Source organism: Myotis myotis, unplaced genomic scaffold (genome assembly GCF_014108235.1).
Source record: "Myotis myotis isolate mMyoMyo1 unplaced genomic scaffold, mMyoMyo1.p scaffold_m19_p_11, whole genome shotgun sequence".
In the NCBI taxonomy this organism is placed as follows: domain Eukaryota; kingdom Metazoa; phylum Chordata; class Mammalia; order Chiroptera; family Vespertilionidae; genus Myotis; species Myotis myotis.
In genome coordinates this window covers 70824870-70896958 of record NW_023416315.1, presented here as the reverse complement: position 1 = coordinate 70896958, position 72089 = coordinate 70824870, and the positions used below count along the sequence as shown (strand labels likewise).

The window sequence follows — 72089 nt, the reverse complement described above, 5'->3', positions numbered from 1 at the left end:
TACTATCTTGCATCATGAGTTATGCTTCCCATTTCTCACCTAGTCTGCAAGCTTTATACTTTTGAAAACTAAGTCCACGCTACACTATTGTATTGCTGTCAGGATAAATCCAAACTTTCCAGAAAGAAAAATCCCCTGTCCTCTCCTAAAACAAAAATAGTGACAACAAAAACTTTGTTTACGCCCTAACCGGTTTGGCTCAATGGAGGGTGTCAGCCTGTGGACTCAAGGGTCCCAGGTTTGATTCTGGTTAAGGGCATGTACCTTGGTTGTGGGCACATACCCAGTAGGGTGTGTGCAGGAGGCAACTGATCGATATTTCTCTCTCATCGATGTTTCAAACTTCTATACCTCTCCCTTCCTCTCTGTAAAAAATCAATAAAATATATATACATAAAAAAAACCAAACTTTGTTTAGGTCAGTTACTTTTTGTGATAACACTTTTTAATTAAAAATTACAGTAAAAATAAAAATGTCTACATGCTTATTTTTGTTTTCTTATAAATAAAATTATAAAAGTCAATGAGCTTTTGTAAATACTTGGTTAGCATTCACTCTGGTTCAGTTCCATTGTGCTTCTTAATAAAAAAAAAATCAGTTATTTTAAAACATATAATAAATGGTAGACAGATACAGTAATATATAGTTTTTAATCACACATTTCCCTATTTGTTATGGTAAAACAACCTGAATATTTCTGTGTCAGGTCTAAATGTCTGTGGTCCAAGTGATTATATAATAATGGAGAATTCTAACCCAAATAATTTCTTGATTAAAATTATTTGCTAAGAAAAATGGTGGCAGGTTAAGTGGAAGCTACACTGCCACTCTCCCAGCACCAAACTGGAATTACAATTAAAATATAGAAAAAAAACCCATCCTGAATAATGAACTGAAGATTAGCTGAAGAGAACCCTGGTAACCAAGCATGGAAAGTGGAGACTGCATAGAGAATGGTAGGAAGCGTGAAGGCACAAGAGGGCTGCCAGGCTCCCACTGACAGCAGCTGAAGTTCCAGAGGGATATCTCAGCTGAAGTTGCAAAGGGTTTCCATTGAAAACTCTGGGGTCTCAACCCCAAGATGGAGTCCTCAGTCCAGAGCACCAGAACTGAGAAAGGTGCCCATATAACATCTGGTTGTGAAAAGCAGTGGGGTTGCTGTCTGCCAGGGAGACATGGCTAGATATGCAAGCACCCTCTTATAGGGTCAAAACACAAAATTTCATGTGCAGCCACTCACTTTGGGCTCTGGCAGAGGGAGGGCAGAGTGCACTGGAGCTGTGTAAGGAGAATCCAGGTTTGGGGGCTATGGGATTATAGCTCAAAAGGCAGCCATCTGGTTTCCTGTGCTGTCATTCCTCCATACTGCAAAGTGTATCTTTTTAGGCAGATCTTTACCATGCAGGCATCTTTTGATTGGTGGGGGGGCTGGGGAGGGGGGCAGGGGGTGGGGGTTGAGGGTAAAGGGAGCAATTGTTCCACCTTGTTGGAAACCTCTCTCCCCATCCTGCAGAGCCTGAGGGCTCATTAAGAGAATGACAGTAACAATCAGCCTGCGGGCAGAGGAAGATCTCTGCATGCTTTGAGTCTTTGCCTGATCTTTTTCTAGGCTGGGAAAAGCAGACCTTAGTGCACATCTTGATCCTGTCCAAAGGCACAAAGCCCAGCAGAGGGAGCCACAAGCTGTGGATTGCTGATAGCTTCAAACACAGCGCTCAGGGCCAGTCACAAACAGTGACTGATAATGCCCTTCACCAGAGACACTCAAAAAAAAAATATTGAGAGTTGTAGCAGATCTACCTAATACATAGAAACAAACCCAAACAGGCAGTAAAATGGTGAGGAAAAAAAACACAAACCCCAATGAAAGAACAAGAGAATTCTCCAAAAGAATGAAATGAAATGAAGATAAAAAGTATCAGATACAGAGTTCAGAAAAATGACTATAAGAATGCTCAACAGCATGAGAAAATATATTAGAAACTATGAAAAACGACCAGTCAGAAATGAAGACTGACATAGCAGTAATAAAGAACTCATTGGAAGGAATAAATAACAGATTAGGGGAAGCCACGATTGAATCAGTGAATTAGAAGACAGGGCAGAAAAATTACTCAGAGAACCAAAAATAAAAAATAATTAAAAAACAGGAGGACAGCTTAAGGGAGCTGTGGGGCAACATGAAACATAACAATATTTGGATCATAGAAGTGACAGAAGGGTGAAGAAAGTGAGCAAGGGGTAGATAACCTCTTTGAAGAAATAATGACAGAAAAATGTCCTAACCTGGTGAAGAAAAAAGTCACACAAATTCAGGAGGTACAGACAGTCCAAAGCAAGAATAACCAAAAGAGAATCACAACCAGACACATCATAATTAAAATGCCAAAAATTAAAGACAGAGAGAGAATCTTCAAGGCGGCAAGATAAAAGCACTGTTACCTACAAAGAAGCTCCCATAAGGCTATCAGCTTATTTCTCATCAGAAACTCTGCAGGCAAGAAGGAAAAGACATGGAGTATTTAAGGTAATGAAAAAGAAGACTATCCAGCAAAGCTATCTTTTCAAAATAGATCATGAAATAAAGAGTTTCTTAAACATAAAAAAGACTAAAGGAGATTATTACCACCAAACCAGCATTGTAAGGAATGTTAAAAATAACTGTTGTAATAATAAGAAGAATTAGAAAGAAGGAGAAATGCATAAAGAATTAAAATTAGCCCTTGCTGGGTTGGCTCAGTGGATAGAGCCTGTGGACTGAAGGGTCCCAGGTTTGATTCCGGTCAAGGGCACACGCCTGGGTTGCAGGCTTGATCCCCAGTGGGGTATGTGTAGGAGGCAGCTGATCAATGATTCTCTCTCATCATGCAAATTTCTATCTCTCTCTCCCCTCTCCCTTCCTCTCTGAAATTAATTAAAAAAGAATAAAAAGAATTAAAATTAATACTAGTAAGTACCTATCAATAATAACCTTAAATGTAAATAAATTAAATGCTCCAATCAAAAGACATAGGGTGAATGAAAAAAACATGACCCAAATTTAGGCTTTCTACAGGAGACCCACCTCAGAACAAGAGACTCACACAGGATTATGAATTCTCAGAAAGGGAAAGTAAAAAATAATTTCATTTGCCATTGCAAAAAAAAAAAAAAAAATTAACATACTTAGGAATAAACTTAACCAAGGAGGTAAAATACCTGTAGTTGGAAAACCACAAGATGTTGAAAACAGATATAGAAGATATAACTAATTAGAAGAAAAAATATATATATATATACTGTATTCATGAATTAGTACAATTAACATAATTAAAATGGCCATACTTCCAAAGGCAACCTATAGATTCAATGTAGTCCCTATTAAAATACTAATGGCATATTTTACAGATCTAGAACTAATACTCCAAAAATTTATATGGAACCAAAAAAGACCCCAAATAGCCACAGCAATCTTGAGAAAGAACAAAGTTGGAAGGATCACAATACCAGATATCAAGTTATACTACAAAGCCTCTGTACACAAAATAGCCTGGTGCTAACACAAGAATAGGCATATAGGTCAATGGAACAGAAAAAAGTACCCAGAAATTAACCCCGAGCGAGTATGCTCAGTTAATATTTGACAAAGGATGCAAGAACATATAATGGAATAAAGACAGTCTCTTAAATAAGGAAAACTGAATAGGTATATGTGGAAAAAAAATAGAAGAAGAAAGAAACTAGACCAACTTACAACATACACAAAAATAAACTAAAAAATGGATGACTTAAATGTAAGTCATGAAAACATAAAAATCTTAGAAGAAACTATAGGCAGCAAATGGGACTACATCAAAATAACAAGCTCTGCACAGCAAAAGAAATCATCAACAAAATGAAAATGGAGCCCACTGTATGGGAGAATGTATTTGCCAATGACACATCTGATAAGGGTTAATATCCAAAATGGAGAGCCATAGTATAAAGAGTATAGTCTCAGATCACTTAACATAGCAACGTCAAGTAGCACACTCCATCATAAGTGTTAAGGGGGAGTCTGCACAAAACGTAGTACACATCCTCCCCAGAAGTTGAAATGCTATCAACAAATTTTAAATCAGTTCACTCTTCCTCGGTATGGGTCAAGAACGAACAAATACTGGGTCTGAGATTACAACTTCCCTAGGTATCCTAAATCTATCCTCAGGGGTAACAAGACAAGGATTTTTATTCCCCAGAGCCTTCAGGGGGTAGAAAAGAATTTCAAAACTCACCACCTCATCCTGCATGCATCTCCCTTCCCACTGTTGATCAGAAAGAATAAAAAATATTCTTATACCTTGATTGGCATTATAATAATTGTAATCTTTCCATAAATTCAAGTTTATACATCTAATTATTATATACAAAGCTAATCAGTTTTTTGTTGTTATCAGTGATGTTTAGAGTTTTTTGAGAAATGTTGAGATTCCGACAGGCTATGAAATTGTTAAGGGACAGTTTAAAGTGCAAAACAAGTTTGCTTCTTTCTCTTTAAATTAACACACAAATGTCTAAGACTAGGACTCTGTCACTCTGGATATTCTGATGGCTCTAAAAGTCTATAGTCATCAAATGATCCATATAAATGCCTTTTATCTTCATTTTACACTATTTTATTGAATTTTCTCAACTTATTCACTCACAAGGGAAAAGTGTTAAATGAAAAATATAAAAAGGATTGAGAAAAATGAGGGAGAACTCACTTTTTTTTAAATATTTGCTGTAACAGATTTTTTCATGGTAATTTTACTGCATAATTGAATATTATCTTCCAAAAATGGTTTCCATGTAGATTTACTCAGCCCACAAAGGAATACTCTGAAGCTGATCCCCTCTCTCTTTGCTAATAATTAATTTTGCTGAAACTTGTCTAAATATCCAACAGCCATCTAGGTTCCATTTAGGTACCAGGTGTAAATTCTTCCAGTGGAAATTAATCCTTGGGAAGCTGGCAAATGCTGGCACATTTGGCAAGGACTCTCGGCCAAGAGTTATCATTTTTCCCAATACGTATTTTAGTGTTCCTTTGTGAATAAAAAGATTTACGTATTTTTATGATTTAATATTTATTAGTGTCCTCCAGCTAACTCCAAGATACTAAAAAACTTCATGCCAAATTATGACTTCCCTGTTCCCCTCTAAGGATTATAATGAATGAAAAGTAACTCAGCTTTGTTCCCCTACCTCATCTTCTATCCTCTCTGCTTGTACCTAGAGTCTTCATAGCCATCAAAATCTGGCCTCAAGAAATGATCAGCTGTCAGTCATTTTTATTCCATCTTGAATATGTCACTTGCTGTGTTTCATCTTCCAAGAATACTGTCATTTGAAGTCTTATTTTCATTTATGAATTAAAATAGTATTCTCTAATAAAAATTATACAAACAATAGTAAGGTTAAGTTAATTTGAAAATAAGGCCATAATGGTTTTTTTTTTCTGGTTTAACGATTATTTAAAAGGAAACATTAAGGAAAGTATAGCTAAAATAATTAGAAGACTATCCTCATTTCTAGCTTGAAACAAATTCAAATCAATTTCATGTGAACGGTCAGATTCAAATAGACTTCATTTTATGTGAACAGTCAGATTTAAAGAGATTTCATTTAATGTAAATTCAATGTTTTATTAATTTCAGAGAGATGAAGGGAGAGGGAGAGAGATAGAAACATCAGGGATGATAGAGAATCATTGATCGGCTGCCTCCTGGATGCTCCTTACTGGGGATCAAGCCCACAACCCAGACATGTACGTTGGTCAGGAATCTAACTGGCAACCTCCTGGTGCATGGGACAACCCTCAACCAACTGATCCACACCAACCAGGCTAATGTACACACTTACCTCTTGCCAAAGTAATTATCTTTTTTCTAAAATGTATTAACTTTTTATGCTATTTATTAAATTATATTGATCTCTATTTATTTAATGTGGATGCATCCTGATTGTCCAAGAATAATGTATCTGCTGAGAAATAAGAAAGTTGTTTTCAAATTTTCAGTACTAATGAGGTAGGGTAGTGAGAAGCTAGGAAAATTCCTGGGCAAGTGGAATGGAGAAACTGAGACAAGAAAATTAAATAAGGCCAAATAATTTGAACTTTTACAGCCAGCTGATGAATCACAAAACTTTATCTCCCCAACCAAGGACAATTGAGAACAAATGTTTAAACCTCTCCTCCCTAAAACTAGATAATATATAACTTAAATCACCCGGGTCTAACAAAAATAGAGAACAAAGATCCAATTCATGCCATTTGTGCCAGCTAACCCCAAGGACAGATGAAGTTGGGAACAAATAACAAAGAAACCATTAAAGCCAGGCAGACCTAAGATAATAATAAAACAGTAAAACAGACCAGAGAATAATCCAAACTCCCCCACACAATCATTTTGATGCATCAACATATTAAAAATGCACCTGGAAAGCTGATGAATATTCTACTGAAACCCTCCCCTAAGATTCTTAACCTGCGGAAAAAACAACAACAACAACAACAAAAAACCCTCAACAAAGACACAGTGGGCGCACTTTGGAGCACGCCCATGCCCATTCGTGGGCATGGACTTTTCATTTCTTTTTTTTTTTTTTTTTTTAAAAATATATTTTATTGATTTTTTACAGAGAGGAAAGGAGAGCGACAGAGAGTCAGAAACATCGATGAGAGAGAAACATCGATCAGCCGCCCCCTGCACATCCCCCACTGGGGATGTGCCCACAACCAGGTACATGCCCTTGACCGGAATCGAACCCGGGACCTTTCAGTCTGCAGGCCGACGCTCTATCCACTGAGCCAAACCGGTTTTGGCGACTTTTCATTTCTAAGGGTCCCCATGAGACTTGCAACCAGGGGAGCAGTGGGCAGTGGCAGTTCAACCTCGGCTCACCCCCTGATTCTATCTCCAAGGCCCCCCTTTGCTCTGACTTCCCAGTGAGCTAAACCATCCCTTCCTTGGCTCACTGCTGTCACTGTGACCCTCACTGACAGCAGCCCCCCCTTGGCTCACCTCTTTCTTAAAACATTTCTAGAGCCAAAGCAGAGCACCTCCTATTGTTTTTTCTGCCCTCATTTATTCCTTTGTTTTGCTTTCCTTTCCCCAGCTTTATTAAACATTCTTTCAAACCCATCTGGGCTTGAGTTGTGAAATCTTTCCTACACCAAGTCAAGAACCTACACACTACAGGCCAGCCTGAGGTAGACCCACTCTGGGCTAGTCCCTGACTAGTAACCCTAACATGGTACTAGCTTCAGAGAAGAATTTTAATACTTAATGACTTGAGTATCTTCTGACATGCTCCAACAGTTAAACAACTTCCCACATCCCTTCTATGAGATCCTAAAAATGTCATTATATGCTAAAAATATAAAGATATTTAAAAAAAAACAAGGTGTACTTTGAGGGCTGTATAATTTCAGCAAATTATTGTGAAATTACCCTTTAGTTAAGTCTGCAAAAAAATACATTTTTGGAAAAAGCAAGTGGTCAGAAATTTCTAAATACTACTGGCATAAAAACCAAAAGAGTAAAAATACCTATGACACTTAGAAATATGTTAAGTGAATGAAAAAGAAGTAGTCAATATTATAGAAAAGTAAAGTAGCGCAGTAATACTGTGTTAGTAAGCAAGTCTATGCTGAATATTATCTGGAAAGGAAGGGTTTAACAAAATTGTGCTAGGTCACCTGTAACAATTATCAGATTATTCTTACAGGTCTAAAACTTTACAAATCACAATTGAATTTGCACAACTGTATATATTGATCTGTGAATATAAACAGATATATATATATATATATATATATATATATATATTTATATTTATACATATACATATAGAATGCCCATATATGAACTGTGATTATTTATATGTATAGGCATACTTATATAGATATACTAGAGGCCTGGTGCACGGAATTCGAGCACTCAGGGGTGTGGGTGGGGGCTTAGCCTGGCCTGCACCCTCTCTCAGTTCGGGAGCCCTCGGGGGATGTCTGACTGCCAACTTAGGCCTGCTCCCCTTAGTGCAGACATCCTTAGTGCTGCCGCGGAGGCGGGAGAGGCTCCTGCCACTGCCGTTGCGCTCGCCAGCTGTGAGTCCAGCTTCTGGCTGAGCGGCAATCCCCCTATGGGAGTGCACTGACCACTCTTGCATTGAGAGCCTGCCTCCTCGTGATCAGTGTGCGTCATAGCAACTGGTAGTTCTACTGTTCGGTCTATTTGCATATTAGCCTTTTATTATATAGGATTGACATGCATTATATATATATATACTAGAGGCCCAGTGCACAGATTCATGCACTGGTGGGGTCCCCCAGCCTGGCCTGAGGACATCCCCCAAAGGGTCCTGGATTGCAAGAGGGCTCAGGCCATGATGAGGGACCCCACCAGTGCACGATCGGGGCCGGGGAGGGACTGCGGGAGGGCTCCAGGGTGTGTCCAGCCCATCTCGCCCAGCCCAATTGGCCAGACCCCAGCAGCAAGCTAACCTACCAGTTGGAGCGTCTACCCGCTGTTGGTCAGTGCACATAATAGTGACTGGTCGACCGGTCCAATGAATGGTCGAACACTTAGCATATTAGGCTTTTATTACATAGCATAGGATGGTCTTTGAATATACATGCATGTGTGTGCATGTATATATGTGTATCCAGCCAGGTAATTTGCAATGTAGATAAGGGAAACTACTAGATAGTGTGTGGGGAGGAGAAAGAAGATAGGAAAGCCTGAGTACTGCTTTACTTTTTCATTTTGGATGAATTTATGACCTCTCAGATGGTGTTACCAATTGATCATGTCAGGCTTGGTTTTGTGCTCTGTTGAGGAGGTCTGCTTAGGATTTGTCCTTAATTCTACTATATAGCACACACTCTAGGGCAGAGGTTGCCAAACTACAGTTCGCAGGCCAAATTCAGTCTACGGTTTGCTTTTGTTTCTTAGACTTTTTAAACACCAATCTGTTAATGCTTTGTCTGTAGTTTTTTTTGCATTAAGATGGCAAAGTTGAATAGTTGCTACAGAGAACATATGGCCAAGAAGTCCTAAGGTATCTACTAACTAGCCCTTTGTCAAAAGCTTTGTCAACCTGTGTTAGGGCAGGCTTTACTCTTAAAGCATAGACTTCTATTTTCACGTGTGAATGCTGAATAGCACAGAGGCACTCTATTCTGAGTGGTTTGGAAGTCCAGAATTTCCAGCAGTGTTCAGTCCCCAGTATATTTAACACTCATTTCTTTAGAAACTGTTATATTTTGAGCCTGATAGTACCTCACTCGGTTTATACACAGTCCAACTTTCAGCCCAAAATTGAAGAGGAACATCATATAAACATTAGTCACCTCTCTCTGAGCAACTCTCCTTTCCAGGATTAACACCACAAATGCCAGTAGCCTCAGCACCCTCAAATATCTTTCTGCCTGCTCAGCTAATCAAGACAGCGATTCTCCACTTGCCCTCACATCCCTGCTCTGTAGTCAGAAAAGACAATAGGATGAAAGCTCAGGTCCATGGGTTTTCCTTCTCTAAAGAGTCTAAGATCTATACTGCCTATTTCACAATGCCTGAAAAATGTCATATTTTATGTTTTGTCCATTTTTATGGTTGTTTAGAATGAGAGAGTAAGCCCAACACATTACCTCATTGTGTCAGAGGAGTAGACTGAAATAAATTCAGTACTGATTTATAAAGTGCAAAGGTGATACAATTTTTTTATAGTAAATTACTGAGATTTAGGGTATGTTTTAGAAAAACTGTAAGGCTAGCTACATGTTTAAACCATGTTTAAAGTTGCTAGACAATCTGTCATTAAAGAGTTGGTGAAATGTTAAGTATGGTCTATAACATAATGGAATTTACAAGCAAAAGTAGTTGAACAAATAATACAAATATATAAAAATTAAATATCACTTTGGTTTAATTATATACAAATATGCTCAGGCACTATTTTAAACGAAATATACAAAATAGAATAGTAGTTCAGTAATATATCTTCTAAAGTTTATGTCTTGATTATTACATGTAGAGTGCATGCATGCATGATTCATAAATTAATTCAAATGATTAAATTTGACATCTCTAATAAGATATGTTTATGTTAATAACCACTTTAAATATGATGAATGTCAACCCCAACTACTAATAATTGCATATAAAAAAGAAGCATTGTTAATTTACTGAAGAATTGATAACATGGAAAATTACAGCTAATGGAAACAGTTGTACAAATTAATTTTAGATTAAAATGATAGGATAGTTTGTGTTTTTATTAGGAAGGCCACATTTTTAACAACTGAATAAGCTCACTCTTCATTTTGAGATTGCTATACTTAGGCAATATTATCCATAATCTCAATTAAACACATTATATCTATAATTATCTTACTAAATTAGCCTTGATGCTGGGCCTTATTATCTTCAACATGTCAAAGTAATAGCTGTTAATAATGTCTTTTTTAAAGACTAATTCAAGAGTCCTTTAAGTCCCAGAATTATTAGGTAATCGGTTTCAAACTATACAAGCATTATCTGAATGTTTGAAGAACTTGCACTTTTATTTCTGAACATGAACTTCACAAAATTTACAAACCCTTTTGTAGATAATTAGTGAATATTACCTAACCAGTTTTGGTAAGAGTTGATTATTTTGTTTTTATTTTTATGCTGGCATATTTGCTTGGTTTAGGAATGGTAAAATTAAAATTTAGATCAGAAGTCAATTATTAATTATGTTTATAACAACCTATACAGGTAGCATAACAAAAACTACCTGTTTACCATAATACAGTCTATATTTTAGTGTTTACTTTTTAGAGTTTTACTTTAATATTTACTTTCTCCTCTCTGATAGCTTCTAACATAGTAGAAAGTCATACAAAAACAAACAAGTAAACAAACAAACAAGCAAGCAAACAAAATACAAAAAAACACACACAACCTCTCAACATTTTGTGGAAAACAACCCCATAGCAGGCCACTCGGCAAAAAAGTAGAAGTGTGTGATATTCAACCAATCAAGTGCTTAGCAAATTAAAGTGACAATTTTTTCAAATAGAAAAATTATAATTACCTACTCAAAATAAGATGAAGGAATACAATGCTTATAAAATCATTTTTCTATACACCTGTGCCTAGCAATTATAGCTGATTTGCACAATTTTATCCCTCTGTTCAGAAAAGGTATACTTTATATTGCATCCCACCTGCATTCAACCCAGAATAAATATAGTAATTTTGTAGCTGCATTTAAAAGACAATTAAAGCATGTAATTATAACTTTAAAACATAATTTACAGTAAGTGTTGAAGTTGGACATGCATTTTAACAATGTATCAAATAGAAATAGAAGACAACAAATTTAACCTGTAGAAGGAAGTTATCTGTGGGAGTGGGGAAAAAAGGTTTTAATAAATTAATGCACTGTCATGGAGGAAATTGATGGTTGATAATATTACAATTTAGAATGAGAGTTTCCAGAGGCCAACTCCATGGCCTTTCTGTTTAGTAAAGTTAATAATAAAATTCCAAATTAATTTTGGAATTAACAAAGAAAAAAGCAAAGATAATTCTAGACACTGTCAAAAGAGACTTGGAGGTTTCTCCTGTTTTCACCAATAAGGAAAGCTATGTCAAGAAAGGTCAAAAGGCTGTACCAAGTTCATACCATTAATTATTTGCATGGTTTACAGAGTAAAGACTAAACCCCAGCTCATGATTCTCAACTGAAAATGCTCCCAAATTAAAAATATCAATCTTAAAAAATACATTTTTAATTGTGGTATAATTGACATATAACATATTAGTTTCAGGTATAATAATACAACATTTGTATATACAGGATGTCCCCAAAAATGTATACACACTTTAACAGCTGATAGCTCAATTGATGTTTCTTTCTTTTCAGTCACAATAAGCTTTGAACAAAGAAAATTCATCCTAAATGCTACTGGAAGTTTAAGAATGCAGTTGAATGGTGTTTCAGGTTTCTTAGGATCTATTCCTAGAAGTGGGACCACTTAGTCAAATGGAATTTTTAATTATTTAAGGAAACTCCACACTGTTTTCCAGAGTGGCTGCACCAGTCTGCATTCCCACCAGCAGTGTACTAGGGTTCCCTTTTGTCCACATCCTCATCAGCACCTGTCATGTGTTGATTTGTTGATGGTAGCCATTCTGACAGGTGTGAGATGATACCTCATTATCATTTTATTTTGCAAATCAATGATGTTTAGTGACTGAGCACTTTTTCATATGTCTCTTGGCCACCTATATGTAGACTTTGGAGAAGTGTCTATTTAGGTCCTTTGCCCATTTTTAAAAATGAGATTGTGTGTCTTTCTTTGGTAATGTTGTATGAGTTATTTATACACAAAGAAAGAAAATTATAGGCTAATATCCCTGATGAACATAGATGCCAAAATCCTCAACAAAATATTAGCAAATCAGATCCAGCAGTATATTAAAAAAATTCACGATAACCAAGTGGAATTTATCACAAGGATGCAAGGCTGATAAAATATTCAAAAATCAATGAATATGATACATCACATAAACAAAATAAAAGATAAAAATTATATAATCATATCAATAGATGCAGAAAATGCATTCAACAAAATCCAGCAACGATTTTAGAGAAAAACTCTCAGCAAAGTGGAAATAGTGGGATCATACCTCAGCACAATAAAGCCATATAGGACAAACCTACAGCCAACATCTAACTCAATGGGCAAAAATTAAAAGTGTTTCACTTAGGAACAAGAACAAGAAGGAGATGACCACTTTCACCACTCTTATTCAACATAGCCATGGCAATAGACAGAAAAATAAATAAAAGGCACTCAAATTGAAAAGAAGGACTTAAAACTGTCATTATTCGCTGATTATATGGTATTGTACATAGAAAACCCTAAAGACTCCAACAAAAAGCTAATAAATTTAATAAATGAATTTGGAAAAATAGCAGGATAAAAAAATTAACACCCAGAAATCTATAGCATTTTACATACCAATAATGGACTCTAAGAAAGATAAACTAAAAAACAATCCCACTTACCGTTGCAACAACAAAAAATAAGATACCTTGGAATAAACTTAACAAAGGAAGTAAAAAAAAACAAAAAAACTGCACTCAGAAAACTACAGAACACTGAAAAAATTAGAAGACATAAACAAATGGAATAAATGTTTTCATGAATTGAAAGAATTAACATCATTAAAATGTCCATACAGCCCAAAGAAATCTATTGATTCAATGCAATCCCCATTAAAATACCAATAACATATTTCACAGATCTAGAACAAATACACCAAGAAGGTATATGAAACCCAGAAGACACCACAAAGACACAGCAATCTTGAGAAAGAAGAAGAAAGCAGGAGGGATCATAAGCCTGATTCCAAATTATACTACAAAGCTATTTTATTTATTTATTTATTTATTAAATATATTTTATTGAGTTTTTACAGAGAGGAAAGGAGAGAGATAGAGAGTTAGAAACATGACGAGAGAGAAACATCAACCAGCCGCCTCCTGCACACTTCCCACTGGGGATGTGCCCGCAACCAAGGTACATGCCCTTGACCGGAATCGAACCTGGGACCTTTCAGTCCGCAGGCCGACGCTCTATCCACTGAGCCAAACCGGTTTCGGCAACAAAGCTATTTTAATCAAAACAGCCTGGCACTGGCATAAGAATAGGCATATAGGTCAATGGAACAGAACAGAGAACCCAGAAACTGACCCAAGCCATTATGCTCAATTAATATTTAACAAAGAGGCAAGAGCATACAATGGAGTAAAGACAGTCTCTTCAATAAATGGTGTTGGGAAAACTGGATAGATACATGCAAAAAAATGAAACTAGACCACCAACTTACACCATACACAAAAATAATCTCAAAGTGGATAAAAGGCTTAAATGTAAGTTGTGAACCAATAAAAACACAAGAAGAAACTATAGGCAGCAAAATTTCAGACATCTCATAGCAATGTGTTTGTTGAAAAATCTCCCAGGGCAAGGGAAATAAAGAAGACAATAAACAAAGGGGACTGCATCAAAACAAAAAGCTTCTGTACCGTGAAAGGAACCAACCACAAAATGAATTTGGATCCCACTGTCTGGGAGGACATGTTTGCCAATGATACATCTGATAAGTTTTTTCCCCCCAAAAAAACATAAAAATCTCATACAATTTAACAAAAGGAAGACACACAATCCAGTAAAAAAATTGGGCAAAGGACCTAAATAGACATTTCTTTGTAGTGGACATACAGAGGGCCAAGAGACATGAAAAAATGCTCAAAGTTACTAAACATCAGAGAGATGTAAATTAAAATGACAATAAGGTATCACCTCACACCTGTCAGAATGGCTACTATCAACAAATTAACAATGACAAATGCTAGAGAAGACGTGGAGAAAAGGGAAACTAGTACACTGCTGGTTTGAATGCAGACTGTGCGGACTGGAAAAACAGCCCAAGTGCCCATCAGTAGATGAGTGGTTAAAAAAGCTGTGTACAGCCCTACCTGGTTTGGCTCAATAGATAAAAAGCCTTGGCCTTCGGACTGAAGGGTCCAAGGTTGATTCTGGTCAAGGGCACATGCCCTGGTTGCTGGCTCAATCCCCAGTAGGGGGCGTGCAGAAGGCAGCCAATCAATGATCCTTTCTCATCATTGATGTTTCTATTTCTCTCTCCCTCTCCCTTCCTTTCTGAAATCAATAAAAAAATATATATATTTTAAAAAAGCTGTGTACATTTATATAATGGAATACGAGGCTCCTGTAAAAAGAAGGATCTCTTACCCTTTGAGACAGCATGGAAGGACCTGGAGAGTATTACACTGAGTGAAATAAGCCAGTCAGAGAAAGAAGCTCCACTTATATGTGGAATCTAATGAACTAAACAAACCGAAGAACAAAATAGATCCAGGGACATTGAAACATGCCATAGGCTGACGAATCGCAGAGGGAAGGGGGTGCGTGGGAAGTGATGAACCAAAGAACTTATATGCATATATGTATAACCCATGGACATAGACAATAGTGGGGGGAAGGCCTGTGGGCTGGGGGCAGGGTGGAGGTGGACAGGATTAATGGGGGAAAAGGGGGACTTCTGTAGTATTTTAACAATAAAGATACATTTTCAAACAGAAAGGAAAAATAATAAAACACAGGCCAGATATTGAAATAAATAAATAAATATGTAAATAAATAAATATTTTTCTTGTGATTATGACTTTTAAGGTCCAGTCTCTTAAATGCATTTTAATTTAAGTAGCAATTATAAATATAGAGAAAGTGCTATATTCATGGCGATGGATTTTTCTGGCAGAATTATTTGGTGGTGATGTTCTTGCTATCCAGCCTCAATTTACTCTTGTTTGGCCCAAATCAACAGACCTAAGTACTTTCACTGAAGGTTTCTTTCCCACACCCCCACAGCAAGTCTTAAAGAGCTAAGTCTCTTGCTCAGAATAATCTAAAAATTAGATAAAAGTAATGCTCAAGGTAAGACCTCTCATAAAATTAATCCATAGTTGTGAGTTACTGAGTCTTGGCTGTTAAATTGCCTGATGCCCCAAATATTTTATTTATGTTTTGATAATATATAGACTGAGTGGCCAGATTATTATGACCACCTGATGTTTGTAGGCAAATTAGCTATAATTTCACGCTGAAGTTGCTAGAGGGCCAGAGCATTATAAATAGGGAAGCAGGTTGTTTAACACAGCAGTAGAAGTGATTTTTTTTTCTGAAGATATGGGTAAACAATGCAATTTAACAGCCTTTGAACATGGGATATATTTGAACGTGAGTGGCCAGGTTATTATGACCACCCCATCAGTATTTCGTTGTGCCACCGTTTGCCTTCAGTACTGTGGCGATTCTTCTTGGCATTGACTCCACGAGATGTTGAAAGGTGATGTGAGGAATCTGACACCATGCCTGATGAATAGCACTGTCCAGTTCTGTGAGATTTGATGGTTGTGGAACCAGCTGCCTGATGGCTCTTTTAACTTCATTTCACAAATGCTCCATTGGATTGAGATCTGGTGATTGTGGGGGCCACCTAAGCAAGGTAAAGTCTCCCTCATGTTCTTGACAGCACTCCTGCACAATATGAGCACCATGGCATGGCGCATTGTCTTGTTGGAAGAAGCCATCTCCATTGGGATACGCCATCAACATGATAGGATGAACTGATCAGCAATGATACTTAGGTATGTTGTGCTATTCAGACATTGTTCCACATGAATTAAAGGGCCCAAATCATGCCAGGAAAACATGTCCCAAACCATAACACTTCCCCTCCCAACTTGAAGGGTTGTATTCATGCATGTGGGGTGCATGCTTTCATGCTGTTTCTACCAAACTCTCACTCTGCCATCTGCATGATGCAACTGGAAATGTGATTCATCGGACCACATGACTTTTTTTCCAATGCTCGACTGTCCAATCCTTGTGTTCCTGTGTGAATTGGAGACGTTTTATCTTGGTAACTGCAGACAGCAAAGGTGTTTGAACAGGCCTTCGGCTTCCATATCCCATACGATGCAGTGTACGACTAATTTGCCTACAAACATCAGGTGGTCATAATAATCTGGCCACTCACGTTCAAATATATCCCACATTCAAAGGCTGTTAAATTGCATTGTTTACCCATATCTTCAGAAAAAAATCACTTCTACTGTCGTGGTAAACAACCTGCTTCCCTATTTATAATGCTCTGGCCCTCTAGCAACTTCAGCGCGAAATTATAGCTACTTTGCCTACAAACGTCAGGTGGTCATAATAATCTGGTCACTCAGTGTGTGTGTGTGTGTGTGTGTATAAATTTTTAAAGATTCCTTATAGCATTGATATTTTAAGAAATATAATAGCATTTTTATGTTCTTGCATTATTTTTAGAGCTGCAAAAGGAATGACCTTTCTGAAGAAGAGTAAAATTCCCCTCAACATTTAAAATCCCCACTGATGCCAACTTATCTATTTCTCTTAGACAGAAGCAACTGCATCCATCAGTATTACGCCATCAGCCTTCACGCTTCTCTGGGTTCCTTTCATCCTGTATCATGACTACTTATTTTCATGTCTCTTCCCTTTCAGTTTTTTAAAATTCTTGAGGCCAGAGGCTTTATTTTATTCAGTTATATATACCCCTAGTATCACCATGGTGTCATGCACATAAGAGGTATACCTTGTCAGTTTAATTAATGAATTGCCATTAAAAAGCTTGTGCATCAAACACAAAGAAAACAAATGTAAATCAACCTGTCATCATGCAATTCTAGGATAACGTTATCCTTTCCTATAAAACTTAATTTATAAGTTATGAATCATGATATAAATTGTCCATCCTTTGGAGAACATTATTTCATGGTTCATTTATTCATTAAGCCTTGCATTTCTATAAAAATGAAATTAAACACAACCACTAAAGTAGCCAAAAAAATATGGCCACGGTGTTTAGATCTATTAATATAGTCTGCATACACTAAATAGAGAATATTCAACATACAATATTCTTAATATTCCATTTTAAAACAGGAAGAAAAAGTGAAGGTTACCCAGGTTATGGATGATTAATGATAATATTGTGGCACTTCTGAACAATGTTTTTGGGAGAGTCAGTGGTGTTTGAATGCTAATTTAGCAAAATCATAAACATTTTTATGCAATTTGATTTCTCCAATTTCTATCTGAAAATATATCATAAGAAAATAATTAGTATAACTAACTTAAGATACTTATTTGCAGGAGTCTTTATTATAGTGATAATATTTAAAACTATCTATGGGCCTTGCAATTGAAATGCTTTTAAAATGATGATACACTTATAAAATGAAAGCCAGAACGTTATTTTTAAAATTTGTGCATAAGAATAATTAATGCCATAATGTTCAAAATTTAATGTTTATAAAAAATAAGAGTATAAACAACAAGTTAAATATGATCATATATAAATATAAAATTGACGGAAAAGAAAATGCTAACAATGGGTAATTTATATTAGAGAAATTATGTGATTTTTATTTTCTTATCTTTATAATCTAAAATTATATAATATTGCATATATTTGTGTTTTTAAAAATGTTATCTTGCTTAATTTGTAAGACTACAGTAATAACCCTTCACTTAATTCAGTTTCAGACCTACTATGAATTATGCCATTGCTAGTCATCAAAGTAATAGAAACAATCAACCTGTTCTATCAAGTTTAAGTCATCTTGCTAAAATGGTATAAGATAATCACTCTTAACCAGCTACTGCTTTCTGGAAATCCCCAATGTTATAATCAATCATTGTAAAGGTTAAACAACTTGCTTATTTTCACTTGATATGCCATACCAAAACATTATGCTTCTGAACTTTATACCAGTTCCAGGTCTGAGATAACTCTTTGAGAACAGTTTGTTTTTAATCAGTAAGTATTTATACCAAGTAATGCTCTCTGAATTTTCATTTGATCCTTTCCATGGTTACAAGCACAACTATACTCTTTCAATCTGTAATTGAAGTAAGATTATGCTCCTCAATTCCAGATCCAATTTACCATAGTCATCTATGATCTTGAGGCAATTGCAGCACGGCAGGAAAAGTTATCAAGAGAGGACATGAGAAGAACACACACACACACACACACACACACACACACACACACACACACCTGCAATGGAATCTTATTCAGCCACAAGAAAAGACAATGTTGTCATTTGTAATAACACTGATGCTCCAGGAGGATGTTAGGTTAAGTGAAATAAGCCAGACACACTAAGACAAATACCACCTTACTCTCATTTATTTGCGATATCTAAAAAGGTTGAGCTCATAGAAGCAGACAGTAGAATGGTGGTTGCCAGGGCAGAGAGGTGAAGAAAATGGAGAATGGTTGGTCAAAGGTTACAAACTTTCAGTTATAACATGAATAAGTTCGGAGGATCTAATGTACAACATGTATTAATGTTAATATTGTATTGTATACTTAAATGTTGTTAAGAAAATATATCTTAAGTGTTCTCAATGAAACAAAAAGGCAACTATGTGAGGTCATGGGTGTGTTAATTAACTCAATTGTGGGAAGTATTATGCGACAATATACACATATTAAATCATCATGCTGTACATGCTATAAAATTGCGTTACACAATCTAAATAAACACACATTTGATCTGTCAATAATATGTCATTAAGCTGGGGAGGGGAAGAGTGCATGAAATTTTTAATAAAACTTGAAGGGATTATTTTTTAAAGCAGTTTGGTGCAGAATTTAATTCAGAAAGATAAAACGTTTGTAGTTCTGCCATAGAAGTATACATAAAGGGAAATACATTAAGCAGAAATTGCCTTTGGGGTAGAAGAACATTTTGGAATTCACGCAGTAAAATGAAAACTGGGTGAAGAAAAAAAGATCAAGTTCTTACGCTAAGAACAGTAGGAGGGAATTCATCTAGCTAACTTGCAAATTCTTCTTAAATGTTTACAGATGAGTTAGAATCACTCAATGAGTTCTTGATATGTTTTTCAAAACCTGTGTGATAGGAAGACTGGAATTCTATAAATGCTTACGAAATACCACGAGAGGATGTTTCACTAGGGAAATCTGACTTTGTGACCTCACTACCTCAATCAAGACACAGCTGCCTAATAGAATGGAAATCTAATACAATTCTTTCTTAATATCCTATAGCAGAGAGGAGGTGTGTATCTTTTTGTTGGTAATGTGTTAAGAGTCCAGCACCTTAGAATTGGTATGCTGTCCAACAGCCTCACTCTGAATCAAACACCATGAATAAATGCACCTTTTACTGAAAGTCATGGTAAAAAGAGCAATGGAAAAAGGAAGAGCCAATATGCAAGGAAGTCCATTGTAGTGACTGTTAGTGTCTGTGGAAATGGGGATGGAAGTTGAAATTTTGTCAAGCTGATGCCATACAGAGCACAAATGATCTGCTGGGTATGTGTGGGCATTGCCCAGTGCAGAATCTGAGCAGGTAATGCTGGCTGGAAATTACAGCAACCAAAAAAGCTGTATCATCTCAGACTTTGGGGTTGACTTGGTCTGTTTGCCTGATCACAATCCTAAAAATGGGAGATGAAATGAGCCGTGGGAGACTGGTCCTTTGCCTAGATACTATTTGGATACGAAAATTCTTGAACATGTTAGCATGACATTAGATTTGTGTGGACTACAACCCCCAATTTGTATACATGAGTAAACAACATTACCCGAAAACTTGCAGTTTCCTAGAAAACAGTATAAATGCTTTAAATTAAAATTCAGCGTTGAGGAAAAAGAAAAGCAGTCTATAATGAAAAATCCATTTCAGAAATATTTACTTTAAGTAACTTGGTGGCATTATCCTACAGAACTTTAAAACTATTTGATTATCAAGTAAAAATAAATGTTATTCAGTAGGATGATATTTCTAGGACATAAAGAAATCTCTGAAAGTGATCAGAATTTTATTATTTTTCATGGAAAACCCAAAATTTAAATTCACATGTCTGCTCAATTTTAACATATCACATTACTAGCTTAGTTGTTGGATCCTGATATTTGCTTCAATGCTCCAAATGGCAAAAGTTCCGATATCTGGGATGCCAAATACTTAAACTGCACAAGTATTTTTGAAAGGGGGGGGAATGTTAAAGTATTTTAATGTTTTTCCATACATAATAACTTCCAGATAGCAATATTCACAATCTGTTCAATGCACATGATCAAAATAAATGGGAAGCTCTACCAGAAGAAGCAGCCCTTAGAATAAAACGTAGTCAAATAACAAGAGATGTCCATTCAATGTTCTATATCTGGAGGAATTGTGAGGAAAACTTACATTAGTGAAACCTATCAGTGGTTCTCAAATATTAGTATATGTCAAAATCATCTAAAGATTGTCAGGAAACAGAGGTTACTGGGCCAATGGTCAGAATTTCCCATTCAGCGGGACTAGGGTAAAGCTTAAAGACTTGCTTTCCAGAAGGTTCCCGGGTAATGCTGATGTTGCCGGTCCTGGTACCACACTTTGAGAACTACTGCATTAATAGGATGTAGCTGGAAAGAAAAATAATGCAAAGATCTTCACATTCTAGGCTTCTCTGATAATTTCACACCTGCTTAAGAGAGATATTTTTTCAGAAAACTAATTATACTGATCTAAGTTAGCAGAACCAATCTTTCAGAGAAAGCAATTTTGGTAGAGAAAATACTGGGTTGGCTATATTAATTTTTATTAATTTTGTGGATAAAGTGTCCAGAATTCTAACACAGTATGAATTTTATTTTCTCATATATGTATATAGACTTACTATATGCTATTTCTCCTAATGATGGGCACCTTTTAAATTTTATTTCATAAGAAAACATAACTAATGTGCTAGTATTATTCATGTTCTTGCTTCTTTTTTAAAAATTTTATTTTTATTAATTTCAGAGAAAAGAAGGGAGAGGGAGAGAGAGATAAAAACATTGATGAGAGAGAAGCATCGAATCGGCTGCCTCTTGCATGCCCCCTACTGGGGATCAAGAACAAAACCCACATGTGCCCTGACCAGGAATCGAACCAGCAACCTCTTGGTGCATGGGACAACGCTCAACCAACTGAGCCACACTGGCAGGGCCACTTCTTTTTAAATTGTGAAAATAAAAAGTAATATGTGTACTGTCCTATTAATTGCCTGTATTAAATGATATATCATTTATAGCATTCTGAAATATTTTTCAGATTCCCATGTGCCAAAATATTTTATATCTCTACATATCTATTCATTGACCAATATATATGTAATTCTTCCAGATTTTATACATTTTCCATAATAAAGTGGGCAGGCCTTTTATAACTCGATTGCCTCTCAGCTGCAAATCCATTTTTTCACTGCCCTTTTCTGCTCTGCAAATATTTCTCCTTAGGCAGCTGGAACAACATTTAAGCTTTGTCAGTAGATGGCGCCAGAAGGACACTGGAGGCGAAAAGCACTTTTGATTCTGGAATGCTTGTGTTGTCTTTCTTCTCCTACCAGGCAGGTACCAGCTGCATTGGAGGCAGCTGGTGGAGTCACCTCAGCAGATTCCAGCAGCACCACCCCCATGAGCAGCTTCCCAGTAAGCCTGGCAGGTGCTGACCAGCTTTGATCTGTGGCAGCTCAGTAAATTTTTCTACCATCAGGGCCAGACCTGCACCCTCAGCAATGCGGCCTGGTTAGCAACTGGGGGAGGGCATCTTCCAAACTTTGTCCTTCCTTGGGGGCTACGCCTTCAGCCCTAAAGACAGTGACTATGGCCTATATTTCTGTATTCTTTACTGTATTCTTTGAAGTTAATTCCTTCTTTCTACTTAATAATTCTCAATATTATATATTTATTCCAATTAATGTATAGTTCCTGTCCTCTGATTGAACCCTGATTAATGCAGTTGGTTTCCAGATTTTTTGATTAACAATATATTATGTATATTGTACGATATTTTCCCATGTCATTATATATTAGGCATAATTTTGATGTTAAATTATAATTCCATATAGAAATCAATAAATATATTAATTTGTCACGGTCTCTATTTTCAAATATGCTCAATAAATTTATCAAATGATTTTTAAACTACCTATGGGATTTATAAAATTTCAGAATCTATAAGTAAAACCTACTGCCTTTTTCTCCTATGTAGTTTTGAAAACTGTGTGATTTAGCCAAATATGTCAACTTCTCAACTCTGTTGTCTACTTTTATTTTAAAGGTCTATTATAAAATGATTTAGAAAGGTGAGATTTTGAAAAGTGGGATTATACACACTGAAATTCTGATACCTATTGTGAATTGTATCTTCTGAAAAAGTGATCATTTTTCAATTTTCAGTTGCCTACATACCTTATTGCATAAATTGGACTCAGTAGGATGCAAAGACAACTCCTTTTTTTTTTTTAATCTTCCCTACCAATGAATATTTAGTCTTCTCTCTGTATTCCTCCTTTCCTGTCCCTGGATTTAATGACAAAATATTTCTGTAAACTTTCAGTATTTTAAGTCATACAAATATTCATATATCAGTAATTAATGGGGTTAGATTAATGCCAGAACATCCAACTCTTTTCTATTTTAAACCTTTCCTCTCCACACTTGCGTGGGAAATTATAACAAAAGTGTTGGCTGGCCTTTTTTCTCTTCTCATTTTACTGACTTCCTCACTCATTGACTACAATTGTTGACTCCTCCAGTGTCTGGTGAGGGATGTGAGGTTGAGGAGGGAATTGGAGGCAGGAATTCAGTCTTGTGTTCATATCCAGTGAACCCACTTTGTGGGTCACTTTTGGAGATTCCTTCCAGGTGAAAATGTCTAAATTAATTTGCTTTGCAGCTGATAAGGCCTCTTGGCCCTGTACTTTAGCCACATTGGGTTCTTTTCTTGGCTTCCTCATCCACCATCTCATTAGGAAACCTTTGTGTATTCTCTCGGGTGAGCTCATGTGAAGATGAGCCACTATTGTCTCTGTCTCTCTGTGTGGATGAGAGCCAAGAGTCCTGCTTCTCACCCAATGAATGACAAGGCAACTGCAGGCACTTCCTTTTGCTATACCTGCAGGCAGAGGTCCAGAGCTTCTGGCCTTTTAACCACTCATATTTATGTCAAACATAAACTGTTGTTCCTCAGACTCCAGGGTAAACATGTCTGACCTGATGAGGAGAGAAGTGGAGCCATCATTTCCTTGCCCCTTGGAGGACCAGAATGTAGCACATTAACCAGAACCCTCTCCTGGCCCCTTCATCCTTTTACATAAGCTGAAAGTGACAATTAGCCAGGCCTAGTAGAATCCAGTTTGGGTCACCTCCTTCATTTGTTCTTAACGAATAGGATAAACACTCATCTCACTGTAAAATGTGAAATTCCTCTCAACCTATCACTATGCTTTCCATTTTGGAGCCTCTGCCAACACTGAGAAAATAGGAAGAATTATATTTAATAACCTGTTAAATCTATGTAATCAAAATGATCTCATATTCCTGTGATTAAGCTAATGGAACTAAAAATTCTGCATAAGAACAATAGATAAAATAGTCATTCAAACCTCCTTCCTCAATGTAATCCTGCAACCCAATACATAAACTTATTCTCAGACAACTTTGTAGGATGGAGTTGAATTATTAAAGAATATGTATAACTCTCTCAGGAATGGGCTGTGATTTCTTAGTGGCAAGATTATATCACTATGTTCCCCAAGAGTAAGAATATGTCATTTGATAATCACTGCCAGATGGGTGAAATGTATGGATCCTTAACTATGAGTCACTCACAAAACACTTTCTTTGAGTTTTAGGGACGATATTCCTGATAACTAATGCTACCTGAATTCAACATTTTCCTACTTGTTTATGATTAACCCAATGTAAGATAAGGGTATTATTAAGGGCTTTTATTTATGTCCCTTTTTGGTAAAAATTGTAATATAGCAAGCAACATCGTACTACCAATCTACTGCCTGAATAGTTAGGAGGCTGCCTTTATTGGAATATTCCTGAGACCCAAATTTAGCAGTCTCTTAGTGATTTAGAAACACAGCATAGTTTATTTTATGAAATAAAATATGAGTTCTATTGAATTTTAAATGACATGTATCAATGTCTTGTATAGCTATTCAATAGTGCACACCTGTGAGGAACAGTTGACATGTAAGTTCATCAACAGCAAGTCAGCTCATTAAATATTTAATAGAGGTGCGCATGAAGAGCTACACACCATGCGAGATTATTTCTGCTTGTCGGGTTTTAGGAAGGTGTCATGAACTGCATTTTGCTGGTGTGTGGTCCTTGAGTGATCCACTGCAAGCCCATGACAATAGGGACCAACTGTGTCCTCCATCTTTGTATCTACAGCACTTGGCATAGGGCAAGACACAATGAATATAAATTGAATTTTTTGTTGTAATAATGTTGTATTACTTATGAGTGTTTAGTCGGTATGTTCTACTGAGGGTCTCATAGAACAATGCAACATAAAAGTCTCCAAAATGATTAGGGTTGAAGCAGGGGTCCTCAAACTTTTTAAACAGGGGGCCAGTTCACTGTCCCTCAGACCGTTGGAGGGCCGGACTATAGTTTAAAAAAAACTATGAACAAATTCCTATGCACACTGCACATATCTTATTTGGAAGTAAAAAAACAAAATGGGAACAAATACAATATTTGTATTTGCATGTGGCCCGCGGGCCGTAGTTTGAGGATCCCTGGTTGAAGGTATCAACAAAAAATCATTGTTATAGTGTAGTCCACCACCTTATCTTCTAGGACATATGTTACTCAACCTAAAGTTAGCTGACATATATTTTTGGACCATTGGGGACCCTTAAATGACAAAAGAGGGGGCATAAAACAGGGTGGTATATATTTGATTGCTATCAATCCTGGAAACACTACCTCGAGAAGGCAGGTGAAACTTACGGGAAGCACAGTAGATTGCCAAAAGCGCTTTAATATTCATAAAGCTATAGCAGATAGTTTTCAACCTGATGCCTCCTGATTTTGAAAGATAAATGAGAAGGTAATTCTGTGGAACGCTGAACGCGTGCTTCTCTGTACGTGTGTGCTTCACCATTACAAATAGTCCTGCGATGTACAGTCCTGCATGGAGACTAGGACAAGCAGTTCCTTCACATATACTTATTAACTAAAGGTTTGCAACTTCAATCCCAAACCTCAGGAAACAAAAATATTTTATGCCCTACCCTCTCACTGAAATCAAGAAATTATTTTACGGTTAGCCCTGACAGGCACAGTGTCCCAGTCCTTCCTTCGGGTCCCCCATTAGGATGCTCTCTCCTGTCAGTACAAACAAGTTAGCTTTGACACTCCAGGTCCCATGAGGTTGTACAGCCCCCTAGGAGGGGAGCTTACTTTCAGGACTTGGACTTGCAGTACCAACTTCTACCCTGAGAAAAGGATCACAGACTCCACCGAGTACTGGCATCATTTCATAACCTTTCGGTTACTTATTCGGTTATTTCAGTACGTCATCCGTCGATGATATCATTTTACATGCAACAATTGAGTGAAAATGCAAATCATTCTGGAAGATTGGGCTAGTTTGTGATTACCTTTCAGAATGTCTCTGCACAAGTTGCACTTTCCTCTCAGATTCTCAGTTCAAGCATTGTTATTCCTTATAAGAGCCGAATCGGGCAAGAAAGTCAGCGTGTGGCAAAATAAAATTATGTGAAAAAGCACCCCATCATGCACTGAAGCGGTCCATTAGGGGATCATTAGTAGGAGCTACACGAACGTGCCTCAGCCTGGAGCATCAACCTGATCATGTTAATTTTGAACACCTGCTACTGGCTGGCTGCAGTAGATTTTATATTATGTAATATTGCACTTTATGTTCTCTCATAGGGCCCTCTTGTCTTGTTTTCACTCAGATACACTGTCTATTGTTGATATCAATATTTTTCTGTTGTTCAGAGCTTTAGCTGCCAAAATCATTTTGATCAATGGAACTTCCAGAAAAAAAAAATAGGCCATAAAAACCAATGGTTGCTAGGAATGCTTCTGACACCATTAAAACGTTCAAGTATTGAAAAGTGTAGAAAGTCTCAGCCCTTTCCTACTCTCTAAAGATCTTCAGTGTGCTTCTGCCTGACTATTAAACACAGGCTGCGCATGAACACTTAGTTCATCCTTGAAGAAGTACATAGAAGTTGAAGTTATTTAATGCTACCATATAAATTTCTATTTGAAGGTATTTCTAGTTCCATCCTGAAGTGTATAAAATAATAAGGCAGAGCTAGAAGCATGATTTAATGCCTTCGTCCAGAAGCAGCTCTGCCTGTAGCAGAAAAACTGGATTTAAAAAAACAAAAAGGAAAAGAAATTTTGCTCATTGTGAACTCCTAAATGCAAAGGTTAATTTTCTCTATAAATCAAAGTTGAGAAAAGTAAAACACTAAAATAGCTTTACAATATCTTCTAAGATGTTTTCTTCATGATATTTTATGCAAAGTATTTGTTTTGATAATAAGATCTAGTCTTGGCCTTCCAGCAGTTTAAGCCTGTCAAGTTAACAATTGTACTTTATACAGTGTTATTTTCTATTGTTTTGGTTTTAATTCACAAGGGCAATTGTGAAGGAATGATTATATACTGTATAGATTTCTTAGGGAGCTCACTTTGTCCATTTTACCAATAAGCCTGAGCGCTAGACCATTTTATTGTTTTTACTTTAAAGGAACCATTTTCAAAATTTGATGTGGATTTGATTAGGAAGCTTTCCTAAACTATGTGAAAATAGGTACTTCAGCTACTCTGAGTCTTCATTAAACTAGATTAGAGCATAAGGAGTTCTAGAAAACCAAGCACAATCTTCTTTTATGGGGAAACATTACAGATCAAATGTCAGTAATATGACACTAAAGAAAATATTTCAATTCATTTATATACCGGAATTGTCCTAAAGTGATCCCATGAGAAAAAGGAACAGAAAACTATTCTTTCAGAAATGTGTTTTTAGTACAACAGCATAAGTTGTACTGAATTTTGCCATTTCATCTGGTTTCTAAGAATTGTATTTAGTAGCAATAATGCTGATAAGTTGTTTAAGGCTAAGAAAATTGAAATTAAATAGTTTTGTTTTTTTTTAAAGAGCTTCTTATGGATCTTGAATCATTTTTCTAAATATGTTTGTATTTATATGCTGATCTCAATGTCAAAATTATTTCATAGTTTCAGAAAATGAAGACCATATAATTCATTCATATATTTAGCAATTCATATTTCATACACCTTCCAGTGGGAGCATTATATTATCTAAATTCACTTTTCATATTATGTGTTTTCAGATTTGCCCATTCAATAAAGTTACTCTCTTTGCATAGTATTGCATCTTAAAAAGAAGTGAAACAAATAATCAATATTAAAAATGTATTCCAGAAAATTTAAACCAAATATCTCAGAATTTTCTTTTTTGTCTGTCTGGGTTATTTTTTTAGTTTTTCAATCCAAACACTCTTTTTAAAGAATTCTCGGCTATCAAAGACTTCTCAGTTGTACTAGTACTGTACCATCTGAGTTTTCTTCATTTTTAAATTGTGGGACAACAAGTAACCATTAAAATACACAAAATATTAAACATATACCCCAATAAATATTTACATATGCATGTTTGTTTATGAATTTGTATATGTACATAGAGATAGAAATAGAGGTGGAGATAGTGATAGAAATATGGTATGTGTTTATGAAAGCACTGATAGATAGCATATAGAACATTTCCAACACCCATCCTAGTCATGCTTCCTTATAGGTAACTACAATTTGTAGCCAAAGCACCATGAATTAGTTTTGTCTGTTCTGTACTTCAGTAAATGGCCTCATACAGGCACATTTGGTCTAGATTCTTTCATTATTTGTAGCATGGCATGTAATAGTTTTTATTCCATGTTATTCACTTGTAGTATTGCAGTACATTGATACCAAACAAATTCTGTATACATTCCATTGTTGATGGACATTTGGGTTATTCCAATATTTTTATCCTAATTAAGCTTCTGAGAACTTTATTGTGTATGTCTTTCATTCAAAATATGCATTTTATTAATCTTGGGCATACACCTAGGAGTGGAATTGTTATTAGTAGATATTTGGATGGTGTAAATTTAATAAATATTGACAGATATTCTTTCAAAATGATTATTTTGTCTGGTTATTCTTAAATATATGGTTAAGTGGCATCAGTGATTTATCCTACATTAGGCTCTTTATATTATTATGTTTACTGGAAATAGTATCATTTTTGTTATGTATATTGAAATTTGAGAAGACTTCACTCTGCACTATCCTCTTTCCAGGTTAAACAAGTCATAACCCCAAGTCATGGGCAAGGCTAAAGGTACCAGAGAGGGAGTCCTGTGACAAGTAGCAAGTGGAGGCTGATTATCTGATGCTCAGACAGGATTCCACAATGTTCTAGAGCAGGGGTGAGCGACATTTCTTCAACAGGATACATAGCTTATATTTACAGCTTTATGGTCTTTGATTACTCAATTTTATTGAAAATGAAATTAAATTTCATAAAATTTTCATGTGACACAAAATATTTTTCTACTTTTTATTTTTGTACAGCCATTGAAAGATATAATGCCGTTTTTATCTCTCAAGCTACACACACAAAAAAAACCAGTAGCCTGTTAGCTTTAATCCAGAGGATGACGTTGCCTGACCCAGAGCAAGGAATCTAGCTAAATAACTTGGCTAACAAAGACTCTTCCGTTATGCTGTATCATCAAACTTCCTTTGAACTTATTAAATTGTAGAATAATATACAAAGTGAAAGAAAGAAACCATATAGGTTTTTTATAAATATGGTTAATAAGGGGAAATATCAGACACTTTCAAGAAGTCATTTGATATTCTTAGACAATAAATCCCAAGTTTGTCACAAATAACATTTAAAGATTTTCCACATCAAAGTGATTTCCTATAAGGAATGGAGACAGCAATGTTGTTATTAAAAATAAATAAATAAACTTTGACATTAAAATTTTAAGTCAATAATATGGATTTATAAAATCAGCTAATATTTAATAAAATTATATTGCTTAGTAAAAATATTTATTTTGATTTTTAACAAGCTTTGTATTACCTATATTTTTTTTATTTTGCCTGCATTGAAGGACCACAAACTGAATAATTAAGTACAATTTTACCTGACTTATAGCTAAATTATTTCAACATGCATTTATTAAATTATTGCCATATGCAGATAAGTGCTGGAGGGAATACAACAATAACCAAACGATCAAGTGTTAATTACCCATTTTAGACACATGCACACATTCTCTCTCTCTCTCTCTCTCTCTCATATATATGATTATATTTTTCCTGGATACAACCAAGGTTTACATATTGCATTCAGTTGTTAGATCTCTTTAGTCTCTCCATCTAGTACAATCCTCTTGCATTTCTTCTTTTTTTGTTTTTGGCCATTACTAATTTTTTTACTGATATTATATATTTAAAGTATAAGAGAAGATTGTTATAAAATTACACACATACTATATTTTTTCAGATTCCTCTTCATGTTTTTCATTAACTTTTGGCTAGATTTAGACAAAACTCAGGTCCATTCATGGCAAGAATACTTCTTAATATTGCTTTACTTGAAAAAGCACACAATTTTAGGTTGACCCATTAGTTAATAATGCTATGCTTGATAATTTGGTTTAATTTGGTAATTTTGTTTAATTTAAGGCTTCTTAATGAACTTAGGTCAATTTTTATAAATTATATATTTATAAAATTAGTCAAGGTTATTTTATGACATATATAGTCACAGACATTTGGCTAATAAACATTTTAAATATCTCATGTCTCACTAGCGAATTCATCTTGTCATGTCTAATTTGGTGTTTTGGGGTATATTTCTTTTTTGTTAATTAGGTTCACAATTATTTTATTTGGATAAATGTATTTTTCAGAAAAAATCATTTATAATTAATTACTTCTACTATTTTTCATTAATTAGTTTTTGTTTTATTTCTTTGCTATTTTTTCCTTCTGCTTTCTTGCATTTTATGTTGTATATTTTATGTTTTTATGTCAAGACTTCAGTTTAACCATCTTAGACTACTATATATTTAGATACAAATATTTAAAATTTTTCCTATCCCAATGATCATAACTTTAATTGAAATCCAAAGATATTAAAATAGTCAGTGTTTTTATTAGTAGTATGCTTAAGAAATTCTGCAACTTGGTTGATTTACAGTTTGTCCCAAGAGCTGCTTAGAATCATTAATTTCTCAGTGAAATGTTTCTTTATAAGTAAGACATTTTAATCATCATAAAGTTATTTCAGCAATATACTCTTAAAATTTATTTTTATTGTTGACATATTACAGCTATCCCCCATGTTCTCCCCTCTTTGCCCACCTCCCCTTCACGTTCTCCCCTGGCCTTTATCACCCTGTTGTCTATGAGTATATATTCTTTAGCTAATTACTTCATCTTCTTTTATCCAGTTCTTCCCCTTCCCCCTCTAACAGCACTCAGTCAGTTCTAATGCTCCAAGCCTCTGGTTCTATTTTGTTCAACAGTTTATTTTGCTCATTAGATTCCACATATAAGTAATATTACATGGTATTTGTTTTTCCCTGACTGGCTTATTTCACTTAGCATAATAATCTCCAGTTTCATCCATGCTGTCCCAAAGGGTAAGAGTTCCTTTTCCCCCCAAGATGCATAGTATTCCATTGTGTGTATGTACCACAGCTTTTTTAACCTACTCAACGACTAATGGGCACTTGGGCTGTTTCTGCATCTTGGCTATTGTGAATAATACTGCTATGAACATGGGGGTGCATATATTCTTTCTGATTGACGTTTCAGGATTTTTAGGTTATATTTCCAGAAGTGGGATTGCTGGGTCAAAAGGCATTTCCATTTTTTATATTTTTGTTGAAACTCCATACTGTTTTCCAGAGTTGCTGCAACATTCTGCATTCCCACCTACAGTACATCAGGGATCCCTTTTTTCTACATCCTTGCCAAAACTTGTTTGTTGATTTATTGATGGTAGCCATTCTGGCAGTTTTGAGGTGAAACTTCATTGTAGTATTACTTTGCATCTCTCTGATTAGTGATGCTGAGGTTTTTTTATGTCTTTTGGTCATCTGTATATCTTCTTTGGAGAAGTGTCTATCTGGGTGCTTTGCCCATTTTTTAATTCATTGTTTGTCTTCCTGGGGTTGAGTTATATAAGCTCTTTATATATATTTTGCAAATTATCCCCTTATCAGATGTATTATTGGCAAATATGTTCTCCCATACAGTGAGTTCCCTTTTCATTTTGTGATGTTTTCTTTTGCTGTGCATGAACTTTTTAGTTTGCTGTAGTCCCATATGCATTTTTAAACAAACTTTCCTTTTTTAGAACAGAATTAGGTTAACAAAAGTTGTGACAATAGTGCGGAGATTCCCTATATATCCAACAGGCTGTTGCCTCTACTATTAACATCTTTCATCGTATGGTGCATCTATTACAATTAAGGAGGTAATGTTTATATTAACTAAGTATTTTTTAGATTGTTAGTTTTTATACCTAGCACCTTTTTTTCTATCCTAGGATCCCACCCAGAATACCAAAATGCATTTAGTAACCTCATTTTTGTAACCATATCTTGGAGCCTAAATTTCTTAGACTTCCTTGTTTTTTATTACCTTGACAATTTTGAGAAATATTGATCAGGAGTTTTGTAAGATGTAATTCTATTGAAATTTGTCTGGTAGTTTAGTCATGATTAGACTAAGGTTATAGATTTTGGAGAAGATTATGGAGATAAAGAGCCATTTTTATCACATCAAGGGTACATGCTACAACATGATTTATCACGGTTGATGTTAACCTTGATCATCTAGCTGAGGTAGTGTTTTTCAAATGTCTCTGCTATAAAGTAACCTTTTCTACCTGTACCCCCTTCTCCAGAATATAAATTTTGGGAGGAAAACACAACAGGCAGCTCGATTTAAGGAGTGGGAGGTTATACTCCATCTTCTTAAGGGCAAAAAATCTACATTCATTGCTTGGAATTATTGTGCATGAGAAATATGTCTCTTCCACTCCATCTATTAGTTTCGTTAATCATTTACTTATCCTATATAATAATCTACACTAATAAGAGAGAAACATGCAAATTGGTGTCACTCTGCTATGCCCATCAGCCAATCAGGATGAGTATGCAAATTAACCCAACAAAGATGGCGTTTAATTTGCATATGCAGATGGGGAGAGAAGACTGAAGACAACTGAAGACTGAAGATGACTGAAGACTGAAGAGGCTTGGCTTCTCCGCTGCAACCTGACCAAAGGCCTGGGTCCCGGGTGCCGGAGGAAAACTGGTGCCGGCAGCCAGGGGAAGGGAAGGCCTATTGCGCCAATCTTCATGCAATGAGCCTCTAGTCCTATATAATAAAGAGGTAATATGCAAATTAACCCTCACGCCCTTGCAGGGGAGTTAGTGAGAGAGGACCAAACGACTGAACAGCAGGTTGCATGGGGTGACCAAGCCGGCAGGGGGTGGGGGGGGGCAGTTAGAAGAGACCAGGCTGGCAGAGGGGGCAGTTGGGGGCAACCAGGCTGGCAGGGGGGAGTAGTAAGGGGTGACCAGGCTGGCAGAAGGGCAGTTAGGAGCGATCAGGCCAGCAGGGAAAGGGCAGTTGGGAGGATCAGGTCGGCAGGGGGGGCAGTTAGGGGTGACCAGGCAGGCAGGTGAGTGATTAGGAGCCAATGGTCCAGGATTGTGAGAGAGATGTCCGACTGCCGGTTTAGGCCCGATCCCAAGGGGTCCTGGATTGGAGAGGGTGCAGGCTGGGCAGAGGTGACCCCTCTCCCATGCATGAATTTTGTGCACCGGGCCTCTAGTATTAATATAAAAACATGGATATTTATTTTATACATTGGGTATAATATTACTTTATTGTTTTTTGCTAAATTGTTCCTGCTTTAGCCATTTCATCTTTTCAGTTGGCTTTTGTACCTATTTGACATACATTAATAATAGTGAATATTTTTTAACACTATAGGATGCTACAGGTTCATCTTGTACATTTACTGCCCAGATTTACAATCAAGACATTTTTTATTCTAAAAAAATCAAAAAGCAGGCTTTCCCCATAGAGAGTAGGACTTTGTTATAGAGAATGTTCTGGGTATATTTTTAAATAATTATTCTTTTCTTTCAAAAATCAGGGAGATTCTTGTATTTTTATCATGAGAAGTTGTCAGGAGATAAAACCTACAAAATTTTGCTGTTCCTCATTATACAAAGCCAGTTTCAGGATTTTGTATATTCAGCCTCCAGCAATTGAGCATATTTACAAGCCAATGTTCCTACCAGTTTATAGCGCCAGTGTCTTTTTGTTCTAAATAGTCCATCTATGCTGTGACTCCAGATTTTTCTATATCTCAGGGCTGCTGCATGATGGTTTGCCCTGCAAACTCAGCTCTCTGAGGGGTCCAGGAAACATCACTGATTTTCAGTTTAGGTTTTTTCTCATTTCTGTGATGGGAATGATACTTTCTGACCTCTTTACATGTGAGATCTGAAATAGTGCAGTGAGGTCTTTTAAAATTATTTTTAAATGTTTATTTAAAAATGTAAAATAGCCGTGACTGGTTTGGCTCAGTGGATAGAGAGAGCGTCGGCCTGCGGACTGAAAGGTCCCGGGTTCGATTCCAGTCAAGGGCATGTACCTTGGTTGCGGGCACATCCTCAGTGGGAGGTGTGCAGGAGGCAGCTGATCGATGTTTCTGTCTCATTGATGTTTCTAACTCTCTATTCCGCTCCCTTCCTTTCTGTAAAAAATCAATAAAATATATTTTAAAAAAATAAAATAAAAAAATAAAAATGTAAAATATTTCACTTAGCATAATGCTCAGTGAAATAAGCCAGTCAATGGAAGAAAAATACCACATGATTTCACTCATTTATGGATAATAAAGACCATTATAAACTGATGAACAAAAATAGATACAGAGGCAGAGCAGCATCAAACAGACCGTCAAACTACAGCAGGAAGGCTGGGGAGGGTTGGGGGGCGGGGGGGGGGGGGTAAGAGATCAACCGAAGGACTTGTATGCATGCATATAAGCATAACCAGTGGACATAAGACACTGGGGGGTAGGGGAGGCCGGGGGAATGTCAAGGCGGGGGGGAGACATATGCAATATTCTTTGTAATACTTTAAGCAATAAAACAAAGTTTTAAAAAAAGTAAAATATTTATAAACCTTGGAAATAAAATAAATACAAAGAATTTTCTCTTGAGTTACTTGAAAGTAATTTGACAACTCAATGCTTCATCATCTCCTTTCTGGGTTTGTAACTCCTTCTGAGAAAGTGAGAATGGGGCTCCATTTACCATTCCATCGCCTTAGTCTATCATCATGTAACTGATCCCCCATCTCTGCTACTACATCCTCCCCCATTAGGACATCTTCCTCTCTCTGCTTTGACTCTATGTATTATGTCCACTTGCCAGGGGTGGGGGGAGAAGGGGGTCCTAACATGAGGTGACAGGAGAAGACATGGCTTTGGGTGGTGGATACATGGTGCTATATACAGATTTTGTAACTTAGACATCCACACATGAAACCTATATGTTCATGTTGACCAATGTCACCCCAATAAATCTAATAAATGACTAACTAAATAATGCTTTCTCACTCTGAATTACAATACACCATGCCCAGCAATCCCTCCATAACGATGTAGTTCACATTATAATTGGGCTTTGACAATCTTGTTGGGCTGTCCCTATACATAAATGCCATTCTAATTTTTTAACTTCTAACACCCCAAGCCAGTCAACTACTCTCTGGGAACACTGTCTTTATTCTACTTCTCCCCTCAATACTCTGTCCACAACAGCTTACCTCCTCATATTTTGGCTTTTATTGTTGAACTGTGAGTTTTTATAGAATGTGTCAGGATATTCAGATATATATTCACTTCCAGTACTCTAGCAATTTTCTTTGAGAGCAATTCTAAAAATTAGCAGTTAAGACTTATGCTTCAGATGTAACTAAGTAGCTCTTATTTGTACCAAATATCATGCAGATAAGAAATATATACATCAGATGTCCTGGAGAGTTTAGGTGGATAGAAGAGAGAAGTCAAAACGCTAAAGAAGAGAACATTAGTTGAATACCTTATTTTTATGACTTTGACTCTATGAAATGACTTGTATTGCACCATGTAGGTGACTAAAACTCTAAAAAGCACACTTGCCCACTTAAAGAATCAGAGGGAAAGGTCCAGGAAAACCATATTATACCTGCAGGAAATTGAAGAGTTAAATCTCAAAAAGAAGATGGCCAAAGAAGGAAAGCACCAATTCTGTATGAATTCTTCCATATTCTACGGCCAACACTTGAACTCTGCAAGCACAAGGAAGACATAAATACGCTTCAACTCTCATTAGGAATTCTGCCTTGAAAAATTAGAAATTCAAATTCAACTTTGCCAATAAGAAGCAAAAAGTGTTTACATTTCCAGGGCCCACATCTGCCAGCGAGAGTAATTCACAGGGAATTAAGAATAATTCCTTTCTGCCACCTGTAGCCAAATTATTGTGACAATTAGCAAATACCACATAGGATATAATCTGTGTTCCTTTTTGTAATAAGCATAATCATTGCTCAGTGCTTTTAATAACATTTTATTATTGTGGATCAAGGATTTTGTTAAAACTGAAGCATTTCACTTGTGTTCCCGTTAAATATTAAAGATAAATTATAGGCTATTAATAGGTTAAACTAATTTCTTTTAGTCTTTAGTTCTAATCTATAGTATTTCTGCTTTGCCTCCTTCTAGTCACAAAGTGTGGTTGCATTTCACTGTAATAATTGATGAGATGTAAGTATAAATAACATAAGGTGTCTGGACAAAAGCCTTCAATTATTAATGCACACTTTTATATCTTCCCTCCCATTTCCATAGTTACTAGAGACATTTCATAAGTAGACACTTGTGGCCTGTGATGGTTTGGTTCAGTGGTTGAGCGTTGATCTAGGCACCAAGAGGCCACCTGTTTGATTCCCCATCGGGGCACAGGCCTGGGTTGGGTGCTCTGTCCCCAATAGGGGTCATGAAGGAGGCAGCCATTTGATGTTGATGTTTCTGTTTCATCCATGTTTTTATGTCTCTCTTCCTCTCTCTCTAAAATCAATAAATGATTTTTTTTTAATAAAAAGAAGTAGAAAAGTGTGACCTTGATAGAAGATAATACAGGGAGAGGGTAAATAAGGCATAAGAAAAAAGGAGCCAAAGGAAGGCATGTTCTCTGTCTTCACACAGACACGCAAAAGACGCACACTTTCATACACCATAACTAGAAAAGACTAAGCCAGAAAATAAGAAAGATGAGATAAGATAAAATGGTGCTTCTGGTGGATGTTGATCGATTCCAATGAACTAAACAGAAATTCTCCAAATTCCCCTTCCCTGAGTGTAAATAAAATATGGTCTTTATTAAGATATTTCTTTACATGGCCAAATACTCTTGTCAATTTAAAAAGTAGCTTTCTATAGTCCTTAATTATATAGGAAGTATAGAAAGAAAATGAATCATTTGCCAATCAAACTATGAATTCTGGAAAATACTTTTCAGGATGGTTGTATGTTATTTGGATACATGAAAACTGGAGGACACTCACAGCGTGGTAGCTATAATGTGCTGAGAGGAGTTCATATCTGTTTTATAAAAGGCAGTCAGTCCCTGCCAGCCTCTTTATACCCCTCTCAAAATAACATAAAAAAGACTTAGCAGAAATAAATGCTTATTTTATTCCACTCTAAAGTATTTCAGTCTCTAAAACATTTACACTATTTTTTTTCCCTAGAAAATTAGGTGCTTTGGGTAGCACAGAGTAGTTAACTAATATTTCATCAACATGCTCCTTCTCTCCATAACAGGACAGAAGGTGATTTCCCAGGTTCAAAGGAAAATGAAAGTCATGATGTTCTCTGAATAATTCAGACCCTATATGCAAAATAGACCATAATGTGCTCATTCTAGGAAATGATCAAGTCTAAACGTAAGAGGGCTTTGATGATATAAATTGAAGCAGTCCTACTTCACTAAATATGGAACGGAAGAAACATAAAAATATAAGAAAATGTAAGCATTAAATCTAGTAATGACAAATTCTCAAAAGTTTCCTAAATTTTTCAATTATTCATCTTAGATTTTCCATGTTTTCTGTATGAGTAAAGAGATCTTGAGTATAAAATTCCAAAATATGTAAGCCTTTTATTCTCTTACCTGTTTTATATTCACCCATATAATAGAATGTGACAGAGAAGTTATTTTTCTAGACATATTTAGCTTGGTTGGACAGTCACAGAGCATAATCTTCAATTCTCTATGGGCCAGAAAGTACAAGCTTTACTTAGCAGAATTCTACTAGAGCAAAAGTCTTCACTTCAAGTAAAATTCATTTGCTTCTCTATCACGTTTAGTTATGCAAATACTATTGAATGAAACTAGACTTCTAGCCTCCCTGTGTTCTAAAAATGTTCTAAAGATTCCTGTGGAGATGTTTAGACAAGAGTAATAACATCTAAAACAAACTAACAAACAAACAACAACAAAAAACCAAACCTAGAAACTCTTCCTAAGAAGTGTTTATTATTTAAGTGTTTATTATATAAGTCTGTTATATGCCTATCCCTGTTTCAGGTACTATATGGTATTTAGAAAGATTTCTGACTTAAACACTTTGCCTTTAAGTACTTTAAGTATTTATGCAAAAGAAATAAAGTAACAAAAAATGTGTTTCAGGTTATAAACACTAATAATACTAGAGGGGGAAATAATTATTAAATGGACTCATCATTTATCAATCACTGCATACATCATATCATCAAAACAATGCACTAAACTTGAGAGATGCACCAATGCTATTTCTTATGTAGTAAGTTGAATTTAAATATATATATATATGTAATATGCAAATTAGCCGGGATGCCATAATAGTCATGACTGCTCAAGAGGAGGCTGCATGTGCAGGTGGGCGGGCGGGAGGGGACTGCTGCGCGGTGAGGCAAGCCACGGATGGCGCAGGCCTGCAGAGAGCAGGGCCTGCCTGCCAGGGCTCATTGGCAGTCCCGCCTCCGCATGTGAGCTGCAGAGGAAACACCTTTTCTGACCGCTCATTGGCTAAGCTCCCAGTATACCACTTGTAGTGTTCTTGGTAACTTGCATAATAAGAATCCAAGAAGGTGATCTAGGGTTTTTCCACCTCACTCCTGGAGGAAAAAATGAAGGTCTGCTGCTGGAGGGTCTAAGAAATGTCATATCCTGCCCTCCCTGGTTTGGCTCAGTGGATAGAGCCTCAGCCTGCTGACCACAGGATCTGGGTTCGATTTTGGTCAAGGGCATGTACCTAGGTTGCAGGCTCCTCCCTGGCTGGGGCCCAGGTCAGGGCTCATGCAGGAGGCAATCAATCGAAGTGTCCCTCTCACATTGTTGTTTCCTCTCTGTCTTTCTTTCTTTCTCTCTTCCATACTTTCTAAAAATCAATGGAAAAATATCCTCAGGTGAGGATAAAAAAAAGAAAGAAAGAAATGTCATATCCTATGAAAGAAATATATTGAAAATGCCTAAAGAAAGTTGTCATTTTCTTATGGTGAAGGAACTGGAGTACGTGTTGATGAAAAAACCTTGGTGGCTTCAGCGGCTGGCAGTGGTAGCAGCAGTGGGGTGAAGAGGGAAGTGCCTTCCCCTGATCAGCCTGGTTGCCTCCTGCAGAGGGAGGCCAGACTGCAGCAGGGAGTGGGCCTAAGCCATCAGTAGGACATAGCCTGAGGGCTCCCAGATTGGAGAGGGTGTAGGTCGGGCTGAGTGCCCCCCCCCATGCACGAATTTCATGCACCAGGCCTCTAGTATTCTATAATCGAGATATAAGTCATGAGCTCTTCTTCTTGTAGGAGAAGTTATATTTAACTAAAATATAACTTTACTATTGTGCAACTATGACAGATTAGTATGGTTTTGACTGTGGAAAAGAAAATTAAACGACATATAGAGATTGAAATGACACACCATAAGGGGTTAACATACCACTTAGGAACTGCTTTAGGGAAATAATTTGGTATGGCTAAAAATTTAGAAGAATTTATACATGACAAGGTATATTGAATATAGACCATAACACTCATTATTATTATAGAGTGCATGGATATTAAATTAAAATATCTTAAACATAAGCATACAGACTCATTCTGGTAGCATTATTTTGATTATTTTGATTTGTTTTTTTTTTCCAGAAGACTGGAGAAAACCAGCTCTGAAAATAGTATAAAAGATAAACTGGAGGGACAAGAGTCAAGGAACACCACTTTAATCTTAATCATACATATATTTTTGTACAGTACTTACTTTATGGTATTTAAGTAAACCCTAGTTCCTTGATATGTTTTTGTTTTATTAGATGAAAACAAAACAAGATGGACAACACGGATGTTAAGGGTTATGTAACAACACAAATAAAATCTGTGTGGTCAAATAAGTTGGGTTTTTTTTGTTGTTTTTGTAATTTTTTTTGTTTCTTTGGGGTTTTTTTAGGTCAAATAAGTTTTGATGAAATACAAAAAGTTAACAAAAAAGTTAACAAAATTCTTTGTTAGAATCTGTGTATATAAAAGGCTAATAAGCAAAGTGTCCACTTGGGAGTTTGATCTGGAGACTGGGAGTTTGATCTGGAGACTGGGAGTTTGATTGCTCACTATGACATGCGCCGGCCACCAGGGGGCAGCTTGGAATGAAGGAAGGCCCTGGCCAGCTGCCAGCAGCCAGGGAAGGAAGGCCCTGGCGGGCAGCCAGAAGGCCTCAATCAGCCCTGATCTTCGGCCAGGCCTAGGGACCCTCCCATGTATGAATTTCATGCACTGGGCCTCTAGTATAAAATAAGATTATTTTATGCAGAATTCCTAAAATGTTTTCACTGACAAATACATTTATTTATATACTTATCTTTTTTTTTTTTTAGATAGAGAAATAAGAAAGAAGAGAGAGAGGGAGAGGAACATCAGCTTGTTCCATTTGCTTATGCTTCCATTGGTTGAGTCTTGTATCTGTCCTGACCAGGGATCAAACCAGCAGCCTCGGCTTATCAGGATGATGCTCTGACCAGGTGAGCTACCTGGCCAATGACCCAGATGCACTTGTGAGGAGCATCACATGGGAATTGTATTCTAAGGAACACATTTTGGAAGCATGTATTTTAAATTATGAGTTTATATTACATAAAACTTTCAATAAATGCTTAAATTAAAGGAGATGGATACAATTAAAGAAAAAGAATGAGATGGAAATCATCATATGATGTTTCTGTCCTACCTTTTCACCAACTCTAGCAATATCCCAAGTTGCTATCATAATTCCTTAGTACACTAGGAAGTTTCAGCAGTCAATATGCTTTAACTCTAAAGACCTCCTCCTTAGAATTGGAAAGAGGCCACTTTATTTAGGCCATGTAGTGACTTTTCTACAAAAACTAGGAACTACTGTATCTACAAATTTTTGATGTTGTAGTAATGTATCAAATATGGTAGAATAGAGAATTCATTACATTTCTTCTTACTCAAAATTAGTTTAATGTGTCTTTTCCTTATCTTTTACTTTTATTAAGGTATGGTTGACATTAAATGCACTGAGCACAATTAATGTACACAATTTGCTGAGTTGGACATATGAAACATTAATGATAGCACTACAATGAAGATATTAAATATATTTGACACATCCTCAGATTTCCTTCTGAGGAAATATTTTTAATATTTTTGTAGTGAGAACACTTTAAAACGTACAATACTATATTGTTAACTATAGACATCATGTTTATAGCAGATATCCTGGAGTTAATTCATCTAACATATCTAACTTTATAACAATTGAGAAATGACTTCCCATTTTCCCTTCCCTTCCCCCAGGAAACCACCATAGTATTTTCTACTGTATGAGTTTTACTATATCAAATATCTCAGATTAGTAGATTCATAAATTATTTGTCCTACTGATTTATTTTGCTTAGCATAATGTCCTCAAGATTCATCCATGTTATTACAAATGGCTGATTTTCATTCGTTTTTAAGGATATATATATATATATATATTCTCACATTTTTGTGTGACATTTCTTTATCCATTGATTTTTTTATTGAAAACTTGGGTGGTTGCTCTGTCAGTGTGGCTCAGTGGTTGAGCATTGACTTATGAATCAAGAGGTCACAGTTCAATTTTCAGCAGGGCACATGCTTAGGTTCTGGGCTTGACTCCCAGCAGGGAACATGCAGGAGGCAGCCGATCGTTGATTCTCTCTCATCACTGATGATTCTATCTCTCTCTCTCTTCCTCTCTGAAATCAATATATATATATATATATATATATATATATATATATATATATATATTTTTTTTTTTTTTTTAAAGAGGAGAAATCAAGATGGCAGCATAGGTAAACACCTGAAATTGCTGCCTTGCACAACCACTTCAAAAATACAACTAAAAAACAAAACGGACATCATCCAGAATCACAGGAAGGCTGGCTTAGTGGAAATTCTACAACTAGAAGGAAAGAGAAAAACACACTGAGACTCAGAGGAGGTGTGGAAGTAAAGTGCAGAGGTGAGGAGATGCACGTGGAAAGAGCTGGCAACTGAGGAAATGTTTGTCTTTTTCAATCGGGAGGGAGACACAACCTCCTGACTGCTCTGAACTCCAGTTTCGGGTGAGTCTCTGGGGACCCAGACTCATACGGGGAGAAACTGGACTGTCTGGCATTGGGCGGAATTTGAGGGCGCCTTTCTTTCAGAGGTGCTTGCAGTGATTACCACGGGACACTGAGACCCGGGACCTCTTAGGGTAGGGCTCAAGATCAGCCATAGCTGTTTACTCTGCCCTGTTGATGCCCTGAGACCGTGCCCCACCCAAGCTGTGTGCAGAGGCTTTTGCATATGAATGGCCTGGCCCTTTGCAATCTAAAATTACCTAACTAACTGCAGCTAGGTCAGAGGGACCCAGAATATCCAAAAGAAAGCCCCAGGCCCCACAGCAGCTTGCATTGCTTCACAGCTGGATGTCATCTGGGCACCTCCAAACCCCAAACAAAGAAGAGGATCTGCAGATCTCTCTGTAGCTACTGCTGGGTAGCCTCATGCAGAGGCTAAATTAGCATCTCCTTAGAGATCCAAGAGCCAGTGTCCCCATTGGTCAGAGTGGGCCCATCCAGATTACAACTCCTCAGATCCATAAGGGACACACTCAGGGGGCAGACTCAGTGAGCACCAAAGCCCCACTGAAGCAAGTCTTGCCCCATAAGGGTGTCTCCAGCACAGAAGCTCTCCCACTGTAGACACAGCTAATTCTCACAGCCAATTGGCCTGGAGGTCAATTCCTCCCAGTGATACCTACAACAATCAAGGCTTAACTACAACAAGACTGTGCACAAAGCTCACAAAGGGGCACACTAAGAGTTTCTACCTCAGGTAATTGGGGAGGCTGAGCCACTGGACCCTATAGGACACCTAGCACAGAAAGCCACCCTATCAACACAGGGAATCAGCCAAAATGCAGAGACAAAGAAACAGTTCACAAATGACAGAAATGGAGGAAAGCAAACTACTGGGTATAGAGTTCAAAACCATGGTTAAAAGGTTTTTCAAGAATTTTCTAGAAACCGCCAATAAATTTAGTGAGACCTTTGATAAATCTATTGAGACCCTCTAGGACAATGGTCAGCAAACTGTGGCTTGGCAAACCACGGCTCGTGATCCACATACGGCTCTTTGGCACCCTGAGAGTGGCTCTTCCACAAAATACTGACTTCTGTGCATGGGCCACGAAGTTTCAATCGCACTGTACATGCGCACCTGCACGTGGTATTTTGTGAAAGAGCCACACTCACGGGAACAAAGAGCCGCATATGGCTCGCGAGGCGTGGTTTGCCGACCACGGCTCTAGGATATCAAAAAGGACCAACTAGAAATTAAGCATACACTGATTGAAATAAAGAATATCATACAGAGATCCAGCAGCAGACTAGAGGATCTCAAGAATCAAGTCAAAGATTTTAAATACAGAGAAGCAAAAACACCGAACCGGAAAAGCAAAAAGAAAAAAGAATCCAAAAATATGAAGATAGTGTAAGGAGCCTCTGGGACAACTTCAAGCATACCAACATCAGAATTATGGGTGTGCCAGAAGAAGAGAGAGAGCAAGATATTGAAAACCTATTTGAAGAAATAATGACAGAAAACTTCCCCTACCTGGTGAAAGAAATAGATTTACAAGGCCAGGAAGCACAGAGAACCCCAAACAAAAGGAATCCAAAGAGGACCACACCATGACACATCATAATTAAAATGCCAAGAGCAAAAGACAAAGAGAGAATCTTAAGCAACAAGAGAAAAACAGTTAGTTACCTGATTTTGATTGTCAGCTGATTTTTCAACAGAAACTATGCAGGCCAGAAAGGAGTGGCAAGAAATATTCAAAGTGATGAATAGCAAGAACCTACAACCAAGATTACTTTACCCAGCAAAACTATCATTCAGAATTGAAGGTCAGATAAAGAGCTTCATAGATAAGAAAAAGCTGAAGGAGTTCATCATCACCAAACCAGTATTATATGAAATGCTGAAAGGTATTCTTTAAGAAGAGGAAGAAGACCATTTGCAACAGCATGGGTGGAACTGGAGAGCATTATGCTAAGTGAAATAAGCCAGTGAATGAAAGAAAAATACCACATGATCTCACTCATTTATGGATAATAAAGACCATTATAAACTGATGAACAAAAATAAATACAGAGGCAGAGCAACATTGAACAGACTGTCAAAAACTACAGGGGGAAGGCTGGTAAGGGTTGGGAGGGGGGTGATAAGAGATCAACCAAAGGACTTGTATGCATGCATATAAGCATAACCAATGGTCACGAGACACTGGGGGGTAGGAGAGGCCGGGGAAAGATTAAGGGGGGAAAAAAAAGAAGACATGCTATACTCTTTGTAATACTTTAAGCAATAAAACAAAATTTAAAAAAAAACAACTTGGGTTGTTTCCATATGTTGACCATTGTTTGAAATACGGCAATAAACTTGTGAGTGCAAATATCACTTCAAGATCCTGATTTCAACTATTTTGGACATATACTCAGATTTGGAATCTGGACAAACTGGAACCCTTGTATCTTTGGTGGGAATGTAAAATGGTGCAACATCTATGGAAAAGTATATATATAGGTTCCTGGAAAAGTTAAATATAAAACAACCATATGTCCCTTTCTTTTTGAAGAGCACTGAATATGGCAAAGGAAACAGAGGCGGGGAAAAATAAAACAACTAAAAAACAAGGTTAAGGGCAATAAGAAAAAATGGAATAATTAGGTAATTTCACTGATCAACATCTAGGAGGGGACCAGGATTTGAAGACCATAATGGGTAAGAGAGAGCTAAAACACTATCCATTAAACTTGGCTGGTAGACATCAGGTATTGAAAGACTACTTTTGTGACTTTCCAATGGCAGAATACTGCATCAATGAATATGATTGCTGTTTTTGTGGGCTATGCTTTAAAATATCATAATGAGAATTTGATCAATTGGATGGGACAAATGAGATAACCCTTGGATGGGGAAATGTTTTGTGAATGTTCATTGAAGAAGTGCACATAAATCCAAGATACTTTGCTTTGACATTTCTTCAAAGTCAAGGTTATGACTTGGGAACCAGAGTTGCAAATGTTTTACTTAGATTATAGAAAGCTCATGTAATTATTTACTTAGAAAGGTTTATTTTATTTGTACCTGAGTTTGTGACTCAATCCTTCTCTTCACATATTCTGAGAATTTCACTTTCTACTCACACAAACATCTGAGGCCAGAAAAATAGTCCCCAGTAAGTCATAGCGGAGGGAGAAACTGGGCTTTTCACTCGCGAAAGAATTTCACCTGAATGCTAAATTTGAGAAAGTACGATGACCTAACCAAGGAGAATTATATAAAAGGCAGGCAGAATTAATTCTTCAGGGATGCACAGAGCATAATATGAAGCAATGTGGCATAAATGTCAATGCCAGGGAGAGGGCAGCACGCTGGCTGGATGAGAGCAACCCGCAGCAGCATGACTGAAGGAAAACACTGTGCCCCCAAGGGTAAGAGGCAGCGTTTCTGGAGACAGACACAGGCACTCCTGGCAGAGTCTAAAATAATAATTTGTCAAATGACTTACAAAAGTGTCAGAACAGAAGGGGCAGCTGGTCACAGTGCATTTTATCACAGTCGTACATATGGGGCATGATAATAGCAACCCGAACCATCATTTGAAGGACAAATACATAATTAAAATGTAAATCAAATACATATTCATATTAAGGTACATGAAATCAGTCCTCACTACCCCAGATATATATTTTTTAGATATTTATTCTACCTATACCATATATTTATATAACATGGTATACTTAACACATGACATGATTGTGCTATAATGTTATTTTGCACTAGATGTAAACTCCATAAATTCCAAGGCCCAAGACTATTTGCCTGGTCTTTGGAAATGTTCAATTAATATTTATTGAATGAGTGAGTACTGACTCGTGCATTTTAGCTCTAAAACAATTCTCCTCCACACTCGGGGGTTAGAAGAAAATCAAGAACAAATAATTCTTCACATAATTTACTCCTTCTCCCCCAACTACTTTCAATTTATTTTTACACATAAAATTAAAGAATGATTACAGAGCATATTTGGAATATAATGAGGGCTTAGTTTTCTCACACTTAAAAGAAAAAAAGAAAAGAAACAATCAAGGGTTAGAAGGTTGCAGCTGCCAGAAGTCCAGAAAAGTGTCTTTGGAGGTGCAGCCCGGAAGGCTAAGAACAGGCCCCAGGCACCTGGCATGGCCCCAAGGAGCCCGATGCCACCTCCCGGCAGGTAGCAAGGCTCTTGGGCAGCATTGGGGCTTCCTGGTGGCTGTCAATCAAGATCACGGGGAGGACCCAGGGGCTGTGTGCCAGAGGGAGGTCTCGGGAGGAGGAACCTGTGAAGAAGCACAGCTGGCCCAAGGCCGAGAAGCAAAGATCCTGCCAAAGGGTCCCAAAGCACAGGTCACTGCCATGTGCGCTTCCTGAATGAGCCTCGCCAGATCTGCGGCGCCACCCCGACCTGCCCTTTCCTGAGATCATCAGGTGCTGGGCAAACTGCAGCCCGCAGAGAAGCAGCGGTACCCGGACGAGGCCCCGCAGAAGCCGCAGTACTTGCAGGAGCTGCAGACAGACCAGCGGTCAGAAGCCTTCCAGATGTGTGTGGAAGATCTGGAAACAGCCCAAGTACTTATCAGCGGATGAGTGGATAAAAAGCTGTGCTACATTTACACCATGGAATACTAGGCAGCAGTACAAAAGAAAGAAAAAACTCTTACCATTAGCAACAGCAAACGTGATCGCACTTACATGTGGAATTTAGTGCACAAAATACACTGATGAACAGAATAGATCTAGAGACAGAGAAGCACGGAACTGACTGATGGATTTCAGAGGGAAGGCAGGGTGGGTGGTGGGTGGGGAGGGATTAACCAGGGAACTGGTATACATATATGCACAACCCATGGGCACAGACAATAGGGTGGTGAAGGCCTGGAAGGGGCGAGTACAGGTGCAGGGGTCAATGGGAAACACACATCCACACACAAACAAAGAAAGGAAACATCTGTAATACTTTCATCAATAAAGATAACTTAAAAAATAAAAATGAAAGATGTGCATGGAGGAGAACCAGGAAAAGAAGACCAAGGGAGAGGACTCGGGCTCGGCGCTTATGTTCCTGAACACCCTCCAGCATGGATACATGTTGGAGACTTCAGTGGCTTCACTTTGGCTTCTCCATTTTCACTGAAGAGTTGCTGGACCAAAGCAAAGCCTGGGAGGCAGAGCCGCTGCACCTGTGGAAGGTGGACGCCTCGGAGGAGCAGAAGGCGCAGGCGGAGCAGGAGCAGCGCTCCCCTGGACAGAGCAGGGGCTGGTGCTGGAGGAGGGGCTGATGCTGGCCGGACCAGGCGCCCACCGCCCACATGGCCTCGCTGACCCTGCCCCACAGCCCGGGCTTCCACGTGACCAGGCTGCAGGGTGCCACAGAGCGGGACCCTGCCCGGCACCAGAAGCTCATTATCCACATCAGGGAGATCCTGGCCCAGGTCGCCCGTGAGCACGTATAAGGCTGTGGGCCACTCACCCCCTCCACCCAGAAAAGACTAAGCTAGCGGAACCGGTTTGGCTCAGTGGATGGAGTGTCCGCCCGCAGACTGAGGGGTCCCGGGTTCGATTCCGGTCAGGGGCATGTACCTTGGTTGCGGGCACATCCCACTGGGGGGCGTGCAGGAGGCAGCTGATCGATCTCTCTCATCAATGTTTCTAACTCTCTATCCCTCTCTCTTCTTCTCTGTAGGAAATCAATAAAATATATATATATATATATGAAAAAGATATATATATATATATATATATATAAAGAAAAGACTAAGCTCTGGTCATGGCCCGTCCCCTCCCTTCAGCCCATGGAGGAGGGGCAGGGGTCCACCTTTTAGGGCCAGGCCCTTTCCTGCACATTGGTGTCTTCAGCCTCCCTGAAATTAAATTTCTACAGCATCCCTCTAGCTTACAACCTCCCAGAACCCCAAACTCACCCGCCCTGCACAGCGCACGTAGAACCCCAGGCCTCACAAGGATGTCACACTACAGGGGCCTGGGAACACCACACACGGGTAGCGTAAGCTTTGACACAGGACGTCCACAGCAGCTCACAAACCGTGTGGAGAAGGGGACACGGCTACAATGGCTCTCCAGGATCGACCCCATGTCACAAGGCAGAGAAAACCCACACCTGACACATTAGGAGGGACTCCTGGAAGGTGCTGACCACAGGTGACCCACACAAGCAGGCACACTGTAGTTCACTTTCTCATGCGTGGCTGAGGGCCCTCTGCCTGGGGCCTCCAATTCTGCACCCCAGAATGGGTGGCTAGTACTGACCCCCTGCCCTCCTCCAGCCGAGGGACCCTGTGGAGGCAGCTCTTTGCTACTACTGAGAAAATAAGTAATTTGAATTTCAAAAGAAATAAAAAGAAACAATTAAAAACATCTTGGTGTCACTTTTGTTTATGAATATAATAGAATATTTTGAACACTTTGCAAATAGTGTTACCACCAATGTTCCTGAGGGTTGCGGGGGGGTGAGGGGGAGGAACAACCTGAAAACTAGGCAAAATATATAGATATATAGACTAGAGGTAAAAAAACAAAACAAAACAAACAAACAAACAAAAAAAAAAACAACTTTTTTTCAGTTATGTAAGAGAAATGCTGAAGCAATGACACTAGGAGATCCCAGAGTCCTGAGGGAGGAGAAATGTAGAGATGTTAGTTTATAGTCAATAATCACAATGTTCTAGGCACATGGCTAGAGTCTTAGAATCCAGGCTTTGTTAGTTCACAGAAGAACAGAGAGCTTCTGGTGGTTTCATGGGATTGAAGAGAAAAACCTGGAGACTTAAAAGTCAAGATGCTAACTACTTAGGAGCTAAAAGTAAAACAACAACAACAACAACAAAACTGAGCCTGACACACTGTTTTTTTTCCCTTTAAGCGAAGCCATGTAGTTTAGAAAGCTATACAGAAAAATAACCACAAAACAAAACAAAACAAACAAACAAAAAAAGCAAAAATATTCCATTGAGTAGATCAAAGTATTCAGCAAATCCATTGTTCTAAAGAACAAACAAAATTGAACTGGAAAATAAAGTTCTTTAAAGGAATCAAATGGCTATTGTAGAATTATAAATTCAACAGCTGAAATTAAGCACTCAATAAATAAATTTAGCAACTGAAGACTGAGTAGTAAAAAGTCTGTAGAATATCAGATTATCAGATCAATAAAAACCATATAAGCTGAAACATCGAAAAAAGAAGAATCATTATAGTAAAATGATCTAATATGGGGATAGCTGGGCTTCCAGAAGGAGTTGAGTCAGAGAAGCAATACTCAAAGAGATAATGATTGTAAATATTTCCAAATTGATTTAAAAGTTTAACTCACAATTTCAAAAGGATCTATTCTTTCCAGACAGAATAAATATTAGGAAAAGTGAATTGCACATTGGAGAGTTTCTTAATCTGAAACTAATAAGCCAGGAAGACATTTAAAAAACCAATTTAGAGTCCTGCAGAAAGTAATTCTCAACACAAATTGATCTAGTCAATGAAACCCCAAACATCCAGAGGATGCTTTGTGAAAATAAGCTGATACTAAAATGTGTATTTAATACAAACTACCTAGAATATCCAGGTTAAGTCCCACTTGAAGAAGCAAAAACAGAGGAATTACACTACCAAGTATCCCAACTTGAAACTATAATTGAGGTAGCATGATTTGGCACAACAGACAAATGAACCAATGAAGCATAATAGATCCCAGAAACAAATCCTCTGATATAATAATCATAATTTAATCCTCACCTGTGGATATACTTTTATTGATTTTAGAGGGGGAGAGAGAGAGAGAGAGAGAGAGAGAGAGAGAGAGAGAGAGAGAGAGAGAGAGAGAGAGAAACATGGATTGGTTGCCTCCCATATGTGCCCGGACCAGGGATGGAACCAGGAACTTAGGTATGTGCCCTGAGTCACCTGGTCAGGGCTATAATGATCTTTTGATTTAAAACTAAGGCACTATATGTAACTTTTTAAGACAGCCCCTGGTATCTGCTCAATTTCAGCAGAACCCTCCTCCCTTCCTTATCACCTAGCAACAGCAACCTGTCACTCTTTAAAAGTGAAAGTCCCTCTCTGCTCCCTGCCCTCTTTTGACCAGCAATTCCTGGCCCTTTCCTCCCTTGGAAGTAAAATAAGCTTCCTCTCTGCATCTCTTCTTAAGGTTGTGAATTCTTTCACAGCCCGCACCACAGGCCAAACCCTAACATTTTGGTGGCCCACACGGGGAGAATAAACATCTCTTTCTCCAAACTTCATGGACACTCTCCTAGGTGCCCCTCCTCCTCTCAGTAAGTGCGAAGTCTCACTGATTCGCACTTTAGCAGCTTCTAGGTTCTAGTTTCTCCCTGCAAATCCTGGTCTTTGGTGAGATGGAAAACCCAGTGCCTGGGCTGTCCCTTTGGGATCTGGCTGTGAAGAATGCTTTCGGCTGTCTCCCATTTCTGTCCTGTCTCTGGTGTAAGGATGCTTAAATCTGAATCTGATCCGGTTCGGTCCATTCTCAGATTCAAGGATGCTTAATGCGAGGCGGATCTCGGTTTGGCCTGACTCCAGACTCTGGGGACGCCTGGAACTGGATTCAGAGGCAGTAGGTCCTTGGGTCAGGAATGCCCTTCCCAGACTTCTACTGCTTTTTCAGCCCGTATCCCTCACCATGCTATCATCCCTGGGAAGTCCTTCCCTCCCCTTTTTTTTCCTGGTTTTCCTCCTGGGCAACGGACTCCCCATTGGGTTGCTTCCTTTTTAACTGGAAGTTCTCTAGGACTTAGGGACCTCAAGCTCAAGCATTTAATTTTCTATTGCAATACAGCTTGGCCAATACAGTATAAATCAAATGACCTGAAGTTCAGCCCAGACAGTGGCTCTGTTTTCCCCTGTAATCTCTTCTATTCTCATTCAAATAGAAAACCACAGGATTCACCTCTGGGATAATTGGGAAAAAACTGTCCCTCAAACTTTAAAAAGAGAGATTGATTTTCTGTTGTAGTATAGCTTAGCCCCAGTACCAACCTGGGGACACAAAAGTCTGGCCTGTAAATAGGTCTCTAAATTGTAGCTCTGTTCTCCAGTTAAATTTGTTTTGGAAATGTTTATAGCCCTTTTAGGGATTTAGGACAACTTATAAAGTCTATATTACCATAATTTCAAATGAATTAAGGAACACTTTCCTTACAGTCCTGCCTCTCCCCAAAGTGGAGCAGCCTGCTTTCTTAGCTCACCTCCCTGTACTTACCCGTGCCCCCCAACCCCTCCAAGAGCAGCTGCTGCTTTTAACCCTTTCTTTGCTACAAAACTGCAGGCAGTTGTTTTAAGAACTGCAAACACTTACTTAACAGTCCTGCCACTATGAGGAGTGGAGCTCATGTGGGTCCTATGGCCCTGTTGGCCCCCACTAAGAGCATCATCTATGAAGAGATGGAACCAAGGGTGGCCCTTGACATGGCAGGTAAGCCAAACACATTTTTCTTGACTTCTTGCTCCGCTCTGACCCATTCCCCAAGGCCTTTCTTCAAAAACCTGATTGGTCACAGGGGTGAATGGGTATCTGCAAGGTTACCATTTCCTGCTACCCTCTCTGCTGCAACCTTGGGCATCTCACTTTCAGTCAGGCCTTTCAAAGCCTCTGGGTAATTAAGCATACAAACATGGCTAAGATAATTAAAGAACAGAATGTAAACATAAGTCCTTTTAAATGTTCCAAATTCTCCTGGAGGGTGGGAGCTGCAGCAGTGTCTTTGTGCAAGCTGTGGAATCTGCAAGGAGCGGGGCACTGACCCCTTGTGAAAGGAAGAACGTGGCAGGTATAAATCCAAGAGGCTGAAGGCCCCTGGAATTGCTGCAGTCCTGGGAGCCAGCTGCGGGCCTGATATCTCACTACTCCCCAACCTTTCCTCCAGTCTCCTAAAAGTTGTCAAGGTCATGTGATCCCTGTTGCAGAATTTTCCAGGAAAGTGCCCTGGATGGTGATTGGCTTGCAGATCTTACAGAGTTGTTAAGGCTCAGTAAACAGATGTAACTAAAATGAAGGGCTTTTGATGGAGCTTTTCAGAAGATGATTGTATGTGCCTATATCTAGTTTTCCAAGGTCTTTGGTGACTTAAAACTTCTCAGTTTTGCTGGGTTAAATAATAAAGGTTGTTAAATATCTAGATCTTTTAAAATAACAAAAATACTAAAGCAATAATTGCTAGACAGGTCTTAAGTTTGCCTATTTTTAGCTTCTTATTGTAGAAAGTCTATAAAGTGGATTTGAAACTGTTAATATAATGTCTTGTACTTTGTTAAAGGTATGTTTCTTGAAAGTAAGAGGATATTTAAAAGGAAGGCAGGGAGGGGAGGGAGAGATCAACCAATGAACTCATATGCGTATATGCATAACCCATAGACACAGACAATAGGGTGGTGAAGGTCTTGGGGGGTAAGTGTGTGTGTGAGGGGGTGTGTGGGGGGAGGGCAGTGTGGGAGTAAGATACACGCAAAGAAATGAAACTAGACCACCAATTACACATACAAAAGAATAAGCTTAAAATGGATAAAATACTTAAATATAAGTTGTGAAACCATAAAAATCCTAGAAGAAACCATTGGCAACAAAATCTCAGACATCTCTAGTAGTAAAATATTTACTGATACATATCCTAGGGCAAGGGAAACAAAGGAGAAAATAAACAAATGAGACTATTCTATATAATAAAAGGCTAATATGCAACTTGACTGAATGGTGGAACAACAGGTGGCTATGATGCAAACTGACCAGCAGGGGGCAGATGCTCAACACAGAGAGGGAGCGCAGCTCAGCCAGAAGCCGGGCTCACAGCTGGCAAAGACAGCGGTGGTGGTGGGAGCCTCTCCTGCCTCCACGGCAGCACGCTAAGGATGTCTGACTGATGGCTTAGCCCCCCACCCCATTTCCATGCATTTTTATGGCTCTTGATTTGCCATGTTGTTCCAAATGGATTACTATACATCAATTAAAGATTTTCCCTACACTTTCTTTAAGACTTATTATTAGTCAGTTTATATAGTAAGTATAATAATATTGTTTAACTTTAACTTTATGCTTTTTGATTACCATAAAAGAATAACATTTTTCCATATGTTTGTCCACCATTTTTTATATGAAACAGAATTTTCATTTAATTTTCTCAATTATCATTTGGGATTCTAATGTTTTCTTATAAACTAAATGGACTACTTATATAGAATGTATAGAACTTGGGTATATTTTGTGTACTTTTAATATTTTCACTTAGTTTTTATCTTAGTTATGGTATATTCCTTGATTCACTAGTTTTGTAATCCATGCAACAGAGTCTTACAATCTTTCTGCGATTGTCCATTGCTTCAAATTTGAATAAATTTTTTCACATCACAGTTCTCACAAATATTTATTTAAGTTTCAGATAGCTTTTATATTTTTATATTATATTTAATTCTATACTTTCTATCAGCTTGTAAATATGTTCAATTATCTTTTTGCAAAATGTAACTCTACCTAGATTCACTCCCTTTAATGTAACAGATTATATAGCTTGAAGTGGGAGGTTCCTGTGAAAATTTTAGGCAACAACCTATAAAGTATTTTAAGTTTTATAAAGTTGAAATGGGAGAGATTTGTAGAAACTCCATAAATAACAAAACATACAGGAAAATATTGATGAACTGACTACATTAAAAATTAGGGACCTCTATCCATCAAAATTTATAACAAAAATGTGAAAAAAATTAAAAAGACAGTAGAAAGTCATATAACAAAGAAATCCCAATATATCAGTACTTTTATAATTAATTAAGTACAAGATAAATGAAAGTGAAAGAAAATGAATGAAATGGATGGCTTATTAACCTTTGAAAATATATAATCCTGAATAATAATCAGGATGATTTAGATGCTCTCTAAATTAAATAAAAAATAGTATATTTGAAAATATGATAAATATTCATAGTTTAGGATGCTTTTAATAACAAATATTAACAGAAAACCCAAGCTGGCAAAAGTAATAAGTAATGTGTAAGGCCAGCTTACTCTATAATGAGCAGATAAGGCAGGATTTACTTGACATTTGGTCTGGTATTGTATCAATCTCTAGGATATTCACTACACATTATTAGATTTTTGCTGGAATTGGAGATGAAAAAAAAATGAATTTGTTGTCTCACAAAATTTTCAAGCTTCATATTCTTACACAATGCCATCCAGGAGACAAAGTGTACACTCCTATAATTTTGTTTTTAACAAAAGACTAGATTTTATCAATTGGAATTACTCATATGGAATTAGAACAATGTCTATAGCTGGGAATTTCTATGCACTGATGGACTTAGGTCTGGATAAATTAGCCAGTCATTGGGACAATGGGAGTTGACTTCTATAGTTGCCACCCCTGGAGATGGGGATGAAGTTAATATCAACCAATCTCTGTATGGTAGACATCTGATATCAGGGAGGGGTTTGTTAAAATTGATTTTTACTGCAGGAGAGCTTACAAAACAACAACAAAACAAAACAAACAGGGGAATCAAATTTAGTAAGGATGGAAGGTATGTTAGCTCTGGTGTAAAAATTAACACATAGTTTGATCAGACAAAGATAGGATGGAAAAATCAGCTCAAATAATTATATTTGTCTTACTGTAACTTTACTGAAGTTTGAAACTTGAGGGGTTGAGCATTTGATTAGCCTGTCCTGGGACACAGAAATACTGCTTTGCCAAGCAAGGCCAATTGCTTTTTGCTGGCCAGTACTTTAAGATTTGATATAATGGGAAAGCATAGAATCCAAACCAAATCCAGGGACTTAGTAGAAAAGAAATACATGCTGACTTGCAAACCATCAGAGGTCGATTATTATACAGTGGGGCCTTGACTTATGAGTTTAATTCGTTCGGAGACCGAGCTCATTAAGGAGCTTGTTAAGGAGCTCGTTAACTCAAATTACTCTGTCAACTCAATGCAAAAAATCGGCTGAGAGACATCTGGTATCTCAAAAAACTCGTTAGTCGGGACACTCGTAAGTCAAGGTCCCACTGTATTTACTTTTATTATGTCTGTGTAATTTAGTATTCCTTGCTTTAACAAGAAAGTAATGCTTTATGAGAAGTGTTTGAAATTATTTCAACACAAACAGTTACACAATGTTCTATGTCAATTATATCTCAACTAGAGGCCTAGTACATGAAAATTCATGAACTGAAGGGGGGTTCCCTCAGCCCAGCCTGACCCCTCTCACAGTCCAGGAGCCCTCAGGGGCGGGAGGCGACCTGGCAATTAGAGGAAGGCGACGCCCCATCACACCTTTGCTGCTGCCACTGCTGGCAGTGCAAGCCTCGGCCAGCCCTGGTTACCTGAGCCTCAGGCGGCCCTGGGCGGCTGGGCAGCCACCATCTGAGGTTTGCTTGTGCATCGGGCCAGCCTTGGGGGGCTGAGGGGCTGAGGGGACTGGGGGACTCCAGAGGCAGGTGAGTGGCAAGGCCAGGCCTGCCCCAGGTGGGGTTGAGGGGACTGGGTACTGCCATCTTTGAGGGCTTGGCAGCAATTAGCATAGTCCCTCCTTATTGGCTGTGGGTGCCACCATCTTTGAGGACATGACAGTCAATTAGCATATTCCCTTCTTATTGGCTGTGGGTGCCGCCATCTTTGCAATGGCGTGTGTGTCAATTAGCATATTCCCTCTTTATTAGATAGGATAAAATCGAGTGGAGGGGAGTAAATAGATCCAAGATGTAATCTATAGAGCCTGCAGTATCAAATATGGGTGTATCATTCAAATTAATATTTTTAAATTATTCTTATTTTTTATTTTATTTTTACTTATTGTTGACACTATTATAGATGTTCCCCTTCACCCCCTTTACTCACCTCCACTCAGCCACTGCCCTCCTCCTTCTGGCCATCACCACACTATTGTCTGTGTCTATGAGTTATGCATATATCTTCTTTGGCTAATTTCTTCACCTTTGTTCATCCAGTCCCCCTCATCATCCTCCCCTCTGACTTCTGTCCATCTGTTTCATATATCCATACTTCTGGTTCAATTTTATTTTGTTTATTGTATTCCACATATAAGTGAAACCAATTCCTTTCAGTCCAAATTTTTCATTACATTCTGTAGTAACTTCATGGTAGTTTCACCAAAAGTTATGTCCACATCTCAATCCCTGGAATCTGAGAATCTTTCCCTAGTTAAAGTGTCTTTGCAGATGTAATTAAGTTAAAGGAGATAAGGAGATTATCTTGGATTATCCAGGTGGACAATAACAAGTGACTTTTTCAGAGACACTCAGAGAAGACAAACAAAATAGGTTATGTGAGAACAGAGGCAGAAGTTGGAACATTTTGCATAAACCAAAGAAGCCAGCAAACACCAGAAGTGATAGAGGCATGGAGCAGATTTTCTATAGAGCTTCTGTAAGAAGGGCAGCCCTGCCCATACCTTGATTTTGGATGCTGACCTCCAGAACTATGAGAAAATGAATTTCTGATGTTTGAAATCACTGTTTGTGGTCATTTGTTGCAACAGCCCTAGGAAACTATACATGTTAAAAAAAATCAGCCCTGGCCAGGTGGCTCAGGTGGTTGCAGCATCATCCTGTACACTAAAAGGTTGCAGGTTTGATTCTCAGTCAGGGCACATACCCAGGTTGCAGGTTCAATCTCCGGTTGGGGCACTTACAAGAGGCAACCAATTAATGTTTGTCTCTCACATTGATATTTCTCTCTCCCTCCCCTTTCCTATCTCTCAAATCAATAAAAACATATCCTCTAGTATATATATATATATCTTAGAGGCCCAGTGCACAGATTTGTGCACAGGTGGGGTCCCTTGGCCTGGCCTGTGGGGATCGGGTGGAAACTGGCTCTCCAACATCCCTCGAGGGGTCCAGGATTGCAAGAGGGCAGTTCTTGGGTGACACACCCCAGGATCGGGCTCCCTCCTCTCTGGTTCCAAGTGCATCACTTGAGAACTGCAGCTGCCAAGTCACTGCAACTCGGCAGCTCCTGCGTTGAGCGTGTTCCCCCTGATGGTTGGTGCCTGTCATAGCTACCGGTCGGACGGTCAGACAGTCAGATGGTTGGGTGGTTGCTTAGGCTTTTATATATATACTAGTGGCCCGGTGCACGAAATTCGTGCACGGGGGAGGGTGTGTTCCTCAGCCTGGCTTGCACCCTCTCCAATTTGGGACCCCTCGAAAAATGTCCTGCCAGTTTACAGGGATCGGGCCAAAATCAGCAGTCGGACATCTCTCTTGTAATCCGGGACTGCTGGCTCCTAACCGCTCACCTGCCTGCCTGCCTGCCTGATTGCCTCTAACCACTCTGCCTGCTGGCCTGCTCACCCCCAACTGCCCCCCCTGCTGCCAGCCTGCTTGCCCCCAAATGCCCCCCTGCCAGCCTGATCACCCCCAACTGCCCCCCCTGCTGGCCTGCTCGCCCCTACTTTCCTTCCCCACTGGCCTGCTCACCCCCAACCATCACCATGCTGGCCTGCTCACCCCAAACTGCCCCCCTGCTTTCCTGATCACCTCCAACTGACCCTCACTGATGGCCTGCTTGCCCCCAACTGGCCCCCCTGCTGGTCTGCTTACTCCCAATGGCCCCTCCCTCACCAGCCTGATCACCCACAACTGCCCTCCGCTCTTGGCCTCCAACAACCTCTACCTCGGCCCCACCACCATGGCTTTGTCCAGAAGAACATCTGGAAGGTCTCCCAGTCTAATTAGCATATTACTCTTTTATTAGTATAGATATATTTGTCTATAAATATGATTATGATTGCAGATATGAGTAGGACCAGGTAAAATTTTATAAAATGGGCCTTTTATTACAGATGGTTTGCCATGTATGCATTTTTTCTAAAGAAGTAAAAATTACTTTAAAAAATGTTTCAGGAAGACTTTGAGAAATTTACAGTATCTGCTTTTCTTCCAAGAAAGTTGTCACTTTTATGCCAGAGTGAGAATTATTTGTATGCTTTATATGTCAGCATTGGGCCACTGTGACTGGGGGGCACTTAGCTTGACTTGAAAGTAATTATCTTGCTCACTGGCTGGGAGGGAGGGTGTGTGGCAGAGGAGATAAATACTCAGTTCTGGATTATTCATAGATTGCTGACTTTCTAGCTTGATTGTGAAAGCCCCTCCTTTTATTGATGTCCACCTTCTGTTGACAGACATCTACCCTGGGAGAGAAATGAGATGAAACTCTCTTTCTTGTCATTGTAAAAAGCATTTGAATTTCTAAGGTGTGATAAGGCCACCCAGCCATCCACAGTCAAGGTACACATTTTCATGGAGGATGTTCCCACTCTTGAATAAATTAAAACAATTTTTTTTCTTTTAATTTAAACTTTCCTCTATAACTGTTTTCTTGTTACTTAAAAGCTAGTTTTTTTGAAACTGCTTCCAAAGCTTTTCAAGCTATGTATGTCCTTGGAATGAATTTATAAATAAGAATTGAGCCCGGCGGGTGTGACTCAGTGGTTTAGCATTGACCTATGGACCTGAAGTCACAGTTTGATTCCAGGTCAGGCCACATGCCCGGGTTGTGGGCTTGATACCCAGTACAGGGGCGTGTAAGAGGCAGCCAATCAATGATTCTCTCTCATCATTGATGTTTCTATCTCTCTCCCTCTCCCTTCCTTTCTGAATCAGTAAGAATATATTTTAAAGAGAGATAGAGAGAGAGAGAGAGAGAGAGAGAGAGAGAGAGAGAAGAGTGTATATGTTTGTAAATAAGAAAACATGTATTTGATGCTCTTAGAAAGTCTTATTTTCTTTCATTAAAACTTGTGCAGTATAGGGAACTCTATAGATTCTCTTAATTTGAAGAAAGTTAGAGGGAAAGGTACTAATTCAGAGTTCCTTGGGAAAATGTGTCACTTATATATTTTTTATGTTTATTTTTTTTAAATCAAAAATTGAAATATTTTCTATTCAGAAAATATATTTGGATCTAAATATCTTCTATAATTTTAACCCTAAAATATCAATTTAAATATTTTAAAAATGGTTTGGATGTTTGTTTTTTAAATAAGTTAGGTTACTGGAGTTCTACATGTTACTGGATCACCTGGGGTAATTTTCTGATTGGAAAATTAAGAATTATAGTCAGAGGGGAGGACATGAGAATTTTTAAAGAACATATTCAATTTACTTTAGAAGCCGAACCTCTCTTATCATGTGACTTGTTTTGTATGTTTGTTAAACTATATTATCACATAAGCATTGCTGCTATTGGGACAAACAGTGACAGTTGATTCGGGTCATTTGAATGTCCACTGTCTGTCTTAATTTGTATGTTTGTTTTGACTCTGTCATATGCTCAATCTTCAGTGGAAGTCATGAGAACATATTATTTTTGCCTGCTCCCTACTTTACGTTGGAAATATTCTTTTTTACCCAGACGGACCTTAAGTTTAATGTAAGGGATTGTTTCCGTTGCCAACTTTTTTCTTCCTTGCCAAGTAAGAGAGTTGTGAACTCTTCAGTGATGCCTTCCCCAGGATATTTGCAGATGTGGTTGGGAAAAGTCATTTCATCCCCGACCTTTTCATGTCAGGTGCTGGGGTGCCCGGGTGCCGCCTCACTTGCGCCCGGGCTCAGGCTCGCCCCCATCACCACGGGGATCACTCGGCCGGCCTGTGCCGGGGCTCCCACTCACCCCCATTGTTGAGGGGATCATGCAGACTGCCCCCCCATCTCCGCGGGTTGAGCCCAGGCTCCCGCTTGTCCCCATCGCCACAGGGATGACGCGACCTGCGCCCGGGCTCCCGCTCGCCCCCATTGTCACACGGATCATGCGGCCGCAGCCTGGCCCGGCTTTCTGATGGCCGCCTTTTCCCGCCCCCCAGCTCTTGCCTGCTGCCTGGGTTTCTGATCACAGTTGTTCCGTCCTTCCCCTTTTGCCTCCCATCATTGCAGGGTATGCAAATGAACTGCCATCTTTGTTGGTGATTAACAGCCATCTTTCTTGGCAATTATTTGCATATCGCCCTGATTAGCCAATGGGAAGCCTGTTGGAAGTGCGGTTAATTACCATTTTTGTCTATTATTAGATAGGATATGAAAATCTGTTGGGGCCCTGGTGTGGTAGCTCAGTTGGTTAGAGCAAATCTGTTGGGGCCCTGGCAGGGTAGCTCAGTGGGTTACATTTATCTTTTTTATAAGGATATCAGACGATTTTAAGGTCTACTCTGTTATTTTCATTTTAACTGCATTAGCTCTCTAATTGATTTTCTATTTTCTACTTTCTAATCTAAACTAAATAAAGTCACATTCGAGGTAGTAGAGGCTAGAACTTCAACATATGCTTGATGGAAACAGTCAAGATATAACAAAAAAAGGAAATCCAAGACACAACAAAAAGGAAAATATGTATATATAAGTATATCATAAATCTTCAGTGTCAATGAAAAGGCATATCTTTTTACTCAACAATTATAATACTAGAATTTAGACTTAAACTCAAACTGGGATGTTATTTTAGCATTCATTCATTTGAGATGTCTAATATCTGAAATATCAATTTCAGCATTAGGAATAAGATTCAAAAATAATAGTGCTTTAATGTTTTTAAGGGCTTTTAAAATACATTATGATGTACTATAGGCAAATTTGTGGAGTACTATGCAGATTTTATAGAACAGAAGATCAAAGATGGAAAATTTGAAGGCTAATAAAGTAAAAATAGAAATCAAGTTCTAAACTGCCAATTCTAACACTCCTGCAATATATGCTATCTGCCTGAAAGTGGCCACAATTCTGTTTTTCACATTTTTAATGTGATTACTTCTGGGGAGCGGGAAACAGCTGGCTGGGAAGAGAGATGTGATGGAGCACATGTTAGCATTTTAATCTTACCTTTCTTTACATTTTTAATTTTGACTTCAATCATTTTCAATGTGATAGAATTGATTGTTTTTAAAATAAATGTAATTTACCACTAAATTGTGAGAGGAAAAGATACCAAACAGGCATTCCTGCTTTCACTTAGATATCTCTTAAAATAAAAATTCAATGGATTTTGTTGGAGAGTGAAAATTATTCTATCTCCTATAAAATCACTAGAGATGATAGCTTGACCCCTCCACCCCATGGAACATTTTTTCCTTAGTCATTTAGTTGTGCAGTCTCAAATTATATCAATCACTCACTCATCCAGTAATTCTTGAGTTCCTTCCAGGTTCTTGGCTTTGTGTGCTTGAGATAAGAAAAAACAAACAAGCAAACAAAAACTGGCAAGAGGCAAATTACCCTCTCCTTATAGAATTTATATTCCTCCAAGAGAAATAAAATATATAACATTATCTATCTATCTATCTATCTATCTATCTATCTATCAATCTATCTATGTATCATCTATCTGTCTATCATCTATTATCAATTGCATATTGCTTAGTACTCTAAAGAAAGAAAGGAGATTTTGAGATCCTTCCTGAAAAAGTGATATTTAAGAAAAAAAGGACATGAGTGATTGAGCCAAATGACTATCTGAGGAAAGAACATTCCAGGCAGAAGAAACAGCAAGTGGCAAGTGCTAAGGCCTTTTGGAGAAGTGTGGCTGATCTGTTTGAGGAACAGCATGGAGATCTGGATAGCTAAGCAGAATGAACAATTATTAGGAAATGATGTCGGAGCAATATTTTTCAGAAGGCTGTATAACTTGCCATTTAGAGTTGTACTATGGTCACCTAATAAATGAAAATATATATTAAATATTAAATAATATTCTGTTAATGAAAATATTATAATTTAACACTTTTCAGACCCATCCGGGCTTTTTTTTAAAAAAAATATATATTTTATTCATTTTTTACAGAGAGGAAGGGAGGGGGATAGAGAGTTAGAAACATCAATGAGAGAGAAACATCGATCAGCTTCCTCCTGCACACCCTAAACTGGGGATGTGCCCACAACCAAGGTACATGCCCTTCACCCGAATTGAACCTGGGACCCTTTCAGTCTACAGGCCGACGCTCTATCCACTGAGCCAAACCGGTTAGACCCCATCCTGCCTTTTCTTAAAGAAGAGACTCATGTTCTTCATGAAATATTTTTCAGTGTTGACAATGTTACTCTTACTACTACCCCCACTACTAGCGTTATGGTAGAACTCAGGCCAGTGGGAAGTGACAAACCAAATGCACCTGGAGGTTCAGAAAAGGAGTGTTTATTTTCCCTGGTGCTGGCTCAAGGGAGGATCCTCCAGAGGCTGAGCAGAAGGTGGCAGGGGGTTTTGCCTTACATACATCCCTGGGTTCTCTGTCTCCCATATATGACATACATACACATTCTAGACCAGTGATGGCGAACCTTTTGAGCTCGGCGTGTCAGCATTTTGAAAAACCCTAACTTAACTCTGGTGCCGTGTCACATATAGAAATTTTTTGATCTTTGCAACCATAGTAAAACCAAGATTTATATTTTTGATATTTATTTTATATATTTAAATGCCATTTAACAAAGAAAAATCAACCAAAAAAATGAGTTCGCATGTCATAGGTTCGCCATCACTGTTCTAGACATTCTTTCTAGTTACATGCTAAGCTTCCAGTTATTTCGCAGGTTTTCCACACCCGTTGAAGTTCACGCTGAAGGCCTGTTGCCTAGGCTACAAATGGAGGACTGGGTTCCCTATCTGCGCCTAGGGGGAAGTCCTGGACCAGTTCCCTATCTGGGCCTAGCAGTTGTCTGCAAACTGCGGCTCAAGAGCCACATGCGGCTCTTTGGCCCCTTGAGTGGGGCTCTTCCACAAAATTCTGACTTCTGCGCATGGGCCATGAAGTTTCAATCGCACTGTATGTGCATGCCCGCACGTGGTACTTTGTGGAAGAGCCACACTCAAGGGACCAAAGAGCCGCATGTGGCTCGAGAGCTGAGGTGCTGACCACTGGCCTAGGGGAAAGTCCTGGACGGGGCAGAGAGTGCCATGTGCACAAGCACACAGACCTCCCTGCTTCTCATTGTCAATCCCCCAAAAAGTGAGTGAGATTATGGAAGTCAGGGGCTTGGTTATGGTGGTGCAAACAAAGTGGGGAGGGATTGATCTGCTCTCAATTTAGCTTCTCACTAGAACTACCATTATTAGTTCCTATAAACATAAAGTTAACCTATTAGCAAGCAATAATCTGATATTCAGAATTAGAATCTATAAATTTCACTGGGATAGTTTCCCAAGAATCTATATTTAATGTTTTGAATTCATCATTGGGATTCTAATTTAACTAGTGGAGATAAGCACAATATAAATTCTAAAAAGAATCCTAAAGGAACAAGTTAGCCTGGAGCTACAGAGTACAATTTCAAACTCTCTCTTTTTATTAAAATAAAAAAAGAGATCATATGCAATAGTGCTGCAAATTATCCACTGTTAGAAATACATTTTAATAAGGACTTGAAAAGGAAGTCAGTTTTTAAAAAAAACACCATTTCTATGCTTGTGTAACATAGTCTGTTTCTTGGAGATAATATTTTGATTCAATTATGTCTGCAAGCACCATAACTTCTATTGACGAACATGGATTGACATAGTAGTTTAAGCCTATCATGAACTAAATATTACAAAGAAGGCAATTTTCCTCTTCATTTACTTTAATTTACTCTAGTTGTAAATGTCATTGAGTGCCATGATTACAGAATAAATCTCACTGTAGGATCAATTACTATAATGTAGAATAAAACTTGAGTTGTTTTGTAATTATATCCATTGGGTATTCCATTTTAATTTCAAATGGCTTTTGCAAAAATACTGGAGCCTTAATGAATGATGTACTGGATTATATTTGAGTCATTTAATATGTAATTATTAAAAATGCTACAAATTGTTATTTTCCTATGGCCTGGTTAATTTTCTAAATGTATATACCTAAACAGATGCTTCCTGGATTAAATATATAACCTGTCTGTTGGATATAAAAAAATATGTTTCTCAAAATTAAACATGTGTGTATTTTGTATTTCTTTTTTCTTTCTTTTAATCTTTATTGTTGAATGTATAAAATAGGACCTCCTTTTCCCCCCATTAACCTCTCCCAGCCCTCTCACATCCCCCCCACCCCCAGGCCCTCACCACCCCATTGTCTGTGTCCATGGGTTATGCACATATGTGTACAAGTTCATTGGTTGATCTCTTCCCACCCACTCTCCTTTGCCTTCCCTCTGAGGTTCAACAGATTGTTCATGTTTCTATGGCTCTGAGTCTATTTTTGGTCATTAGTTTTCTTTGGTTCATTAGATTCCTCATATGAGTGGGATCATGTGATACTTATCTTTCTCTGACTGGCTTATTTCCATCAGCATAATACTCTCCAGGTATATTTCTGAATTTTAACAACTTTTTCTCTTTATGAGAAAGGCTAAAAATACCTCTTAATAACCTTTGTCATCATTAACTATAACTGAAATATTATACTTTTCCAAAAAAGGTGAAGTAATTTAAATATCAATTTAATTTTACAGAAAGAGTATTAAATATCTCTTTCACTTATAAATGTGAATTTCTAAATATATATGTACTCTCATAAATCCGTGATTCTCAAACGTTTTGGCTTTCAAATTCCTTTACATTCTAAAAAAATAGATCACCAAGAACTTTGCTTTATGGATCTTATATCTGTAAATATGTACCATTAGGAATTAAAATTGAGCATTTTTAAAGTAAAATAATATGCATGCACACATATCCATATCAATAGTTATCAGACAAGCGACCTAAAAATGTGTATTATTGTCATGTAACTTTTGTAAAACTCTACCATTCATTCATGAGAATATGAAATTCATAAGACTGAAATGTTCTTGCAGTCACCACATCACAACTGGAAAATCTCTGCTTGGCATTAGTGTAAACAATCATTTCATTAGACCCTAATTTACCTTTGAATATGAATAATACATTTCTACCTGTTGTGATAGGCTGCAATATATCTTATGCATTTTCAGGTAACATTTCTCCTTTTATAATAGCTCTAGGAGTATGATTCATTGCTTTTGAATTGCTCTTTGATGAATGAATGTAATTGAACCAAGATTATGGAAAACAGGTGTTCAAGAAGGTGAGGAGTGGCTCTTAAGGAAAAAAGGTATGATTTGATACTCCCAAGACATTTTTTACCTCAAGCTCAATTGCTAAACAGGGATTTGAAATGCTACCATTATTATTGGTTTTTCTATATAGTTCCAGTTCATGCTTAATAGATAGTGTCCACATAAATATTTCTTTTTAGCAAAATAAGCCTTCATATTTTAAAATGAGATTATATATATATATATAATATATGATTATATATAATATATGATATATATATGATATTATATAATCATATATAATATATGATTATATATTATATATATATAATATATGATTATATATATATATATATATATATATCTGACCATTCGACTGTTCACCCAGTAGCTATGACAGGCAATGACCATCAGGGTGCAGCCGCTCTGACCAGTAGAGGAGGAAGCCCAATTCCTCGCTGAATCGGCCATGGGATAGGTTGCTGCTGGGGCACCGTTGGCCCTGAATCTGCTTCACCTGCACCCTGAGCCCAGCGAGGTCCCTCAGCCTGGCCTGCAGGGATCGAGCTGAAACTGGCTCTCTGACATCCTCCAAGGGGTCATGGACTGTGAGAGGGCACAGGCCAGGCCAAGGGACCCCACAGGTGGATGAATCCGTGCACTGGGCCTCTAGTATTATATATAAAATAATGAAATACTGTTTAATCACTAGTTCACTGGATAAACTTCTAAATAGTTTGGGGCAACAGAAAAAGGTAATTACCTATATATAGATTAGGTAGGTAGAGAGAGAGATAGACAGAAATTTGGATAGAGGAGAGTTAATATTTTTATAGTGACATGGAAGTAGAAAAATTACATACCTGAAGGCATTTAAGAAAAAACATTTTATTTACCATTGATGTCTTAAGTAATTGCTATTAGATGAAGAATGAAATACACTAAAGGCTTGATTGTTGCAGGGAATTTAGAAATTCCAAACTTACTGATTTTAAGGATTTTAAAAAAATGGGTTGTAGAAAGGGAAGCACATGAATTATGAAAACATTTAAAAGAGACCTAAATGAATTACTCTGGGTAATACATGGGCAGCGACAGGAAGTAATGTTTCAAATAGAATCTGACAGATGATTAACCTATAGCCAGTACATAGGTGGAAGGGTCTTTCTGACAGAGGGGAGCTGGTATCAGAGGGCAGACTCAAAACCCAAGGAGATTCACAATATCTAGAGTGAAGTGAGTGTGAAGAGAGTGATGTGAGATAAGCTGCAAAAGTGAGCACATTCAAGATTCCTTTAGGTGCATTTCTCTCTCTCTCTCTCTCTCTCTCTCTCTCGCTCTCTCTCTTGCTCTCGCTTTATCTATCGCTATTTCTGTAGAGAAACCATGTAAAGAAAATTCTCATGTGACAAAAAATTATGGTTGTTTTTGAGTGTCAAGAAGGTTATTATTAACAATTAAGACATCAAATTTAAAGGACTGCTTGACCAAACCATCTCATGCCTACAAGTGTTTGTTGACAGATAGCATCCTAATAAATATTTCTTTTTAGCACAAAAAGCCTTCATATTTTAGTATGTGATTATTAATATTATATTAATAATATAATATGTGACATATATTGCTATCAGGATTATTAATTTTAATAAGCACATAGTCTTAATTCAACTGAAATTTATACAGGTTTTTTTTGGGGGGGGGTGATAGGATATGTATTAGGGAATTAGGAAAGAGATATTAGCTGATGAATTATAATCAAAAGAATATTAAATCCTTGGGAATTTCATAACTTTATTTTTTCAGAAAGTTGGGCTTTTATTTCTTTTAAGACTGAGCAACCAAACATTTTTATTCATAAAGTGTTAAAATGGCATATTTATCAAAGTTGTTACTGCCACTCCTGTCATACACATAGTTGCAAACCTTCATACAATATTTATACCTGTAATTATCTACCATGGTCTTTTAACCTAAAGAAAAATATATAAAAATAAAATGGTAACACACACTATCATTCCATTTGAATAAATGTTAGGGAGACTTTCTGAACAACTACCAGGGCACACTCCCTTATAAGAGCAATCATTACAGAGTTACAAATTGTGATTCTCATGTTCCACATTTAAGTTTATTTTCATTGTAATACGTTATTGGCTGGAGTTATTTATCAACCTTGAGCCTCACCACTAGGAAAGCAATAAAGCAACCTTCATTCTCTCCAAAAATAAAAGAGATGAAATGAAGCAATTTAAAATATAATCCCCAGGAAACTATAGAATAAATGGTGGCATAAGGGCCTCTGGAAAATTCTCTCCTTCATAAAAGTAATGATAAAACTGACAACATAAAATGTCAGAATCAACTTTTTAGAAATCTGGAAATTAGCAAAGGTTTGCATGCAGCAGTTCAGAGAGTGCATGTTAAAGTGGGGCAGGAGGGGGGAAGGCCGGCTCTTAATAAACACAGAAAGCTTCCTGATGTTGTAATTTGCCTATTGCTATGTTATTCTGTCCATCCCTACAGTAGACTTAAAACCAATAGGTCAGAATCATGCTGACACCAAGCCTGGCAGCCATCAGAGGAGACAACATGGAATTATAGTTCCTTCAATCCTCATTCTCTGTAAAAATCCGCTTGCAAGTCTGTCTATGTTTGAACTGACTCTGAGCTCTTCTGGACGAATAACCTTTTCTCCAGGGGTCATTGTCAGAAAACAATGACAGGACATTGATTCACTTCGGTTGCCCTGAGGAGAAAAAGAAGAGTAGGGCAAAATATAGGCAAACCACAGAAGCTTAAAAGGAAAAGTTGAGAAATGCGAAGCTCATAGAGTCTGCGAAGCTCAAACATATTCCTGGGAAGCTATAAAGCCACACACATGAATAGGTCTGTGTTTATGCCATAGAGAAACTGACACAGCCTTGGCCTGACCCTGAGGCTCTGCTCAAGCAGGAAATAAAGATAAAGGCAGAATTGTAACCTGACCAGCCGAATGTTGAAGACATGCCCCAACACCCACACAGAGCCCTTCCTAGGGGAATATGAGACATTGATTCCAGGTATTTAATGAAATCTCAGTACAATCATTAGTTGACAACTAAGCTAATTGAGTAGAGACTGCAATGCCTAAACATGGCAAAGAATATAGACTTTATAGAATTATTCAGAAAAAGTATGAAACAAGCCCTAGAGGGGCTGGAAATCTGATTTCCACAATTGCTGCACTGTAGTATGTAAAAAGACTTTAATCTCAGTAAAAAGTTTTAACATACGCAAAAAAGTTGAAAATTAGCATTTTAGAGGAGATGGTCTTTATTTTATAGAGCAGTGGTTTTCAATCCTTGAGCCACAGCACACTGGTGTGCTGTAATAATTTTTAAAACATGCAATACTTGACTATTAAGTCAGAGGCACTGACCTCTTTTCTCTTGGATTGTCAAATGAAAAGTGACAATAGCCAACACAACAATAGCCAGTGTGCAATGAATCAAAATTATACGTAACATTTTGTCAGATCATATGTATATATGATATATACACTGAGTGGCCAGATTATTATGACCAGTCATATTATTATGACCACCCCATCAGTACTTCTTTGACACTTCCAAAAATACTGAATATTGAAAACTTCCTAAGCAAATGCTCTCAAGGCTTTATTATTATTTGCATAACTAATTCACTTCATTGTACTGATGGGGTGGTCATAATAATCTGGCCAGTAATAATAATCTGGCCACTCAGTGTATATATAATACTATATAATAATTTATTTATATATGTATATGTATACTTTAAATATTTTTTTATTGATTTCAGAGAAAGGGAGGGAGAGGGAAAGAGGGGTAGAATCATCGATGATGAGAGAGAATCATTGATTGGTTGCTTCCGGAACAACCAATAATTGCTTGCCCCCACTCCCCACCCCCTACCTTCCTACCCCTCCACCACTGGGGATCCAGCCCACAACCTGGGCACGTGACCTGACTGGGAATCAAATCTAGATGCTCAACCACTGAGCCACACTAGCTGGACAAAATATAGATTTTTTTTCGTGTGTGTGCTATACAATTTTAGTAATTAGTTTAGGTGTGCAATGAGATGAATGTTGAAAATTGTTATTTTAGAGCACTAACATATTAAAGAAACTAATTATACTCTGTTTCTGACCATGAACAAATTAGTATTGCATTCCCTCTTTCACTGTAAACAACTAAAACACTGAATTATATATAACACAACTGTTTATAGATATTGTATTAAAGGCAGTACATGGCTGTTATCCTATAAGGAGGAAATAAATGAGGTGTACTCTATGATCACACCAGATTTCTGCCTGGAAGCATTTTGTGAACAGAAGCTTAAGGAATGATATCCTTAGCAGAACACAATGGTTTTGGCTTCACTGAGTTGAGAAGACATTAAGTCTTCTCAGAGAGGGAGAAATTAAGGTGTCTAGAATCTGAGGAACTGAGAAGTGGAGAGGAGGGAAGGACTGGCAGACGTGTATATATGGATACTATTTGATTCTACAGTTGAAAAACAAGCCTTATATCAGAAGAGTGAATAAGTTTAGGCAAAGAATGAATCTTTAAGTACCCACAAAACTACAACCAGAATAAATGAATTTAACAAGGTTGTAGGATAAAAGATTAATATAAAAATCAGTTGTATTTACACATGCTAGTAGTAAACATTTGGAAATGATATTTTAAAACATAATAATTTCAAACTGTAAAAAATATGTGTAATACTGGAACAATGATAAATATGAACAATGAAAACATTATTAAGAGAGATTAGAAACACCTGAAGAAGTATAAAGTATTCATGTTCATGAATTGGGTAGTTACTATTGATAAGTTAACTATCCCCAAATTGGCCTATAGACTGAACACCACCCCCAATCAAACACATGTCCATTCCCAAGCACTCAGTTGAAACTGAAGACTTAATATAGAGAGAGCTACAGGTAGAGGTAAAGGTGGAAATATATATAGGTACATGTGTTAGATACATCCATATAATTGAAGGATCTAGATACCCAAAAGAAAAATATAGGAAAATATTCCTATTTGATTCTAAGACTTAATATAAAACTATCATAATCAAGGTACTGTGATATTGATGCATTGGTACATGTGTATGTCAATTATACAAAGCAGATAATCAAGAAATAGACCCATTATTTGTCACTTATATCACAATAAAGCTGGAACAAAAAAGAAATAGACCCATGCCTATATGGCCCATTCATTTTTAAATGGGTGCTTAGAGGAGAAACGTATTTTCAACACGTGGTGCTAGAACAAGTGGATATCTATAAGGAAAATTAATCATTATGCCACAACCTAGATATTAAATTGTTACTTTGTTGGTTGGAATGTTAAATGAGACAAAGATCATGCAACGCACATTCTTATGTGGTTAAACACGCACTTGCCATATGACCCCAAAAATACTGTAGCCAATGAAAATATTTTCACAAACACTAATAATTTATTGATAATATTTAAAACTGTAAAAAATACAGATCTCTATTAATAAATGATGCTTGCGATATGCATTAGAACATAACACAGATTTGAAAATTTATAAATATAACCAGAACAACTTGAATTAATCTCAAAACATTATGCTGAGTGAAAGAAGGCAGATGCAAGATTTATAGTAGTCAAAACTCATTAACTAAATGCTTAAAATGAATTAATTTTATTGTGTGCAAATGGTACTTCAAAGAATGTAGTAAGTGATATTTCTAAAAATAAAATATCCCATTATATTATCAGAGAATTAAACCTCTTATAGTTTCTCAGAAATGTTTTCACTGAAATATAGTATTTAATATGAGGTCTTCAGGATCAAAATAAAAAGCAAAAACACTATATGGGAGATTCTTTCTCAACAATCCATTTAATCGATTACTTTTAGATTTTATTTCTATGAAAAATGTTTTTCTTCTTTTCACAAATAAATATTTCTTGTAATTTAATAATGAAATTTGTAAAACCTATTATACTTCTCTCAGTTTCTTTAGATGCCACAATGCAATCACTAAATATGCATTCAACTGCAGCAATGGTGGGCTAAATCGATGACAGATTTTATTCTTTCTCATTTTACATTTACTAATACATTGCTATCACTGTGTATGCAATTACCATATTGTGTATTTGACTTTATCTCAAACATCATTATACTTTAAATAGATTAAAAAGGGCTTCAGTTACAGAATTCTAAAGAAAAAAAAAGGAAACAGCCTTTTTGATTAATAATAAAGTTATACAGAAATGCCAGATGTTAGTGCTTCAACCTTTTTATGGGCAAACCATTTGAAATGTAGAAAATATAAAATTAAATACTTTACAAATATTGGTGATTCGCAACACAAATTATTAGAAAGGGTGTAATGGGAATCTGCATTTATTTGGTCAACTATTTATTGAACCTCTAGTATATATCAGAAACTATTTTCCATAGTTGGCATATATCAATTAATAAAGGACATATACAAACTTATTAAACAGTGATGAGGACAAGAGTATATGATGGATGGTAGATAGATAAGTAGATAGATAAATGTAATGTTAGAGCAGTGGTTCCCAAACTTATTTGGCCTACCGCCCCCTTTCCAGAAAAAAATATTACTCAGCGTCCCCTGGAAATTAATGTTTTTTAAATTTTAATAGCAATTAAACAGAAAGATATATGTATTAATGTTTCTACCTTTTTCGTAAAATATAGTAAAG

At 37.5% G+C, this 72089-nt stretch overlaps 1 pseudogene; it reads left to right on the top strand.

Annotated features, from left to right (window-relative positions):
* The first annotated feature begins 21960 nt into the window (after positions 1–21960).
* On the top strand, positions 21961–46903 carry LOC118665801 (annotated as a pseudogene).
* Positions 46904–72089: the final 25186 nt, after the last annotated feature.